The sequence below is a fragment of the Chironomus tepperi genome, unplaced genomic scaffold (assembly GCF_022539635.2).
Source record: "Chironomus tepperi strain 1889 unplaced genomic scaffold, CSIRO-AGI_Ctep_v1 contig_445, whole genome shotgun sequence".
In the NCBI taxonomy this organism is placed as follows: Eukaryota; Metazoa; Arthropoda; class Insecta; order Diptera; family Chironomidae; genus Chironomus; species Chironomus tepperi.
In genome coordinates, this window is record NW_027226567.1 from 290,573 (window position 1) to 342,843 (window position 52,271).

At 30.6% G+C, this 52,271-nt stretch overlaps 19 protein-coding genes across 21 annotated transcripts; 11 read left to right on the forward strand and 8 right to left on the reverse strand.

Moving 5' to 3' along the window:
- Positions 1 to 6,238: 6,238 nt before the first annotated feature.
- Positions 6,239 to 7,085, reverse strand: LOC139098389 (tropomyosin alpha-1 chain-like). Its single transcript, XM_070650579.1, has 2 exons — positions 6,722 to 7,085; positions 6,239 to 6,658 (listed from the first exon to the last, which is right to left on the reverse strand). Exons 1-2 carry the CDS (start codon positions 6,980 to 6,982, stop codon positions 6,356 to 6,358), a joined length of 564 nt encoding a protein of 187 aa, XP_070506680.1. The 5' UTR covers positions 6,983 to 7,085; the 3' UTR covers positions 6,239 to 6,355.
- A 393-nt stretch (positions 7,086 to 7,478) lies between these two features.
- LOC139098031 (dolichyl-diphosphooligosaccharide--protein glycosyltransferase subunit 1) lies at positions 7,479 to 9,358 on the forward strand. Its single transcript, XM_070650143.1, has 2 exons — positions 7,479 to 8,099; positions 8,159 to 9,358. Exons 1-2 carry the CDS (start codon positions 7,532 to 7,534, stop codon positions 8,959 to 8,961), a joined length of 1,371 nt encoding a protein of 456 aa, XP_070506244.1. The 5' UTR covers positions 7,479 to 7,531; the 3' UTR covers positions 8,962 to 9,358.
- A 346-nt stretch (positions 9,359 to 9,704) lies between these two features.
- On the forward strand, positions 9,705 to 13,280 carry LOC139098032 (uncharacterized). Its single transcript, XM_070650144.1, has 4 exons — positions 9,705 to 10,972; positions 11,129 to 11,268; positions 12,382 to 12,634; positions 12,696 to 13,280. Exons 1-4 carry the CDS (start codon positions 10,966 to 10,968, stop codon positions 13,271 to 13,273), a joined length of 978 nt encoding a protein of 325 aa, XP_070506245.1. The 5' UTR covers positions 9,705 to 10,965; the 3' UTR covers positions 13,274 to 13,280.
- A 1,183-nt stretch (positions 13,281 to 14,463) lies between these two features.
- LOC139098450 (poly(ADP-ribose) glycohydrolase-like) lies at positions 14,464 to 16,566 on the forward strand. The gene is made up of 2 exons (XM_070650658.1): positions 14,464 to 14,532; positions 14,596 to 16,566. The coding sequence occupies exons 1-2, from the start codon at positions 14,464 to 14,466 to the stop codon at positions 16,564 to 16,566; spliced, it is 2,040 nt and encodes a 679-aa protein (XP_070506759.1).
- A 211-nt stretch (positions 16,567 to 16,777) lies between these two features.
- Positions 16,778 to 17,923, forward strand: LOC139098451 (uncharacterized). The gene is made up of 4 exons (XM_070650659.1): positions 16,778 to 17,002; positions 17,056 to 17,272; positions 17,328 to 17,665; positions 17,798 to 17,923. The coding sequence occupies exons 1-4, from the start codon at positions 16,778 to 16,780 to the stop codon at positions 17,921 to 17,923; spliced, it is 906 nt and encodes a 301-aa protein (XP_070506760.1).
- On the reverse strand, positions 17,916 to 19,540 carry LOC139098452 (prostaglandin reductase 1-like). Its single transcript, XM_070650661.1, has 2 exons — positions 18,973 to 19,540; positions 17,916 to 18,915 (listed from the first exon to the last, which is right to left on the reverse strand). The coding sequence occupies exons 1-2, from the start codon at positions 19,185 to 19,187 to the stop codon at positions 18,129 to 18,131; spliced, it is 1,002 nt and encodes a 333-aa protein (XP_070506762.1). The 5' UTR covers positions 19,188 to 19,540; the 3' UTR covers positions 17,916 to 18,128.
- Positions 19,541 to 19,607: 67 nt separating this feature from the next.
- On the reverse strand, positions 19,608 to 20,516 carry LOC139098066 (uncharacterized). Its single transcript, XM_070650185.1, has 2 exons — positions 20,367 to 20,516; positions 19,608 to 20,311 (listed from the first exon to the last, which is right to left on the reverse strand). Exons 1-2 carry the CDS (start codon positions 20,449 to 20,451, stop codon positions 19,626 to 19,628), a joined length of 771 nt encoding a protein of 256 aa, XP_070506286.1. The 5' UTR covers positions 20,452 to 20,516; the 3' UTR covers positions 19,608 to 19,625.
- Positions 20,517 to 20,555: 39 nt separating this feature from the next.
- Positions 20,556 to 21,073, forward strand: LOC139098067 (small integral membrane protein 20). Its single transcript, XM_070650186.1, has 2 exons — positions 20,556 to 20,811; positions 20,871 to 21,073. The coding sequence occupies exons 1-2, from the start codon at positions 20,619 to 20,621 to the stop codon at positions 20,960 to 20,962; spliced, it is 285 nt and encodes a 94-aa protein (XP_070506287.1). The 5' UTR covers positions 20,556 to 20,618; the 3' UTR covers positions 20,963 to 21,073.
- Positions 21,018 to 21,965, reverse strand: mRpS2 (mitochondrial ribosomal protein S2). Its single transcript, XM_070650671.1, has 2 exons — positions 21,947 to 21,965; positions 21,018 to 21,885 (listed from the first exon to the last, which is right to left on the reverse strand). The coding sequence occupies exons 1-2, from the start codon at positions 21,963 to 21,965 to the stop codon at positions 21,116 to 21,118; spliced, it is 789 nt and encodes a 262-aa protein (XP_070506772.1). The 3' UTR covers positions 21,018 to 21,115.
- Positions 21,966 to 22,103: 138 nt separating this feature from the next.
- On the forward strand, positions 22,104 to 24,687 carry LOC139098051 (protein VAC14 homolog). The gene is made up of 7 exons (XM_070650169.1): positions 22,104 to 22,267; positions 22,322 to 22,446; positions 22,500 to 23,225; positions 23,281 to 23,743; positions 23,800 to 24,057; positions 24,119 to 24,358; positions 24,498 to 24,687. The coding sequence occupies exons 1-7, from the start codon at positions 22,185 to 22,187 to the stop codon at positions 24,628 to 24,630; spliced, it is 2,028 nt and encodes a 675-aa protein (XP_070506270.1). The 5' UTR covers positions 22,104 to 22,184; the 3' UTR covers positions 24,631 to 24,687.
- A 391-nt stretch (positions 24,688 to 25,078) lies between these two features.
- On the forward strand, positions 25,079 to 26,548 carry LOC139098049 (ATPase WRNIP1-like). Its single transcript, XM_070650167.1, has one exon. The coding sequence runs from the start codon at positions 25,118 to 25,120 to the stop codon at positions 26,378 to 26,380; it is 1,263 nt and encodes a 420-aa protein (XP_070506268.1). The 5' UTR covers positions 25,079 to 25,117; the 3' UTR covers positions 26,381 to 26,548.
- LOC139098457 (probable RNA helicase armi) lies at positions 26,393 to 29,831 on the reverse strand. The gene is made up of 5 exons (XM_070650672.1): positions 29,687 to 29,831; positions 28,057 to 29,631; positions 27,276 to 27,996; positions 26,883 to 27,183; positions 26,393 to 26,823 (listed from the first exon to the last, which is right to left on the reverse strand). Exons 1-5 carry the CDS (start codon positions 29,808 to 29,810, stop codon positions 26,542 to 26,544), a joined length of 3,003 nt encoding a protein of 1,000 aa, XP_070506773.1. The 5' UTR covers positions 29,811 to 29,831; the 3' UTR covers positions 26,393 to 26,541.
- Positions 29,832 to 29,990: 159 nt separating this feature from the next.
- LOC139098029 (myotubularin-related protein 10-B) lies at positions 29,991 to 33,900 on the forward strand. 2 transcript variants are annotated; one of them, XM_070650140.1, is made up of 6 exons: positions 29,991 to 30,094; positions 30,947 to 30,998; positions 31,058 to 31,230; positions 31,387 to 31,673; positions 31,882 to 33,187; positions 33,277 to 33,900. In XM_070650140.1, exons 1-6 carry the CDS (start codon positions 30,056 to 30,058, stop codon positions 33,676 to 33,678), a joined length of 2,259 nt encoding a protein of 752 aa, XP_070506241.1. In that variant the 5' UTR covers positions 29,991 to 30,055; the 3' UTR covers positions 33,679 to 33,900. The 2 variants fall into 2 exon arrangements, with proteins under 2 accessions (XP_070506241.1, XP_070506240.1); XM_070650139.1 differs by lacking the exon at positions 29,991 to 30,094 and adding an exon at positions 30,510 to 30,750.
- A 143-nt stretch (positions 33,901 to 34,043) lies between these two features.
- EDTP (Egg-derived tyrosine phosphatase) lies at positions 34,044 to 37,966 on the reverse strand. 2 transcript variants are annotated; one of them, XM_070650410.1, is made up of 9 exons: positions 37,757 to 37,966; positions 36,922 to 37,166; positions 36,364 to 36,794; positions 36,044 to 36,262; positions 35,866 to 35,973; positions 35,677 to 35,803; positions 35,321 to 35,527; positions 35,164 to 35,262; positions 34,044 to 35,105 (listed from the first exon to the last, which is right to left on the reverse strand). In XM_070650410.1, the coding sequence occupies exons 1-9, from the start codon at positions 37,844 to 37,846 to the stop codon at positions 34,592 to 34,594; spliced, it is 2,040 nt and encodes a 679-aa protein (XP_070506511.1). In that variant the 5' UTR covers positions 37,847 to 37,966; the 3' UTR covers positions 34,044 to 34,591. The 2 variants fall into 2 exon arrangements, with proteins under 2 accessions (XP_070506511.1, XP_070506510.1); XM_070650409.1 differs by having other exon boundaries at positions 35,321 to 35,542.
- Positions 37,967 to 38,358: 392 nt separating this feature from the next.
- On the forward strand, positions 38,359 to 39,946 carry LOC139098050 (glyoxal reductase-like). The gene is made up of 3 exons (XM_070650168.1): positions 38,359 to 38,496; positions 38,570 to 38,758; positions 38,815 to 39,946. The coding sequence occupies exons 1-3, from the start codon at positions 38,445 to 38,447 to the stop codon at positions 39,441 to 39,443; spliced, it is 870 nt and encodes a 289-aa protein (XP_070506269.1). The 5' UTR covers positions 38,359 to 38,444; the 3' UTR covers positions 39,444 to 39,946.
- Positions 39,807 to 40,800, forward strand: LOC139098458 (glyoxal reductase-like; the record flags this gene model as incomplete). The annotated part of the gene is made up of 2 exons (XM_070650674.1): positions 39,807 to 40,041; positions 40,097 to 40,800. Coding segments are annotated over 2 exons (867 nt in total), but the record flags the coding sequence as incomplete, so codon positions are not given.
- A 79-nt stretch (positions 40,801 to 40,879) lies between these two features.
- Positions 40,880 to 41,998, reverse strand: LOC139098459 (odorant receptor 94b-like). Its single transcript, XM_070650675.1, has one exon. It carries the CDS (start codon positions 41,996 to 41,998, stop codon positions 40,880 to 40,882), a length of 1,119 nt encoding a protein of 372 aa, XP_070506776.1.
- A 1,037-nt stretch (positions 41,999 to 43,035) lies between these two features.
- Positions 43,036 to 44,151, reverse strand: LOC139098460 (odorant receptor 94b-like). Its single transcript, XM_070650676.1, has one exon. The coding sequence runs from the start codon at positions 44,149 to 44,151 to the stop codon at positions 43,036 to 43,038; it is 1,116 nt and encodes a 371-aa protein (XP_070506777.1).
- A 790-nt stretch (positions 44,152 to 44,941) lies between these two features.
- On the forward strand, positions 44,942 to 47,580 carry LOC139098048 (WD and tetratricopeptide repeats protein 1-like). Its single transcript, XM_070650166.1, is given in 6 exon segments — positions 44,942 to 45,065; positions 45,207 to 46,185; positions 46,187 to 46,604; positions 46,680 to 46,806; positions 46,866 to 47,023; positions 47,082 to 47,580. Coding segments are annotated over 5 exon segments (1,797 nt in total). The 5' UTR covers positions 44,942 to 45,065; positions 45,207 to 45,220; the 3' UTR covers positions 47,211 to 47,580.
- Positions 47,581 to 52,271: the final 4,691 nt, after the last annotated feature.

Here is a 52,271-nt window from a genome sequence, read left to right on the forward strand (position 1 = left end):
TTTAAATGTTTCAGCAAACTCAACCAGAAGTATCAAAAACATTACATCATTTTCTCATTAACGGAAACACTTAAATATAAAATTCTCATCACATTGATGCCATATCAGCTGATGAATATTTCTCTGCTTTTTTTCACTCAGATTTCCATTAAACTTCGTCATTAAATAATAAATAACAAAACATCATTTCACATTCATGTAATGCTATAGGAAATTCTTTCTTATCAGCACATACACAATACGAATGATAAGATGAAGAATGGATGAGGAAAATAAGAACGTCAGTTCATTTTTTTTTTATTGATTGAAAATGAATATCAGGAATGAAACGATACGGCGGATGGAAAGGTGAAGAGGCACGTAATTTTTCTCACATTACAAATGTTCACTTTTGCACAATCATCAATTCCCAACCTCAACGTTGTGGAAGCTTCGTTACAAATTGAGACTGACATATTACAGTAAAAAGTGATGAAAGTGGTAATAGAGATCGAGAAATGGATGGAATAAGCTTGAAAAATATTCATTTAAATTTTCAACCCTTTTTTTTCTTAGGGATTGTTAGAAAATGACGTGATTGAATCGAATCTTAAACAGATTGACATTCAATTTAATAATTTTGTGACTAATTGGGACATAAAGGATACTAACAGCTTTGCAGCGAAGATTTCTAACAGTGGTAAACGTCAGTGATAACTCGGAAGGCACACAACGTAGAAATGGCCAAAAATCCAACTTCATGCTAGCGTGACTCTGACATAAGGTCAAATTCCATGCAATTCGACCTCAGACCAAAGTCAAACTGACCTGTTGCCGGATTTTTGGCTATTTCAGCACAATGTGCATTCCAGGTAGCATCACCATCCATACATCATTTAGAAACAACCCCTCCATGAATTGATCCAACTCTTTTTTAATTAGTCTAACTTAATTTCTATTAGAAATCATGCTGTATCACAGATCTAGTCCCGGACTTTAGTATTAAGCATACATGCACAGAAAAATAGAGCATTAGAAAAAGAGTTTTCATCATTGTATTCATCATAATGAAGGACATATACAAAAGGCCGCATTACCCTTATTATAAAATACTCCTTTTTGTTCCTTTTTCAAGTGTCCTACTCGTTCTGTCCGTCCTTCATTTTACTGTCATATAATTGTCACTAATGATGTAGAGTAAATTTGTTATGTGGACTTATTTGCTCGTCTCTTTTTTTTCTGTGTAGATTTGTACAAATCCTTTTTTTTATATTAAGACTAATTAAGATTTCTCCTTTTAGTCTTTTGTTCATTTTTCAAAGTAAAACATGGTGGCTGGGTATATTCGCAACAGATTTTAATTACAATAAGGATCATGACAATGCCTTTTTTTGTCGTCATTATGTTTGCTCTTCTCAGAATTTTTGATTTATCATGAATTAATTGAAAAGTTTAAATGCGTTAAATCCGTCATACGAACAATGGATTTGATTGAAAAGAACAGGAAATTGAGTAAAAATATCTAGCTTAATGAAATTTCATTTCAAAGCATTTTTCATCGCTTTTAATGACTTAATGGGTTTTGTGTGTAATTACGTCAATGTTAAAGTCAAAGCAGTCACGGGTTTTCAAGTGGGAAGTTAAATGTTCTCTAAATGAGCGAATGATTATCAAAAATGTAAGATCTAGCTTTAATCAAATTATTCCGTCTACAGAAACGAATTTGTAACTATTTACAATTCATGTAGCAAATACAAGCAAGGAAAACATCAAAGAATCAATTTAAAAGTCTATAAGCAAAGCTTGATTGTAATGCGAGCATCAAAGAGTTTCAATTTTCATATTATGCCACATTATAAATATATCCTATTGCTCATAAAACTCTTCCAATTCAATTGAGCGTTTGAGAAATTAAGTCTTTATGAATAAGTTTGGAAAGCGGCAGCAATGCGACGATGGGTCCTTTCCACAGGTAGCCATCTTCCAAAGATGATCCCTGCAGGGCTTTCGTCGATATCAATTCACTGGATCTTGTACAAATTCTAAAATATCTTTTTAAAAAATCTTAAAATTATTCACAAAATACCTAAATGCGAAAGAAATATAAGACATTAAAGTTTATAGAAAAAAAAAGATCATAAAAAGAACTACCGGAAATGAAAATAAGCGAGCAAAACATTTTCTTCCCATTGAATATTTCATTAGAAGAGGCTGCAAAAAGGGAAAGAGGAGCTTAAAGAAAAGGAGCACACAATAATGCATAATAAAAAGAAAGGCAATGAGCAACGAGCAAGTACCGTATAATTTGTTGATGGGAAATGGAGAGTCGTTCTCTTATGACGTTCAAAGTGAAAATGAAGAGAATGTGTCTTTTGTTGTGTAAATCAACAATGCTTGTACATTAAAAGTTTAATTAAAGACTTTTCATGGATTTAATTAAATAACAACGATGTTTATTCTTCAGAGATCAGAAACAGACTAAATGTTTACATGAAGGGGACTAACAACTATAAAAGGGGAAAATCAACTAACTGAAATTGCATACAGTTTAAATATAAAATAACTGTTAATATATTCTCGACAATGTTTGCAGCTTTGTGGTAATTTGAACAAAATATTGAAAGGAAGAAAGGTCAAAAATTCAATATTTCTATAGACATCATGAGTGTACGACCCGAAAGAGAAAAAGGAAGAAAAAAACAAAAGCGATTTACATTTCTTAAGGAATAAAAACGAGAAAAAGAGAATACGTAGACAGATAAAATGAATGAAGATATTTCCTTTCAACAAAGCATTAAGCACCTATTGCTTTTTGATGGAGAAAGAAATCGCAAGTAAATGGAATAATTTAAAAGTCCTTGAAGCTCAAATTGCTTTATTGAATATTAATAAACAAAATCCTCTCATCATTTTTTAATGGAACAGCTCTGTTCGCATTAGATTACAAAAAAACTCAAATGTATCGAATAGATTAAGGTTAATGCTGTGCATTTTTTACATTGTCCATAGCTATAGTAAGTAAAAATTTCTCAAATTCACAGCAAGATGCGATGAAAATGCTGTGCAAAATGGAAATCCATTATTTTTTTCCATCTAAAATCATAATCCGACATAAAATCTCATTTATTTTCAATCTTTCCAGATATAAGAAGAAGGAATACACCAAAATAATTATAAGCTATCGCTTCCAGGAAGGATTTTCTTAAGTCTCATGTCAAAAAGTCTTTTTTTCTTCGGTTGAAACTGGATGGAGAGGAAGGAAACAGGAAAGTGAATTTGCTACGGTAAAATTACCATGAATTGGATATCCATCGAGGCTTATTGATTTACACAAAAACTTTTTTTTTAGAAGCCTTAGTTTCAGATGTCAAATTATCGTTACACCAATTTTATATCTTATAATAGGATTCCATAGAAACTGATAAGCTTGTTAAGAAGATTAAGGCTTTCTCATAATTATACTAATTTTATTTCTCAAGTCGAGATTTGATCATTTTGTTATTACGATGAAAAGAGATAAGCATAGTATTTGTGTTATTATTAGTTCTTGTCTCAAATTACATCGTGTCTTCCTTTTTGTCTATGAAAATGTTCATTGAATCTCTTATAGTAATGACGTCCCCGAACAGCATAATGTGTTCGCTAGGGTACAGTTACGTCACTTTATTAACGATAAGACGCAAAGTTGCCAAGACGATTGCATGACGGTTGATTTCGATTTACCGCATTGTGCAGCTTGGGATCTTTAATTAGAGAAGTTTCCGAAAGAAACTGTCGGATGATGTACTATCTAGGACAATGTAGCACAAGATTTCTTTCCTAATAGACGTCATACTATAAAGCACCATAATTACCCGCGTATTTCATGTTTTGTGGGTGCTCCAAATGGTTATTGCTGTATCTTGAATGCAAACTTTGAAATATCCCATCCGTTTATTCTATTTCACAAAACATGACACCCTTCCTACGTCTTAAACTCTAGGCGTCATAAACAAATTAACTAAATATGACCTTTTTTTGCTTCTTATACTGTTTAAATCACTTTTATACCTTGCTTATCATTAATTTCTTCCTACGCGATACTTCTATAAACATTCCTTTTTTCTAAAGAAAGCAAAAAAAGTTAATTTTACATCCAACATAAATTATGCTGTAATAAATATAATGCGAATTCATGTATCATTTGAAGAATGACTATGAACAATCAGCTGTGCTTATAGCGGAAAATTTTTACTCATACTAGCGACATTTGGAGGCTTTTCGCCTCATTTGATTTCAATGTAAAATCATGTAAGGAAAATTTGTTTCATTTATGCTGCAATTCATTTAATATTACATGAGTATGACGTGATATGAAGCTAGTAATTATAAAATTTATGTACTTCCTGTTGTATAGCAAGATTTAACTGATATTTATAAACATTTAACAATAGGATATCCATAACAGAAGATTAAAGTGGCATATCAAAAGTGGCATGTTCTATTAATGCATGTCTCAATGACTCATTTGTTCCTTTATCCTTAATAATAGACGCAGCATTGCTGTTCAAGAATGTATGATAATCTGAATTCTGTTTAGTATTAAATAATTGTAATTAAATTAAGGGATTGTTGTGTGGGAGTAGAATGAGCTCTTGGGTATCGAGTAATGTGTAGACAAGTCTGCCATTGTCGAGCGTTTAGACAACAGACCGAATGTCTGTAACCTTCTCTGTTGTAAGAACGTGAGTACGATTCCCACAAGATGTCAACATGTCAATCATAAACATACAATGTTATCGATATTCGCATATTGGCACTAGTTTATGGAAATTTGATGTCTAGATTTGTTCCAGCTTATCAAAGAGACTTCAAAACACTTTGTAGGAAGCATTATAGCTTCTCTTGCTTCCAAGAAATTTCATACTATGAAACTCATACTTATAAAGTACATGGAATTCTGTTTGCAAATTTCTTGGAAACTATAAGCATGTTATATGTATTTTAATGAGCATTTCTGTCTGATTGAACAATTCAGTTAGTGATTAAATAGAAATAAATCTTAAAAGTGTTCCATTCGAGTAGACAAGCTGTGATCATCTACCTACATACCTGTACATTCCTATGCCTCGGTGGCATACAGTTCTAACTAAACTTAACAGACTTGAACCTTTACTGAGGCTATAAAAAACCCTTGAAATAAGTTTCAAGGCAAACAAACATTAGAGCTTTATAGGAACATGCCGTAAATAAATTCAAATATTTATTACTGCTCATTAAAAACAAAGAAGGCAGGAGGAATAAAAAGAAAGGATAAAAGATTGTTTTAATATCAAGCAAGGATAAATTTTATTTGATTATCTTTCGCTGTCTATTATACATATTTGTGTAATTTTTTTCATGTTTCACAATAGTACACAAATTGCATGCAATAAAAGGATTTATTAGGGCAAAGTAGTCCGTCTATTAATCACCAGCGAAAATGTTATATTGTTTTTTGAGCTATTCTTAGTACAATGTTTTGCAGGAATGTTGAATGGGTGGTAAAACATTGTGGGGTGATGTGAGAATGTTTTGAGAATCTTTGGATGAAAATGTGAGTAGTTCAGTACTATGGTCAACAGATGTCGTGAAAAGGAAGTTAGTTTTGAAGGAAAATTTCAATACTTTGGATATTTAGATGTGGATGTGTCCTCTAGGACTTAAAAGGAAAAGTTTTTCCAATCAAATGAATATTTGGTGCATTAAAATGATACTGTTCTTATTCAGATTAACAAATATGAAAGAGCTAGTACAGGTGGTTAATAGTGTGATATTATGAGCCTTTAAATTTATATTAAAACTTCAGTTTTCAAGAAAATTTTGAGAAAATTCAAGAAAATCAGAAGTACATTTTAAAATATAATTCAGGATAGATTTTAAATGCGTACCAAAATCGTCCTTCATCATAAGAGTCATTTAAAAACAATTCTGATTATGCTTCTTGAAAATTAAAAATCCTTATCAAGCAATTAATCCTTAGATTTAAACATCTGGTTTTAGCATTGATGTTCATTGTTCACTGAATGTTTCAAAACATTGAAATTGTTTACTCAATGTTTTCAACATTGATATTGTTTACTCAATGTTTTTAAGCAACTATTGCACAAAAACATTTGGGTAGGACATGATCATTGATTTTCAAAATTTATCTATATCGTGCAATTTTTATTGAATATATTTTCATTAATATTTGAAGCAAATTGACTATTAGGTTAAAAAAACTAAAAATATTGTAATGTTGTTTCATGCTCTCTCATGCTTATGATTTTAGGAGGGCATTTAAATATTTTTACCCTCATGAAGTAGTTTTAAGTATACAGAAGAAGACGTTACCAGAAAGCAGCGCATTTTAAACTTAAAAATTGTTGTTGTTATCCTCTCTTATTCCATACCTTTCAATAGCGGACACAATTTTGCGGAGCGTTGCGTTTTCGGTCTTCAAAAACATATTCTCTTCCACCAATATGTTTGTAACTTCATTGCCATCCAAAAGGAATTCATCCATCATTTCTATTAATTTATTAATTATTGAACTTTTCTGTTCAATTGTGCTACGACATGCATTGCAACTCTTGAACTGTTCTTTAATTTGATCTTTTAGTACTTGACATGATGAGGATAGTTGATTTTGTGCTAGTTTACGGTATTTATTCATGATCTGTAAGATTCAATACATAAATACAGTGGAAAGTCATTAAATGAATTAAAGATTGTTACTTACAACTTCCAATGTATTCTCTAATTGTTTAATATACGTTTCTGCTGCATAATCTCTTTGAATGCTTGTAAATGTACGCAAATCATTTCTATCATAATTAAAATCCTCTTGTAGAATTTGCAGCAATGATTTCTTTGAGCTGCACTCATTTTCCAGCTCAGTTGCCTGTTGTTCCAAATCGCTCGCAAGATTTTCAATATCTCTTAAGCTTGATATCCATCGTCTTAACTTCCTTTCTATCTGTGGTACTAATTGACTTTCCATTATTATTTTTCAAAATATTTTTAATTAACACGAGATCAAATGAAGTCAAGATAGACTAACGGTTAGTAAAAATTCAAAAAAGCTCGTTGCAGGGGGACAAACTATTGAAATTCAGTTGATTTTCCCCTATTATAGCATAAATTTTTGATAAACAAATAGTTCTTTTACTTTTGTCTGCATGTCTAGTACATGAATTTAATTATTTCATAAAACTCCCAATAAAATTCAGAATAGTTTATCAAGAATAAGCAATAAAATTGCACAAACAATTGATAATAATTCATTAATTAGACACATTTCAATTAAAATGTTTGAGAACCTTATAAATTCAATGATTTATAAACATTTTTCTGGTTTTCAACTTTTGTACAGTTTTATAAATTAAATTTCATTTTAAGAATTTTGAATTATTAAAATAAATTTTAATCCATTTTAATGAGTCATTAATGAAGAAAAGACGCTTCTGTCAATGAACATAATTGATAAGGAAGAGCTTGTTACTTGTCATTTTCACACGTCAATACAATAAGCCGGATAATTCAGAGAAAAATGAGAAAATTAAGTATTATTCTGTTTTTAGTGTATCTAATTAATTCTATCGTATGTAATTCGATTGATAATGAAGTAGAGAACAAGAATGTGGATAGAACAATTGATATAACATCACAATTGGTGAAAATTTCATACAAAATTACATTGGACCACAAGTCAAAAAAGCCGATTAATAATTATGTATTTGTGGCTCCAATTGATGACTGTAACAAGCTTTCATTTATCTCAGCACGTGATGCAAACAAAAAGGAATTGAAATTGACACCATCAAAGACTTCAACAGAATGTTCTTATTCGATGACGTTGTCCGCTGGAAGTTTACCAACTATTTATATTGAGACAGTCTACGCAAAAGCACTTTTGCCATACCCAACAGAAATTGTGCAGGGCGACAGACAGTTGATTAGATACTTTGGAAATGCCTACTTCTATTCACCATACAAGACTTTATCGCAAAAAACAGTCGTTCATCTTGCATCAAAGAGTGTCGAAAGTTTTACACAACTTAAGCCATCATCACAGTCAGACACACAAATTTCATATGGACCCTATGAGAATATCGCACGTAAGTTATTTTATTAAACTCAAAAATCTTGTAAACTAATTTATGAAATTTAATTGCAGCTAATTCAAAGTTCGAAATCGTAATTCACTACGAAAACAACACCCCATTCATGACAATTACCAAATTGGAACGTACAATTGAGGTATCTCATTGGGGAAATGTTGCTGTTGAGGAAACTATTGATATTATTCACTCTGGAGCTTTGTTGAAGGGATCATTCTCAAGATACGATTATCAGAAGGATTCAAGAAGTGGCCCAGCTAGTATCAAGTCATATAAAACAATCTTACCAGCATCAGCCAGTGGAGTTTACTATCGTGATACAAATGGAAATATTTCAACTTCGGCTATGAGAGTTTTAAAGGATTCAGTTGAATTGGATCTTCGTCCTCGTTTCCCATTATTTGGTGGATGGAGAACTCACTATACAATTGGCTACAATGTTCCAAGTTTTGAATATTTATTCCATAAAGGAGATAACTACATGTTAAAGATGCGCGTTATCGATCACGTTTTTGATGACATGGTTGTTGATGAGCTTATCACAAAAGTCATCTTGCCAGAAGGATGTAAGAATATTAAACTTATTGCACCATATGCAGTCGATAGAATGCCTGATACATTGCATTTTACCTATTTGGACATCACTGGACGTCCAGTCATTACATTCCGTAAGACAAATTTAGTTGAGAATCATATTAACGACTTTAATGTCAAGTACCAGTTTTCACGCATCATGATGTTACAAGAACCATTATTAGTTGTGGTATTCTTGTATCTCTTCTTCTTATTTGTGATCATCTGGATGAGACTTGACTTTTCAATCATCAAAGATCGCGAGCAACACGTACACAAAGATTAAGGAAGTCACAACAAATTTTGTTTGTGTTCATTAAACAACTTAGATTCCTCGTTTAAATTAAATTAATCTTTTTTTTTTCATACCGTAGTTCCGTGTGAATTTGCACTGACATTTTTTTACACATTTATGTTTCCTTTTTTATAATGAATGAAGAAGCTAGTTATTATGATAGTAAACGATTTAATAATTAACGTGAAGTCACTCCAAATCTCATGTTCAACCAAATAAATAATAAAAGAAAAGAATTGTTTTATCTCCATAAGAATTGTGCAGTGGGCTTCATCACATTCATCATTGAAATTTAAATATTTTCGTTTAACAATTTTCTTTCAAAAAAAAAAAAATAATGATGAGAATAAGTGGAAATAAAGTGAAAATAAAGAAAAAGGAGAAAAAACATTTTTTTTTAACTATTTATACACAGCTGATCGTTTTGAGGCAATATGGTTTGTTTATCACTTTTTTAAATATCTTTTTCTCGGTGCTTTCTTTTGAAGAAAATATGTTTTGAAGTTTGTACATTTTGGGTTCATTGAAATTTAAGGTAAATGTCCGAGGACATTAGCATTAGTTGACATTCAGTTAAACTGTTTGAAAACATTAAAATATAAAACATTCGGAAACCTTACAACAGCATTTAAAAATTGTAATGTTTTCAATTTGTAAAAAAAGATGAGAAACAATAATTTAATAAAAACCAAGTTTTTAAGTAGAAAAACCAGCCACAAATCAATGGAAAGTCATCAACAAAGTCAGTCAAACAGTAGCAATATGAAGAAAACTCAAAAAAATGTGCAGAATTTATTTAAATTTCAAAAAGTAAATATTTATACGATAAGAAGCTTCTACAAATACTCAATTGCACATAATCAAAATGTCACACGATAATCCATTGCCACAAGTCATGCGTTTCATTTTCCTTCTATTTCCCAACACAATTTCCTACTTCTTTTTTTTTTTTAAATTTACGTACTTAGCCGATATGCGTTTGAGGAGAAAAAAAAATTAAGAGGATTTAGTTGCGCTAAAACACTCAAACTCTACAGTCGATAGAAGCATTCATAGACAAAAAAAAGAACCAAATAAATAAATTTATATATCGGTAGTGGGAAAGTCTTTATCATTATCAATATTACAATACACACTGTTTACCTTCAATATCTGTAGTTGCTACTGATAAAATATACACAATATGTATTACTGATAAATTGAGAAAATTATCAGTTTGTGAATAAAATGACATAAATTGTTCAGTCGAGTTGGGATATTTATATATATTATACATACTTGGCAAATTATTATTTCTATGGCCAAAAAAATAAAAAGAATTTTTTAAAAAAAATCGACACGCGCTAGCCTGTGAAGAAAGAGAAATATACATTTTTAAAACAAATCAATTAACATGTGAAGCATAAATTACTTAATTTATGATCAACGGCTTCAAATTTCGCTGACGGCTGTTAAATAATTAATAAAAAGTTGTTTCTAATGAATTTAACACAAAAAAACGAGTCAGAGTGGAACCCAAAAGTTAAGTGAAAATTTGTGGAAAATTCCCAAAACAATGTGCTGATTGAAGTGAACATAAATCGAGAGAACGTACAAGGAAATCCAAGGGAACCCATAGCTTAATTTCACCCAAAAGAAGAAAAGAAAAATATTTGTTTCAAGTTCAAACAAACGCACTCGATAACTCGATAATTAATGTAATCAACACTTAATTAAAATAATCAGTTTACACATACAGCACGCCAAGCTCCCGAGCGTCTTACACTGTAGGAGAAATGAGAGAATTCTTTTAATAGAAAAAACAAATAAATTAGGAATTAATTATATTTTAAAAACCATTAATTTTTATTGAAACATACTTTGCGCTCCTTTTCGTTCTGTGAGGGATTTGTTTACATCATTCTCTCTAATTAATTAATACTGAATTGAAAAGAGAGAGAGAGCGAGCGCGGTTTCAAACTGAGATAGCACATATGGAAAAATTTAGTTTAAGTAATGTCTGGTGAGTCTTTTCGGCATTTTAATTTTTTTTTTTTTTTTTTGTTTTTCAAAACATTTCAATTTGAGTGGAACAAAAAATGCTGACTAATTTATGATACAATTTCTCTTTCCATTCCCATATCCTCTAAAACATTTTATTTGTAAATGTTGATTATAGAAACTGTCACATTAATCATCATGTTGAGTTTATTTTATACAATTGTTGCGCTTGAGAATCACGATTTTGAGCTTGTGAAGCTAGTTAAACGTCAGAATGAAGATATCACTTTACATTGCAGCCTTTCGGAAAATCACGAGGTAAGCAGACGTTTTGACTGATTTATGGGATCCGAATATGTCTTAATAGTCCATGCATTATGATTAGTGATTAATGGAGCATTTAAATGTTCTTGACAGTTTTAGAATTTATGAATGACTTGGTGTTTGATTGATTGCAGTTAACCGTCGGATTCTTTGACAATTTAGTTCTAAATTCAAGATGTTTTAGTCAAGGTGTATGTCTGTTGATTCTTGATCATATTCCAAACACCACATAGTGTTAACGGATGTTTGTTATAATCTAGGAGATATAAATAAATAGATCTTAATGATTAAGATTTAGGGATTTCATAGATTAAGAATCATTATTAGTTCTGTTACTGATTAAGTTGTAAACACTGAGATTAATTTATCAGAAATCAATATCCTTCACTAGATAAGTTTTAATCAAACGACTTAAAATAGCTAATCCAAACGTAATCTAGAAGGTGTGTTTGCCTGGTTAACTCTTTTCCACTTTCTTAATCGATGAACAGCAACAAAAAATGTTTAAAGTTTCACTGTGAAAACTTCAGATTCTTGTCAAGATCTTTAGGTATCTTTTACATAAGAACAAATGGTCATTTATTATGTTCAAATTGAAATAGTGACATTATTCAAGTATATTGCCTATATTGCTATTCTCAGTTAAATGCAGAAGGTTTAAAAGTATTCCCACAAGTTTTTGTAATTGAATTAGTCACGACAAGTCTATAAACCAATATTGCAAATCTGTTTTGAGTCATGACATACTGTTTGGCATATGGCACATTGATCATCCCTTACGACATACTAGTGTTTCACGACACAAATGGTCGAACGGGGTCACAACTCTGCTATAGATTCATAATTTCAAACAGCTGTAAACTATAACATTCTATTTGTTATAAAGTAAGCATACATTCGATCAAAAACTTACATTAGAGCTCAAAATGATCTATAAACAATGTTAAAACATAAAGTTCTTGATTTATGTCTACCAAATAAATTTTCCCAAACAATAATTTCTCTCCAAAACCCCATGTCGTCTTCACAGCAAGTCATATACACAAACTTGATGTTTTATGAGATTTACGTGAAAAATAAATCACTGATTTTTCACCTACATTTCAGGAATATAACAAAAATACAACAGTTAGTTGGTACTTTTTAAGGACATGCACATATTGCGCATTTAATTCACCAAATCCTCGAAATGAAGAATGGCAGCATGTAGATTGTAATGGATCATGTAAAATTAGATTAACATTAGACAACTCAAATGCATCTGAAGGATTCTACAAGTGCAAAATATTTCCATATCATACAGATTATCGGACGGTGTTACAGATTGAAATTACCAAAACTTTTCAACTAGAACTAGCTGGTAAGGCATTCATTTGTGTACAGCATGTCCTTAATAATTGAAAAAACATTATTTTCCACAGAGAACTCAAACAATGGACTTCCAGAGATTCTCGATACACAAAATAAATTCAAAGTAGCACACAACTCACAAACAGTCCTACAGTGTAAATGCAGGAGTAATAAACAGAAGCCAACAATAAAATGGTTCAAACAGAAATCGACTCAGAATGATGATAACGATGAAGATAATTCAATTACATATATCGAGAGTCGACGAGCTATTAAGTATTTTGAAAATTTCTATCAGCCCGTTACGTCATCGGGTCTGAAGGAGTTGGATGATCATATGTTTTTAAGTAAATTAATTATTAATAATATTACAGAAGATTCAATTTATGTTTGTGTAGCTATAAATTATTTTGGATTTGTATATAAAGACTTTTTAATTAATATCGAACGTATTGATATTGATGAGGAAGATAGTGACTATGATAGTAATAATAATTTTGATATGAGTCACAATCATGACGATAAATCCTTTGAACTATTTCTCATTCCTTTGTTGCTATTTGTTATTATTATCATACAAATATCAACAATTATTTACTTAATGATTTATCGCAGTATTATGAAGGAGACAAATAAACATTTTGTGTGAAATTCTATTGACAACATTTTATTACTTAATTTAAATACTAACGTGGGTGATTTCTAAATATTATCAATTTTCCGTTAAAAATTTGAATTTTTGCATCATTTTTAAAAATTTTGAAGCAATCGTCTATTTTTGCTTCACATGAAAATTCAAATTCAAAATTTTCGTTAAAAATTATTTTAGTACATTCCTAAAATTGTCAAATTTTCAGCTGGAACTGACATCCAGTGAATCACTCTTATATTAACCAAAATTAAAACTATAACTTATTCTCTAGGAGTTGACGTATCTTGCATTTCAATAATTCTATCCCGTATCATCCGCAGCGTAATTATTTCTTTTAATGGAAAGTCATTCGTTGTCACGAAATCTAGCAGGCGATCAGCAGCTTCGAGTGGCGATATTTGAGGAGATTCAATAGCATAATTGTAAATTTCTTCTGATTCAGGTTTTAATTCTACATTCATTTCGTCTTCGGATTCTTCTTTGTAACTCTCTTCAAATATGATATTATTAGCACTGACGAACTCTTCCTTGACAGCTGTCAGATTATACCTTTGCTTAAATTTGCACAACCAGCCATTTGATGGTTTCCATTCTTCTTGCTTTAATTCACGAGTTATTTCAGTGGCTTTATCGATCAGCATGTTATTGGTGATGATTTCATTTTGATCTAATTTTACACAAACCCATTCATAAAGGAGGCTTTCGACATCTGGTCTATTTCCTTCTCTCAGTGTCTTCCTGGAAAATCCAAAACCTTTATTCTTCTGTACAGCTTCATTTATCTGGTTTCTTTTCTTTAGAAGATCTTTGATTGTACTTATTCCTATGTTAAATCTGGCTGATATATCATAAAATGACTTTCCTACAAGATAATGATGTGTAATTAAGTATAATTAATAAAAGTTTGTAAAAATTCAAGAATTTACCTTCATCCTTTAGTTTAATCACTTCCAATTTTTGTTCTAGTGTTAAAACAACACGTTTTCTTTTTGCTGGTACAAAAATTTCCTCCATAACTGTTTGTGTTGTCTTGTAATTAATTAATTTATTGCTAGTCTTCCTATTCGTTTGTTTGTAAACTTTGTGAAAAAAATTGAGGGGTGCAAAACTATGAATTTTTTTAAAAAATTGTGCAAAAAAGTTGTTTATTTTAATTTTAATGATTTCTACGTTAATTAACTATTAATATGAATAATGATACCAGCACAGCACACAGAAATGACTTAAAGTATTCATCATCACAGTTGTCATGTGAGGTAACTATAGAAAATCATGTAATTTCACAATTAGATGTTATTAACTTTCTCTTTGTGATCCAGGATGAAATATTTTATCATAATAAGGATCACTTAGTGCTGTTCGAACTTCCTATGGTCCATGAATCACTAAGGCCTCATGTTTCAACAGAAAAATGGGACGGAGAACATGTCCGGATGCCTTTCTCTAAGGAATCAAAATTTGTAGAATTGTATGACGGAAATAAGAAGAACATGCGACTTCGATGGGAACTGATAATAAAGAGTTTGAAGACTGACTTTGCTACGAGCCATGATTTAAAAAATGCTATTATAAGCTACAACACTAGATATGAAGAGTTCTGGAGCTTTAAAGCGCTGCACATATTAATTGAATCACAAATGGATATTCCTCAAAAGAACAAGTTTCTAAAGATTACACTCCCAAAAATCATAGATTTAGCATTAAAAATGCCAGACCTCATAAAATGTCCAATTCAATTACTCAAAAAAGGAATGAATAAGTCAATTTCAATGACACAGGAACAAGCAGCATCAATCTTAGCAAATGCCTTTCTTTGTACATTTCCAAGACGAAATACAACAAAAAGAGACTCAGAATATGGTAATTATCCTGATATAAACTTCCACAAGCTATTTAATGGCGAGGATCAAAAAGTGATAGAGAAACTCAAATGTATTATTAATTATTTTGAAAGAGTGACAAAGGAAATGCCAAAAGGTGTTTTAACATTCACAAGACGATCAATACAACGAAGTCAATTTCCAAAGTGGAAGGAAGAAACTAAAACGTTTAAAAATCTAAGATATTCAATATCGTCCGAAAATAGAATTGAAGATGCATCAGGAATGTTACAAGTTGACTTTTCAAATAAATCTATTGGCGGTGGAGTTTTAGGAAATGGAGCTGTGCAAGAAGAAATTAGATTTTGTATGAATCCCGAGCTGATCGTTGCACGATTATTCACAGAATGTCTTGAAGACGAAGAATCATTCCTGATGATTGGAACTGAACAATTTAATAGCTATTTTGGATATGCCACCAATTTTAAATTTGCTGGTAATTTCGTCGACAAAACTAAGTCTGATGATTTCCGTCGAAAGAAGTGCCAAATTGTAGCTATTGATGCATTTAGATATGACAATTATAGGGAACAATTTACAGAAGGAAATCTCATTCGTGAACTCAATAAAGCATATTCAGGCTTTTACAATCAATACAACAGTAATCAAGCTATTGCTAGTGGCTTTTGGGGCTGTGGAGCATTCAATGGACATCCAATTAAGTCTGCATTAATTCAACTTATGGCATGTCGAATGACTAGACGATATTTAGTATTTTTCACCTTTAATGACAATGACATGAAATTATATATTGAGAATCTATTCGAGTTCCTTGTTAAAAATTCAATTTCTGTCTCACAGCTGCTTCGTCTGATGCTAAATTTCTATCCAACTGCTCAAAGTAAAGATCCACTTGATTTACTCCAATTTATTCAGTATAATGCATTGGATGTGGAAATGACGAGCAGAGCGCCAGAAACAAGCAGCAGTACTCAATTGCAGCCACTAAAAAAGCTCAAATTTCCATCAGCATCAAATAATTCAAAATTAGAACAATTTGGCTTTAAGTCTCAATCATTTGATGCTAAAAAGTTTCAATCGCCGATGGCTAAACCACAATTACCGACTATAAAACCACAATCATCGACTTTTAAGACTCAATCTATTGACTCTAGAGTAACTCAACAGAAGACAAAGCTAGTTGAACATTTCTATGACTTGACTCAAGACGAATCGGAATCAAAAGCAAAAGGACAAATTAATTATCCACGTTATTCAGAAACACAGCATAAAAGTGATAAGGATAGATTTGATAGTGTAAAGAAATCATTTATGCTCGCTGGCGGAAGTAGTGTAGCCCAGTGTGAGATTGTTAATGAACGTAGCATTCAAGAAAATAAGAAGGTTGAGAAAAAGTCAAACACTTCAAGTTTGTTATTTGCACTTGATGATTTTTATAATAATGAGTAATAAAAGTTATGTTGGAAACGTATCTTGTTGAAAAAGATTTAAAATCCTCCAAATTCACTAGAGCTAACGGTCAATTTAAAATTTTTAATAATCTTCAAAACCTTACAAATTTTCCTTCTAACTGTTGTACAGTTTTGAATATCAAAATTGGAAAAACCGTTAAATAATCTAAGCAATCATTTATTAGTTTTAACAGTTAATCAATTTAATCATGATACTTAAAATAATAATTCTATTTCTGTCAATCTTTGGTCCATCTCATCAATCAAGGATCGTCATTGAAAGCATTAAAATTCGTCATTTAAGGAAGAACGACATTGGATTAATATTTGATGCTTTACTTTCAAATACAGGATCGGAACCGAAGCAAACTTTGAATTTTGATATTGTATCAGACAAATGCTGCTTACTGATTAATGGAACATATGATTGTGATGTATTTGGTTTGTGTTTTAGTCAAGTTTTTATACTAATTTATCAGAATTTCAGACACAAAATGCTTACGGTATGAAAATATCAAATTTGGAACCCGACTCGCAGACGTCTGTATCATTAATATGGCCAACGTTGATTCTTTACAATCGTGTTGGTAACTGTACAATTAAGGCAATTTCTCATCGTGCTGATGGACATCACGTCGACGACACGCGAATGATTCATTTTAACACAACTATCACCACCGAAAAGATTCGTGACTTTATGCTCTGTAAGATTTAATGCAGTCAATGTTCACTTGTTGCTAACATTGGAATTATTTACAGACTACTTTAATGACATGAAAGAAAAGTTCGGGTACCAAATGTGTGAGTTTGAAGATTTGAATCCATTCAATAAATGCAAGCCAATCGAATGTGAATTAAAGTATTTTGGGAAGCGAAATTACTTCCAGCATCCTCATTGTGTGCCGGTTAAAATCTGTGATAAAGATCCAAACGTAATCTATGACTATGAAACAAACACATGCCGGAACTTAAAAGAAATTTTCTCAAAAGATGAGCTTAAAATGCTTAAAGCTGGAATATTTAAAAATTATGTCGAAGGAACTAACGAAAGTGTGGAAAACACAAAAACTGATGGTCGAATGAAAGTGTTGAAAAGAGTAAGAAGAAACTTAAATGAAAGTCAGACATTTGTTGATATGATTTTAGCGTCTTTGCTGTTCATCATAAAAATTGTAAGTACTCAGCCACTTCCTATGAAGTTAATATAATTCCAAAAATTATCCCTTTAGGTTGTTCTGTTCGTTTTCATTTATCTTATGATGGCATTCCTGATCTCTATTTTATTTTATTTATGCATCGGATGTGGAATAATATCAAATTCTGTGACTATGAATGCATTTGAGCGACTTCAATAGCTTTATTTTTGTAACGGATTTTTAAAATTTGAATGGAATTTGTTAAAGTTTAGAAACTAAAACTATAGAAATGTTTAAAATATAAAACTGTATAAATGTTCAACTTGTGAACTTAAAACTGTATAAATGTCATTTTAATGTTTCAAAACCTTCCAAATTCTTATAAATGCAATTGTAAGGTTTAAGATTTTTTCTGCAGAATTCATCAAACTTTTACGATAGCTTTTCCAAAGTTTTTGCCACTAAATATACCAATAAATGCTTGCGGCATATTTTCAAATCCCTCAGTTACCGTCTCTTGACACTTAATCTTTCCTTCCTGTATCCATTTAAGCATTTGAAACATTCCTTCTTCCATCCATTCATTAATCCAACGATAATTCATAAAACCTTCCATTCTCAAATTATTACGATGAAAAGATTTAAATGCTGGCACCATAATTGTCTGATCATTATAGCCAGTTATTGCTCCACAAATTGAAATCCTTCCGAAATTTCTCATTTGATCGATAACAATTGTGCTGAGCATTCCACCAACATTGTCAAAGTAGCAATCAATGCCATTGGGAGCTGCTTCTTTTAGTAACTTTTCCACATTCTCATTCTTATAATTTATTGCTTTATCAAATCCGAAATCTTGTTCGAGCATTTTGCATTTTTCATCGGATCCAGCAAATCCAATGACTTGACATCCTTTAATTTTTGCTATTTGACCAACAATAGTTCCAACAGCGCCAGCAGCTGCACTAACAACAACCACTTCGCCTTCCTTCGGTTTACATAAGTCTAAAAATCCGTAATAAGCTGAATTTCCTGGATTGCCTAAGGCACCAAGTGAAATTGATGGAGATAAATCTCCAAGATCAGGCAGAATGAAAAGGTCATGCTTTTTAGGATAATTCTCAGGATTAACAGCTGTTAATGTTCTCCATCCGAGATTTCCAAAAATTAATGAATTGACAGGAAATTTGGAGTTTCTGCTCTCAATGACTCTGTGGATTAAAGCAACTTGATTACACTAACTTCCAGTTAAGAGTTTATTAATTTACCTAGCAATTTGTCTTCCAGTCATAACACTTCCAGTTGGGTATTGTAGCTGAAAAGTTCTCACATAAGGATCGACACTTAAAAACAAAGCTTCTGCTAAGAATTCTCCATCCTTAATGTCACCAATTTCTTCGTCCTTTAACTCAAAATTGGACAACTCAACATCACCCTTGAATTCTTTAGCGTAAATCCAAACTTTTGCTTGTTTTGTACTCATTTTGATGATGTTTTGTTGGAACTAAATAAGTGATGTCAATACAAGTCTGATTATGTTATCTAATCTAATTAATGAGCAGTTTTTCTTGAACACACTATTATTGTTTATTTTATAAAATGAATGAATGAAGCTTTCTTATTATTCACTACAACTTTCTACAGCTGTATCTTATAAGCAAGTACGAAAGGCTGATGCCACGTGACATATCTGTATGTGACGCATTTACATTTTAAAGCTTGAAAGATTATTAAAAATTAAATTAACTCATTATAAAGCTGCTGTATTTTAATTATTTAGAACAAAAATCTAGAATATGCAGCATGCACGATTTGTGTCTAATATTATATCAAGCGTACTTTAGATTCAGTTATATACAATGTATTTAAGTCATCTTAAATCTATCTCATTAGTTTACATTAAGCTATTATGTTACATAACTCACGCCTTGTCAATTTTATCAAGCCATTCACTAATGAATTCAGTATTACATTTGTCTTTAGCTAATTTGGTCAGTTCTACATTCCCATTAATATAAACCTTACAATTAAGAGAGCTATCAATAAAGAGAAATTTCTTAAATCCCATACTCTTAAAATTAAATTGATTGAACACAATAAATTGACGATCAGGACATCGATTGATTCCGTACAAGGTATTAGGTAAAGTGACATCGTGAACTTCATCGTAGAGATTCTCAAAAAGCTCTAAATTTTCTTCATCTACCTTTTCAGCTTTAATGGTTTTTGGAACCGCCTGTTGAGTATTTGGGACAATCTCGTTACTATCAGTCTTTAGTCTCTTTACTGGAGGTTTTTGTGGAACTCTTTTCATTTCTTCAGGTGGGATTCTTTTGATAATTTGTTCGTGTAAGACTTTCACTTTTTCAATTTGTCTTTTCTGTATGGTTGGTAAACTAAATTCATCCCAATCTGGTATGTTAAGCGTTGGAAGTGCTGTTTGTGCCAATTTCGGCTTTTCTCGTTGTGTCTTGTGTATAACTCCATTGATTTTGTTCTCCCAGTATTCGATGATCTGATTAGGTTCAAAGTGACGTTCACAGACTCTATCATTCTTCTTAAATTCACGCTTATTAGCTAGTTTCTCCTTCCATTTTTCAAACATTTCTGCAATCAGATTTGATAAAGTTATGAAATTCCCAAACTTTCAATGAAATATTACCTTTTGGTGCAAAAAACATCTTCCTTTGAGAGCAATTATTTGCTTTACAATAGCTGTCACATCCTGGCACAAAGCAGTTCCTCATTTTGTCCTTAAAATTAGTAAAATTAAATAATTTGCCGAATTATCTCAATTATTTTGTCAGTTTGATGTTGATGTAAATAAAACATTCAACATTGCATATATTTTGCTTCAATGACGCAAAAACATTGTTAGTGAGGCAATAAATTTACAGCATAAAAATATCTAAAAATGAGCAAAATGAATGCTGACGAATTCCAGAAATTAAGGAAAAAGGCAGCAAAACCGACATGGACAGGATGGAGATACGCAGCATTAATTGGAGGTCTAATAGGTGCAATAACACTGACATTATATCCTATTGCCATTGAGCCAATTTTGAATCCACAAAAATACAAGGATATTCAAAAGAAAACTAGAGCCGGTGAGTTTAATTAAATTTTCTAACTTAACCACTTGATGATTGTGATTTTAAATATGCAGGTGTTAAACAAGACGAAGTGCAGCCTGGAAATATGAGAGTTTGGTCAGATCCCTTTAAGCCATTACCTAATAAATATGATAAAGTAGAGTGAATTAGTAGCTTTAAGGCATTTACGTAAAAAAATCATCAAAGAAATAAGGCATAACTAGTTGATAGATAATAAAAGTTGTCAGCAAATTAATTTTATTTAAATTCCTATAAATCTGGTTTTTATTAGATACTATTTCTCGGTATTGGATATAATCTAAGATGTTTCCTCCTTTTCGAGTGCTTCCAGTTCCTCTAAAAATTCTTTTCGCTTTGCTTTTCCTCTTAAAATTGCTTCTTTAAATAATTTACAATATAATTCAATGGCTGCTGGAGAATCATCATTTCCAGGAACAACATATGTCAGCAAATCAGGCGAGCAGTTGCTGTCAACAACACCAATTGTTGGGATGTTCATTTTTGCAGAATCTCGAATTGCTGTATGCTGCAACATGACATTATTTAATGTATTTAAGAAAATGCATAAATCAGGCAATCGAGTCACAGCTTTAAACTGAACTTTTGAGTTTGTGAATGTACCACCACGCCAGTATCTTGTATGTGCAAATTCACCACATTCTATGGCTGTTTTCTCAACAATATGTGTATTAATGGAACTTCTGCAGAAGAATAAAATGATTCCTCCTTGCATTGCAGTATGTGCAGCTACATTAAGTGCTCTTTTCAAATGCTCTGCTGTCTGCTCTAAGTCGAATATTGTGAAATCTAATCGAGCACCAAAGAGATAGGGCTTCATTCTGTCATTTAAGGATCCAACTTTATGTCCAAAATGAACTCGAGCTTCCAATAAATCACGAACGGTAAATAAATTGCTGACATTGAAGTAATCAGGATGAGTTAATGGATTTACACGACCATTTAAGTTTTTTGGAGTTTCTAGTTCAAGTTCCTTGATTTCTGATACAGCGGCCGACGAAAAATACCTTTTTGATAAATTATTTGAGATAATCCTGAATAATCCATGAGCTGAAATAATTAAAACTAATTAACAACGTTCTATGAATAAGGTTTTGTATGTAAATATTACCATTGGCCTTCGGAAGCATCGTGAATTAAATAATTTTAAGATTTTTGTGAAACGTGAAAAGTTTGTTTTGATCAAAAATCTTCGCATCACTTCCAATGTTTTTGGATCAATGAAGCAAAGAATTTGGAATGCTCAATGTTTTTATTTACAACAGCATTAAAACATTATTAAACATTTTTTTGATAAAAATTTCATATTTAACTTTTTACAAGAATTTAATTAATTTGACTGACTAAAAATGTCGCTGAGTGAAAGTTGTGCAAAAGCTTTGTCCGATAAGACTTATGAGAAGAGGAAAATGGGAGCAGTTGAAGTGGAAAAGTAATTTTTAATGAAATTTAGTTTTATCAGTAAATTAAATTATTTTTTCTACAGGATGGTCTTTGAATATAACAAAGCAAAGAATCATCAGCAGATAAAAAAGATTATTGACACACTAGCTACACAGTTTTGTATTAGTAAAGATGTTAACAAGCGAAAAGGAGGATTAATCTCAATCGGTAAGTTATTAACTGTATCTTGTGAATGACTACTAATTTTTAATTTATTACAGCTGCTTGCTGTATTGCGTTAGGTCCACAAGACTGCAAGATATTTATGAATGAACTGCTAGTTCCAGTTCTTAATTGCTTGGTTGATTCTGACGTCCGAGTCAGATATTTTGCTGCTGAAAGTCTCTACAATATTGCTAAGATTGGGAGGCAGAATATAATTCAGTTTATGCCTGAAATATTTGGTGCATTATCGCGGCTTGTGAGTGATCCAGATGTTTCAGTTAAGAATGCTTCTGAACTATTAGATCGCTTACTAAAGGACATAATCAGCGAAAATTCAAGTGTGTTTGACTTGCCATCTTTCATTTCCTTACTTCGTGAACGTGTACTTACAAAGAACTCATTCGCAAGACAATTTATCATTTCCTGGATCTCAATTTTAAATGCAGTACCTGAAATCAACATGCTGCATTATTTACCCGATATTCTTGATGGATTGTTTCAAATGTTAGAGGATGTCCAGGAAATTCAGAGAATGTGTGAGACACTTTTACAGCAGTTCTTAAAGAATATCAAGCATGATCCATCTGCTGCTGATTTATCAAGAATGACTAACATTTTAATTTTCCATGCTCAGAATGCAAATAATGAGTTAATTCAGTTCACAGCTATAACATGGCTGAGAGAGTTTTTAAATATTTCTGGCACTCAAATGCTGCCATTTTCAAGTGGCATTCTGTCAGCAATCCTTCCATGCTTAGCTTATGAAAGTGAATCAAAGAAAAGTGAGTTGCTTATAATTTATTTCCATGCCTTTACTACATTGTTTAGTATTTATAGATATTAGAGACAATGCCGGATTAGTTAACAACCTAATGTTAGACTTAATATCAGAAAAAGAGAGCAAAGATGAGCTGAAGAATATTGATATAGAGTCAGTTATGGAAGTACTCAAAATGTATCTCTTACACAGCTCGGTTAACACAAAAGTTCATTCACTCAGCTGGATTCATCAATTCTTCATTGAGGCTGAAGACGAAATGTCAATTCATGCATCAAATTTACTTCCAGTTCTTCGAAATATCATTAATGATTCGTCGGACGAAGTTGTTTTGGAAGGATTGACTGTTATTGCTGATATTGTTAAATCAACCAAAGAACAAGATGCTGAAATTAATAAATATCGAGAATTTCTTGATAGCTTATTGCAACTGTTTCGCGAGGACAAAAGTTTTCTTGACAATAGAGGTTCACTTATAGTTAAACAGCTTTGTGCTTTGCTTAATGCTGAATATATTTATCGGTAAATATTATTCACAAATTTAAAAGAACTTTAATTATCATTTTATTGCTTTATAGAACACTAGCTGAAATATTGACTAATGACAAAGAAAATCCAAGATTTGCATCGATTATGGTGAGGAAGCTTAACAGCATTTTATTCACATCATCTGAACTATTTGATCTGAGGACGACATTAAGGAACATTCAGAATCCAAAATCTGCAGATCTATTTGTGACTTTATATAAATGTTGGTCATTCTGTCCAATTTCAACAATTTCGCTTTGTTTGCTTGCTAATTGCTTCTCGCACGTGTCTGATTTAGTCTTGATTTTGTGAGTTAATTAAATTATATTATTGATAATTCAAAATATACTTATTTTGTTTCTTTAACAGCGGAAACCTAGAAATGACTGTTGACTATTTAGAAGAAATTGACAAATTGATTCAGCTTATTGAGTCGCCTATTTTTGCTTCACTAAGACTCACTCTTGTGTCTAAAAATGCAGATTCTCAAAATTTACAAAACGCACTTTATGGACTATTGATGCTTATTCCTCAAACAAAGCAATTTGATTTGCTTAAAAATCGTCTTCAATGCATTCCTATAAATTATATTATAAACGCATCATCAGCGTAAGTTTTGATTTATTATCTTCAAAACCTTATAAATTCTTTTATAAAAACCATACAATTCCAATTTTGAATTTATAAGGTTTTCAAACATTCATGATTTTGAAATATTTAATTAAAGAAATATACTCCTTTTTTTCAGACCATCAATTGAAAGCCAGTCAGGTATTGATTTTATAAACTTAAAGAAGCACTTTGAGTTGGTGCAGAAAAATCATCATAAACGCAAAATCAGTAACATTATCGTCAAACAAGAATCTAAACAAGATAAATAAGTTATATTGTGATTTTTTACATATTTTACTAGTTATATTAATAAAATTAAGCTTATTATGAACCATTTAAAGTTTCGCGCCTTTTTTCATTGCGTTTTGTTTTTGTAAACAATACATTTGTTCAAATAATTAAATTAAGTTTTCTATAAGAATGCAATCGAATTCAAAGCAGTACGATGTTTGTGCCATTTGTTCCAAGAAAATACCATCCGATAAAATTGAAGAGCATGTAAATCAATGCTTTGAAAACCAGGCAAAGAAGTTTCAAACTTCACCGGCTTCAAACAAACGCTCAAGTACAGACAAGACTTATGGAATCTTTAATTGCTCTAAAAAGCCTAAACTTGAAGTTCAAGAATCCACTGGAAGAGGTGAAACTGCTAGAAAGTCACTGAATCTATTCGAAAAACCAACAACCTCGATAAAGGAAACATCTTCATCCAAACAAACAGCTGCAAAGGCTCCGGAAGCACCATTAGCTGATTTGATGCGTCCAACAAACTTTTCAGATTATTTTGGACAGGAAAAAGCAGTCGGAGAGAATTCAATCCTTAGAAATTTGCTCAAGAACAATACTGTCCATTCTTGTATATTCTATGGCTCTGCAGGAACTGGAAAAACAACATTAGCACACATAATTTACAATCATTGTAATCAGCACAAAGAAATGTTCAGATTTGTAAAAATGTCAGCATGTACGGCAAATGTCAGTGAAGTTAAGGAAGCAATTAAGCAGGCAAAAAGCTACAGAGACACATTCAAGAAACAAACAATTTTATTTATGGACGAGATTCACAGATTCAACAAGTTACAGCAAGATACATTTTTACCGCATATTGAGAATGGCACAATCATATTGCTAGGAGCAACCACTGAGAATCCATCATTTTCACTCAATAATGCTTTACTATCACGATGTCGAGTGATTATTCTTGATAAATTAAAACCAGATGATATTGTAAAAATACTCAAACGAGCATTGACACATTTTGATGCCGTAGAAGTTCCTGAAAATGTTGATAAAAATGCAGACGACTTTGTCCAAAACCTTGACATCATTCCAAAAATTACAATCACAGACACATGCCTTAAGTGGATTGCTGACACATCCGATGGTGATGCTAGAATTGCTCTAAATAGTCTTGAAATGTGTTTGAAGCAGTCTGTGGCTGAAGAATCTGATGATATCAAAATGATTACTTTAAAGGACATCCGAGACAATATCAAGAGAACTCATTTACTTTATGATAGAGCAGGCGATCAGCATTACGATATTATTAGTGCTTTACATAAATCAATAAGAGCGTCAGATGATAATGCAAGTCTTTATTGGGTAACAAGAATGATTGAAGCTGGCGAAGATCCAAGATTTATTTGCAGACGGTTAATTAGAGCTGCTTCTGAAGACATCGGTTTAGCTGATCCACAAGCTTTAATTTTAGCGACTTCAACGATGAATGCCGTTGAGAAAATTGGAATGCCAGAAAGTGATTGTATTTTAGCACAACTTGCTGTTTACTTAGCACGGGCACCAAAAAGTACAGAATCTTATCATGCAATGCTGAAATGTAAGGATCAGATCAAAAATCATGAAGGTTCAATGCCAGCAGTTCCAATTCATCTCAGAAACGCTCCAACAAAGTTTATGAAGTCACTTGGATATGGAAATGGCTACAATACACTACATAAAGACGAAAGTGGATTAAATTATTTACCAGAGGAACTAGACGGCATCAACTTTTTTGAATAAAATTAAGCAGTATTTTATAAAACTTTTCAGGAATAAATGTATAACTTAAAAATGTCAAGTCATAAAAATTATTAAAAATAAAGGTCCATATAAATTATGACAAGCTTCTCAAAATACAGAGTAACTCATCGGAATGGCTTATAAAATCAAAAATAAATTCGTCAATAATTTTCAGTCACAAAAGTCTTGTTTTCTTTTGTATAATCAATTAGTTTCTTCCAATTCGGATCCTTTTCAAGAATTGATTTCTTCCCGAAAATGACCAATAAGGCACGAGCTCGGGATATAGCAACATTGATACGTTTTTCACATTGTAAAAATCCCAAACCGAAGCGACTGTCTTTCTTTAAATGTTTTTGTTCTGTACGAACTGTTGACACAATCATAATGAGTCGTTCCTGTCCTTGAAATTCTTCAACAGTTCCAACTTTTAAGTCAGAATCCTGGAAATAAGTAAAATTTATTAGTGATTGTCATCAAATATACATTTAACAAGCCTTACATTCAACAGAGATATCTGTTGCTTGAGTTTCTTAACTTGTAAGGCATATGGTGCCAAAATTCCAATATTCTTGAACGGAATATTTTTTGCATGACATTTCTTAACGAAAGTCATAACGCCTGAGACTTCCTGATCATTAAACCACGAACAACTTTCTTGAACTCTTTTATTCTGTCCATTAATAACGTTCACAAAAATTACACCACATTTTGTATTGATATCCTTCCATAACAAGTCTCCAATACTCGCAAGAAACAATGTTTCTATACTATCTGTGTCATTTACAGCACCTTCCAGTTCACTGAAAAAAAAAATAATTCAACGGTTTATATAAATTTGAAAATTAACGGTTTTCAAAAATTCAAAATTTAGTGCTTTTTAAATTTTACTTACCCGTTATAAAACAAGTCATTGTAGACCTTTAAAACTGATGGATGTGAACGATAATTGATTATTAATTTCGTAACAAATTTTGGGTCGTAGTCGCTCTTATTAGGTCCATAAATTTGTGCATAATATTGATCTGTTAATAGAAGTCTTTCAATCATTGAAATACTAAAATTAAACGTTTTAGCAAAAATGGATATAGCAATAGGACCAAGCTGTTTAGGGTCACCAGACAAAACACACTGTCCATTTTTGCTATTCAGTAACGTTAATGGAATGATCGATTCAGCTTCAATACTTTGACCAGCTTCATCAATAATCACATGTGAAAAATATTCGTCAAAGGACATTTGCATCAAGTTACCGATTCCATTTAAAGTAGCTATAATTATCTGATACTCAATAATCTTAGATCTTGTTAAATTTTGTAAAATTCCGTTTTTGTTCTTCAATGTTGAGCTACTTTGATTGCCGTTGTCTGAAGCAATGCTTACTGTTCCACAGTATTTTTTCAAATTATCAGGAATGAGTTCTTTATCTACTTGATTGTTACTGACTATTCTCAGGAACTTTGAATTATCAACATCAAGAACATCAGAAATGAGCAGCATTTCAAGAATTAAATTTGCCGCTGAGTTTGACGGAGTGGCTACAATTATTTTCGATGATTTGAGATTCTTTTGGATTTGAAGTATCGTTTCAATAACTGTCTGTGTCTTTCCACTACCTAAAATATTACGAAAAGGATAGAATTTGAAAATTTAACGGTTTAGTTAATGATACATACCTGGACATCCAAAATAAATGTATGGAAATGGACGATTTTCACCTCGTAAAACATTCACAACAGCACTCTTCTGGTATTTGTTCAGATCATTATAAAACCAATCCTGTTGCCTTTTTCCAATGATTAAATTTCCTTCTGTATCTATTTCCGCATCCAATTGTATTTCATTTATTGCAATCTTCTTATTGGGAAATAGAAAATCATAGCCAAGAGAGTTGTTTGATGTAAATTTCTCTAAAGCATGATGTTGTCGTCGAAAGACTGACCGACTAAATACAAAATCTACTGAATAATCTTTTCCGCCATGCTGTTCATGAAAGTTTGTATGGAACTTACAGAAGAGTGAATCATTGCCAACTTTATGAATGTAGCCTTCATAAATTGGATTATTATCATTATTAGATTCTGTGGGATCTGTGGCAATAACTTTATCTCCAATAATTATACTAGGACGTTTTTCAGCAACATCCTTAACAGTTAACTTCAAATATTCTCCTTTTTCTTCAAAAGCAGTACGATCAATATGATAACTTGCAAATGACTTTTCCATTGCCATTTCATCCAAAAATAACCCAAGCTTCATTCTTTCGAGATAATTCATTGGCGTCAATTTTTCTTTAAGCGATGGAAATAAATTTTCCAGTTCCAGCTTAGCTTCCTTAAAATTACTACAATCGATTTCTTTTATATCATTCGGTATTGCATGCTCTGATATAGTCACATCAACAAATCTCGGCGATCTTATAAGTTTCTCGCCAGGAACAATGTATGCTTTATGTATTTCAACAGAAAACTCGTATTTTTCCTCAAAATTATTAAATCCAACACTTAAGTAGAAGAAAAATTTTCCAATTTTCCTGGGCTGAATACTGAAAAAGACCTTAAACTGTCCAATTTTAGGGTTTAGTTTAAAATTTATATTTTTCTCATAACTTATTATATCAGAATTTTCAGACAGAAATGGCACAATTTTGATGTATTTAATGCATGCTGGCTTGTCAGATCTATTGAAAATTTTTATATGCTTCACTCCAAGCTCCTTCTTTTCGTCTTGATTTATATAAATCTTAAATGGAGAATTTTCAAAGACAATTCCAGTTCCAATAATGTTGCTATCCATTTTTTCGAATATTGAAGTTACTCGATAGCTGTATGACTTTTCCAATTGACGATCACTTTCAATCATTTCTATCTTGTATTCAGCATATAATTCGATTCTTGAGTCTTTCACTGTGTTCTTGTAAAGTATTATTCGATCATCAAAGATTGCATGATCATCATTAACTTTTGTAACTCTTGCATATTCAGTTGATTTCTTTCTTGGTACCATTCTGAAAACTTCCAGCTTATTTCCATCTTCATCATTGATTTTAACAAATGCTAAGCATTTTACAAAATCGCCAACGACAGCATTCCAATTAATATCCGGAAGAAATACGTCGTACTCTATGTCGTTTGAAGATACAGTAAAAATTTGGTTTTTGTCTGAATCGCAATCATCAGCAAAGACAATTTTTCCAAGAAATTCTGTCGTTTCATGTGTCTTATGCTGTTTATGACTTTCTGTAATTTGATCTTTATGAAATTGCTTTTTAGCAAATGAAATATTGTCGAAAATAATTAAATTTACCTTTTCTTTCATTTACTTTCTTTTTAGGAACTGATTCTTGGATATATGTTGGTCGATTCTGATAGCTGTCATTGTCTAATTTACTTGAATTTGCCTGAAATCTTGAAAGTAATGTGCGCAGCATATTATCGATGTTTACACAATGCTTACTGATCGACGACTAAACTTTTTTGAAGTTTTTCAAAAAATTAAAACTTTGAAAGCTTTTTTAAAATATCTTTGGCAGTTATCTCTTATTGTCCTTGAGTATTTTTTATCAAAACACACAAAACATTGACCTTCTTTTACTGTTTTTATTTACTTTTAATTCTTGAGTATTGCACCTAAAATAATTAATTAAATTAGCGTATTTATGTAGATTTAAGATAGATGAATTTCTTCCCATTCACTAGAATTGTAACAGGAGAGGTACGTAAAGTTAATTTTAATAATTTTTTTGACATAAATCCAATTTGGGTATTTCTTGTTCCAATGAGAATCTTATCAGAAAGCTTCATATCAATCGCTTGTGTAAAGTCGGCTTAATTAATTAAAATAGATATTTGTGGGACTAATCAATGGAGATTAAAACAAAAATTTAATTTAATTATTTTTGTCTAGAGATAAAAGTTTCGCGCGCAATTTTTGAGAATTTAACGGAAAATTTGAATTTTTGGAATTGTTAGGTTTTGAATTACACAAATAAACATTTGTATTGTTTTGAAATAACAATTGTACAGTTTTGAAAAGCTAGAAATTTTCAAGTGAATTTAATTAAACAAAAAAAAGAAACGAAATTGATGATTCTTATTACAGTGAAGTGATTAACATTTTCTGAATAAATTTCCACATTCAGTCCCATAAATCAGGGGGACGAACAATTTGATTATTTTTGTTTTTGAAAAGAAGAAAAGAACATTGAGAAAAGTTTTTGTTGAAATAATTAAAAAATGTACTATAATATTGAGTAAATAGTACAGTTAAGTGCAATTACATTAGATTAACTTTTAATACTTTGACAAATGCTTTAAATTATGACTGAAAGTGGAGCAAAAAAGCAAAATTTCAAAAGTTACATAGTTGAGGTAATTTTTTATTTTATATTTTGTCTTTAAATGTTTATTAATTCCATAGATAGTGCATTCTTTATATAGTTGACTAGCAAAAGCATCAATTAACCTACTGCTTTATAGAATTATTCATATCAGTGTAATTAAAAGGAGGTCATTTTGTACATAAATATTGATTTTTCTGTATTTTTCTTTTTATTTCAACTTCCAGAGTATAGAAACGGCTGAAGATGCAACCTTTTATGATCCAGAATTTCTTCATGGTAAACTACATAAATCACATTATTTCATTCATAATTAAACTATATTTGATATATTGCAGGCGAGTTGGAAGTTGCAAGAGCTAAAAATGTCACTATGTATATTGCCCAGAAGATTAAGGCACAAACGAAAAAAGCCCAGAAACCTCCCAATAAAAAGCGAATGGGACTACTGATAATCACTAATTTTCGGCTATGCTTTGTTGCTTTGGAAGAAAGCCATAAGGGATATAAGGTAAATAAATAAATACAGTATTAAAAGTTTTATAGCACCAATTATTTTCATTCTGTTAAGGTATGTGGGCACTAAAATATGTCCTAATACATTACACAGAGCGATAAAAAAAATGATTATTTGCGTTACACATAAATTTTTTTGTACATATTACAGAGATCGCCACCATATCAAGAAAATGCTTTCTTGTCAAAATATGACATCACATTATCAAATATGGATGAGATATATGCGTATACTGATAAAAAACATAAACTAGTTATTCCTCAAAATAAGAATGCTTCAAAAATAGATGCGATTCGAATATTATGCAAGAATTTTCGCATGATTACATTCGATTTTAGCGAGAATTGTGAAGTAGGAAGAGGAAAATACATTGCCGATGCCCTTTTGCAATTTGCTTTTCCGACGCGACACAATTTGCTTTTTATGTATCATTTTAGGTGAGCTATTTTTCACTTAAGCATAGACTTTTAATTCTAATTGGATTGATCGTCGTTTTACTTTAAATTGATCTGTTTAACTGTCATTTTAAATTCAAATTTTTGCTTGTTTGCTTTTGAAGGGGAAGAAGCTTGAAATTTGAATTTCTAATTACGGTTAAAATTTAAATTTCCGAATAAGCTCTAATGCAAATATTTTAATTCACAGAGAACAGTATTACAATGCATCACGAAGTATTCGGTCGTTTAATGAAGAGAATGATTGGACACAAGAATTACAACGTTGTGGTATATCTAGTCAGAATGGTGCTTGGCGAGTTCTTACACGACAATCTCCGGAAAGTGATGCACTGCCTAGATGCTTTGTTGTTCCACGACATTTGTCAGATGAAAAGTATTTTGACTTATGTAGATCTTTTCGTTGTAAGAGAGCTGCTGTTTGGGTATGGAGTTTAGAAAATGCGTCACTCCTTCGCATGGCTGATTTATTACCAGAACTATTAAATAATCCAAAGGAAGTAATGCATTCAAATGATAATTTGATGCTTGAGCACATAAGAATGTGTGCAAATTTAAAGTGTCCACCACATTGTGTTGAATTGTCGAAAGGACTTCCATCAATTCAAGATGTTCAACAAAGTTATTTACGTTTAAGAGCATTATGTTCACCAGCAAGTGATCGAGATCTAACAACACAAGACGAAAAGTTCTTATCACATGTTGAGAAAACTTGTTGGCTACTGTACGTTTCATTATGTATTAAAACGGCTAATGAATGTGCGAAAAATTTACAAAATGGTGAATCTGTTGTACTTCAGGAATTTGAAGGTCGCGATATGAGTTGCGTAATCTCGAGTCTAATTCAAGTAATACTCGATCCAACAAGCCGTACAATTCATGGCTTTCAAGTACTAATACAAAAAGAATGGGTTGCTTTAGGACATCCGTTCTGTGATCGAATGGGACATGTCTATAATAAGCATGCAGAACGTTCACCACTGTTTTTACTATTTTTGGATTGTGTATGGCAAGTTCTTCAACAATTTCCAGATGCTTTTGAATATTCAGAAATTTTTTTGACAACTCTTTGGGATACAGTTTTTATACCGATTTTTGATACATTCCAATTTAATTCTGAGGCTGATCGATTGCAAGCTGTTAAAGAAGAGAAGCTCGTCTTGCGACCTGTTTGGGATTGGGGTGAAATGTTTTACGAAAAAGATGTTGCAATGTTCGTAAATCCACTTTATAAAAAGCCACAAATGAGTGAACAGGAAATTGAAAATAATCGCAAATCTAGATTGCCGCCTAGTGCTTTGAAATTGCCTGGCATGGATATATTGCCAAAAAATCCAAAACAACGATTCTCATTGCAACCGGGAAAAGTAGTTGACACAGAAACACATCTCTTACGGCCTTCGCAAGTCTTATCTCATACTGCTGAATCGCCACCAAAGAAATTAGAGACTATGAAGCCTTCCACTTCATCTGCATCAGCTCCTTCCACTGATAAGGTAATAATTTGAATTTTTAACGGTTTTTTAATTTTTGAATAATTATTTGAATCTAAAATAATCGTTAAATTTAAATTGTTTATTTGCAGAGCAAGTATTTGAAACCGAGCCATCACTTAATGGATTTGGAAATATTTTCGCAATGCTACTTTAGATTTATGCCACTTTTAGAAATCGCTCAAGGAGGCTCTGTCCAAAGTGATTTGTGTAATCGAGTAATCCTCAATAAGATATACAAATATCAAAAAGCAATTGAAACTGATAATTTCACTGATCTTCCACCCGAAGAGCCAGAACAGCCAGTAGAGATTGATGAATATGATTTGAATAGTAGTGGTGTTGCACCTAGTTATAAGCAAAGAGTTCCTGTTGTCAACTCATTCTTTCCATTTTCATATTATGACGATGGTGGCTTAGATAACACCAATTTAAATGAAATACTTTTATACAATTCAATGTCTGAAGGATCGGTGCTTGACATTGACATGTGAGATGCCTAAAAAAATCAATTTTTTTTGTAAATTTTTTCACTACGTTTTCCTGCATCATACATTTTTTCTCTTTTTTTGTTGCAACATTGAGTAAATTTTATAGTTTAAGCAAACGATATGCCACATGTTGTAAGAATAGTATTTTTCGTCAAATAGATTAATCGTTACACAAATAGTGCTTCAAAAAAATTGATAATTAACACAGCATTATTACTATTATTATTATTACTATTGAAAAAAAAATAAATGCTTATATTAAACAAAGAAAAATCTTTTATCAATTTAAATACACAATTTTTTTTTTCGATAACAAAAAGAAAAGATTTATTTTCTCTTTAAATCATTGAAAACAGAATTTATATAAATCCTCTTTATGTCACAATATATTATATAATTTATTTCGAAATATCATTATGGAACACTTTGTTGGTTTCTTTTTGTTGGCCACAGTTTTGATTTTGATAGGACATTTACGTTGAACGTTTATCGTCAATTAAATAATTTTCAATTTTGATTCTTTTGTGATGGACTTTTAACGGAATTTTGAAATTCAAATTTTAACGGTTTTCAAAAATTCAAATTTTCAAAACTGAATTTTTGTCAAAAAATTTCAAATTTAGAAGAACTGTTGAACATTCAATTGAAAAATATATTAATCCATCACAGTATAATTTTTATGCCTTTAAACAAATTCAAATTCATTGAATGGAAATGGAAATAATGCTCCAAAAAACAGAAACAACATAAAATATAATACCTTAACGAAAATTTAAAATTTAATTAAAATGTAAAAGTTATAAAAAAAAGAAAAAAGGATTTAACGATAACAGGTTAGTCTTATCAAAATTGCAATAACTTTTGGACGTCTTTAATATGGTATTTTTTTGATTTCATTATTTTCCCACAACTACTCTCAAATTGGAGTCCTCTGCGTCGTTAATCCAACTTTCTCAGCAAAATTTCCTAATAATGATCCCAAAGCCGAATCGGGACCGTTTTTAAATTTATATCCAATCGTTGAGCTATAACAATTGTAAAATAACGTTCGGACTGAATTTAATCGTTCTCGTCTCTCAAAATAATCGTTGGCAGTAAAACAATCATCATCAACAATTGTACTAGGTTCATTCGATAAACCGTTAATTGTCGGTGTGCTGCCACTGCTATTCTGTTGAGTTGTTGAACACATATTCGTCTGACTTGATGCATTATTGATTGATGTATTGTTATTATTTGGATTCATTAATGGATGATGATTATACTCATTTATGACAACGATGTTTGAGTCTTGACTTCTTAAACTTCCCGTTCCACTTATCATTTGCCAACTTCCAACTGATACACTCGATGTTGATTCTTGTCTCTGTCGATGATTCTTATTCTCTGTATTTGCCCCTGATATCTTTGGAACTGACATTGGACTTGTCCTGCAAGCATACAATTTTATTAAGAATTATGAATTTTTAACGGATTTTGAATTTTTACCTCCTTTGCAGTTGAGGTGAAACATTTAGCATATTTGTTACACTTTCGACTGATGAAAAAAGGGTGAAACTGTTATTTCCATCTGACCCTTGAACCCAGCTGTAATTGGAACATAATATGTAATCATCATAAGGCTTAATCTTTCATTTTGTCTTACCCATTCGCATTGTTGTCATCATGTGCTCCATTCGAAGACGTTGCCAAATTCTGATCTTGTTGACTTCGAGCACTGCATGTTGAGTTTAATGATATACTAGACCCTCGACTATCACCATCAAAAAGCATTCCATCAAATACATCACTATCTGTTCGTATCACTCCTATTGAACTACTTCCACTACTACTTTGCTTGCTACTTCGGAATCTAAAATAATGATGACTGATTGATAGGTTTTGTATTTAAATAACAAACTCTGAGTGCAATCAATATTTGAGATATGTCTATGCATTTTCAAATCTTGTAACTTGGATGTTGTCATGAAAAATGCACCAAAAAATAACTAATTAAATTACCTCTGTGCAGCAATCGAGTATTCGTCTTCCATTAAATATTTGAGAGCATAGAAACAAAAGAAAAATATCTCCTCGCCCTTCTGTATTCTATCAGGTAAATTGTGACCAAAAAGGAACCAATCGTAAGCTAAATCGACATAAAGAAATGTTACAATTAATTTGGATGAGATAAGACAAAGAGATAATTACCTATAGTAAAATATAATATTTGCATAGGATTTAAAGACTGATGAATGACACCGTCTGCCCATAATGAAAGCCTTAACAAAGAAACAAACAAAGGTGTCCGATCCCATCCTAAAAATATCAACAATCAAAAAAATATCAGTAAGTCATTCATTAAAATAAATAAATGATAAGAGCATACCCGAAATACAATGTATAAGCAATCCAGAACTGTTGTCTTGTATATATTTCAGCAACAGTTTCATGTAATTTTGTGTTATTTGAACAAGATCCCAAGTTCTGTACTTCTCCCAATCAATGTTAATCTGAGATGATACACTGTCTTCAGGCACACAAAGTTCAGCATCATTAGCCTTTTGTGACCAATCAAAAAGCAGACCGCCACCAGAATAATTATTGCCTAAAAAGTAAATTAAATTGAGTTCAATTCGTTTCGGTTCACTTAAAATTTAAATTTCAATTTATCGTTATTTTTTAAATTTGAAATGACGGTTGACTTACTTCGAAATTTTTCGAAGAACTCACAGCCTGGATAAGGCAATGAAACCAGGTTAAAATCTTGATATCGTTTCTCCTTATCGACCTTCTCTGATGACGTTACGTTCACCATATATTTCACTTTTTTCTTCTCGACCATGAGGTCAACTATAGTTTCTACATTAAGCGCTCTCAACAATTTAATGTCTTGACTTCGTACACGATCATAAAGCCAATTTCTTTCCTCGGAATACGTTGTATCATCTTGATTGAGTGATGATTCTTGTGCCTCGTAGGCGTCATCATCGAGTGGTGGCTTTACGGTCGAATTTTCACCTAAAAAATAATCAATCCCACTACGAGTAAACATTTCAGCACCGCCAGAAAGTGTCGCTGAACGACAAATATATTTTCCGCGATATAATATTACAGGCATCGGAAATCGTCCACGACATCTGAAAAAGTAATTTGTAATAAATTTTTTTTTTTAATTTCTTTTTTCATTGACATATACGTAGTATTATCTGTATGGCGCTTAAAATGTTGTAATCTGTAAGTACAATTGTGTATATTATAACTTACCGCGCGATGCGAGCTTTATTGATAAGATCCCTTAGTTTATTCGCATCGTATATACTTTCGTAAATCGTTTCTTGTCGATTTGTATTTGAATTATTTATTGGATTATTAATATGTTGATGCTCATATTCTGGTATAAGAATTGATGATGGATATCTTGATGATAGTTCTCCTAGATTATTTGATATTTCCACAACATTATAGTCTATTTTCATCAAAACCAAACATTTTTGCATAATATCATTTGTCTAAAAGTAGATAAAATAAAATTGCTATTTTTATTGGTCATGCACAGATGGACATACTGTTGGCAAGTTAGTAAGTCATGCAATTAAATGTTGGATAATGAGTAATAATTGTTTGATAATATTTCGGGTCAATCAGCATGAATATTGATAAAAGAAGAAGATTGTCAACAAACAGCCTATCTTATGCAGCATATCATGTGGAAATGTTATGTTTACAGGCAAGCGATAGTGCCACATTATCATAGTAGAAATGAAAAGTTTACTTTTGACCCAATTTCTTTTTTTTCTCACATTGAAATTCACTGTAAATGCTCATTTCCGGCATTCCTCAACATCCAATTTGGACATAATACAGTAGAAATTTTGTGTCTAAATTGTTTCATTCTGTTTGTCTTTGTTATAAATTAATTTTATTGCGTAGAATCCTTAAAATTTAAATTATTGCTATTTTCACGGGATTAACTATTATTATCAAACATGTTTGAATTAATTGCATTACTTCACTAAAATAAACTTAATCATATACACTAATCCACTGCCAAACAAAGGATTTTCATGAGAAATATTGAAAAATTTGTGAAAATTCTTACATTTGTTGAATTGTCGTTGGCTTTATAATAATTTTTTGCAAATAACTCGAGCAAATTTTGTATATCCTGATGCAATATTTCCGCGTTCATTTTTACAACACATTTATGATATTTTCACTATAATTAATGAGCTGGGTAAAAATGAATTTTAAAGTTTTTTTCAAAACAATGCGAATGACAGTAAAATTCGTGTGTATACCTTCTTTTCTAAACTTTTTGTAGAGTTTTATTTAATATATTTCACTTTGGGCTGTTGGCTGTCCTGTATGCTGTTTAATAATCTGATTATAATAGAACTTGTAGCAATTAGGCACTGCAGAGGTTGTATGAAAACCGTTTTTTCTTTATTCTTTTTAAAATAATACTGAGATGATACAACTTTTTAATTTAAAAGCGGCGACTTCTCTGAAGAGATAAAATTCATTTTAAATTCTATAAAATCGTTTAAAATCTTTTATTTTAAAATAAATTGTACAATTTTAGAACATTAAAATAAGCAATAATCAGGAAAGGAATGTGAAATGCGCTCTAAAATCTAACAACTTTACTTTAAAAGCTAAGCTTTCTTGTTAAATTTTTTCAAATACTTTTTCACCGTTAATAAAATTTGCGCACCCGAAATAAAACCAAGTCGTAAAAAGTTTGTTTACAAATACATTTTAATTAAATTATATAGTTAAACAGTATTATGGCTGAAGAATTTACATTAAATACTGGCTATAAGATTCCAATGATTGGATGTAAGGAGAAAATATCATCTATCAACATGAAATTGATGCTTTAATTAATATTTTTACACGTTTTTATTTCAAGTGGGAACTTATTTGATAAAAGGAACTGATTTTACGGATAAAGTCGTAGATGAAGCACTCGGTGCTGGTTATCGTCTGTTTGATACCGCTCATATGTACAATAATGAAAAGTATTTAGGCGCTGCATTCAAGAAAATGTTAGAAAAGCATAACTTGAAACGTGAAGATATTTTTATTACTACAAAATTTGGTATGCATATTGCATGACATCCAGTTTTTAAAATAATCAAATTTATTCATTGACAGTTCCATCAACTGATTATAAAACTGAAGAAGACTATCATAAATTAGTTCAAGAGTCGTTAAAGAATTTACAAGTAGACTATTTGGACATGATGCTACTTCACTGGCCCGGAGTTTATGGATTATCTAATAGGTCCAAGGATGTGATTACATACAGGCACAATGCATGGAAAGCATTATCTAAGTTCAAGGAACAAGGCTTAATCAGATCAATTGGGGTTTCAAACTTTTTAATTCGTCATTTAGAGGAACTGAAGAAAGAATGTGAAGTGATTCCGGCATTAAATCAAGTTGAGTACCATCCACTATGCTTCGATTTGGAGCTACTTGATTATTGTAAGAAGAACGGAATTTTATTGCAAGCTTATTCATCTTTGGGAACCAGTGGTGATCGATCATTGAGAAATCATAGTGTCGTGAAAGATGTTGCAAAGGAACTTGATAAATCTACATCACAGGTTTTGTTACGATGGGCAATCTTAAGAGATGTTGCTATCATTCCAAAAGCAAGTTCAAGAGATCACTTGGTTGACAATATGAACTTAGACTTTGACATTCCAAAGAATTTAATGGATACTTTAGATAATATGGGGGAAGAAAGATTAGATTGGAATCCACATGATGTGATTTAAATTAATATTATTAAATTATGCAGGATACACAAAATTTTTAAATTTATCTTGACATTTCAAAATTGAAAACCTTACAACAGATAAAATTACAAACATTTGACAGGTTTTAAAACATTTTTTTAATTATTGGTCATTTGATGCTGTAAAATAGATTTATGAACAATCCATGTTTTGCAAAAGAACGCTAAAAATATGTTAATAATATTAAAAGTCTACTAATTAAAAGATAATTAATTCTACAAATAAACATGCTGTTGAAGTTAATTTTATTAATTTTTATTGGCTTAAAATGCTCGATAGCTAGTCCCTTTACATTGAATACGGGTTTTAAGATACCACAGATTGGATGTGAGTAGGAAATAACTTAAATCAACTATAATTAACTTTGAAAAACGTTTTATAAATACAGTAGGAACATATTTGATCAAAGGAACTGAATTTACAAACCAAGTCATTGATGATGCACTATCAGTTGGATATCGATTATTTGACACAGCTGAAAACTATAGAAATGAAGAATTTTTAGGCTTAGCATTTAAAAAATCATTTGCGAAATACAATCTGACAAGAAAGGATATCTTCATAACTTCTAAATTCGGTAAGTAGATCTAAAATCTACAATTCACACATTCTTACCTCTGCTTCATCTACAGAACCATCAATTGAATATAAAACTGAAGATGATTATCTAAGAATAGTAAATGAATCCCTTAGAAAACTTCAAACTGACTATTTAGACTTGATGCTTATTCATTGGCCTGGAATCGAAGGACTACCAGATAATTCAACGGATGTCTTAAAGTACAGACATGAAGCATGGAAAGCTTTATCAAAATTCAAGGAGCAAGGCTTAATAAAGTCCATTGGAGTGTCAAACTTTATAATTCGTCATTTAGAGGATTTAAAAACAGTTAGTGATGTAGTTCCCGCAGTAAATCAAGTCGAATTTCATCCACTTTGTTATGATTTGGAGCTCCTTGATTATTGCAGAAGAAATGGAATTTTGTTACAAGCTTACTCATCATTAGGAACAAGTGGCATCAGTTCACTAAGAAATCATGAAACTGTTATGAAGATTGCACAGGATTTAAATAGATCATCGTCTCAAGTTCTCTTACGATGGGCAAATGTGAGAGACATCGCAATTATTCCAAAATCTAGTTCAAGAAAACATTTATTGGAAAATATTAATTTAGACTTTGATATTCCAAATGAGGTAATGCAGGAATTAGACAGCTTGTGGACTAACGAAAGATTCGATTTGGATCCAAATGATGTCATTTAAGCTTACTTTATTCGCATTGAAAACAATACAACAGCAAAACATCCTTAAAGCTCAAAATATGTTCCAAAACAATACAACAGCATAATTTAGTAACATTTGTAAGGTTTTTAACTTTTTAAACTTAACAAAATTAAAGATCTAAAACAGCAAATTAATTTGTTCTCTTAAAAACACTAAACAGTGAATATGCTGAGTTACAGATTGTTCCAAAATTAGCCAAATCAATTTTCACAATTCCAAATGCGACAATTTTTATCGGTTCCTTTGAATGTTCCATGATAAAGGAAATAATTTTTCTTGTTTCTTTATCCTCATACATCCATTCAGAATGAAATAAAGCGTCGGAAATTTTATCATATGCAAGCTTTAATTCAGTTCCATAATAGCATGGTATAAAGATTTGTGAGACCATTGCCATCATATAGGATGTAAATTTCGTTATTAAATCAACGTCTTTAGGAAAAACTAGCATTGTTAAGGCAAAGCTTGATGTGCATAAAATTACAGATGAAAATAATCCTTGAATGAAAATTACGACGGAAAAAATATTCTCAGTTTTGCGGACGAGCTCAATTACTTTTAATTGATAGTGAATACAAGTAATCAGTTCCTTTTTGTTGTCAAATATCTTCTTTCCATTAACAACTTTCTGCTTCTTTATAGCTTGTAATCTATCAGCGATATTCTCAAACAAGGCAATATAATATGCAATAAATAAAACAGGCATCATGTCCATCATTACATTTGCTGTTGAATATAATACAGTTCCAATCCATTGATAGAATGCTGATATGTAGTATAAAGTAGGAACTTCTAAGCTGTATGGAAACCACATTGGATATGCCAGGCGGTCAGAAAAGAATGGAATAAAGCCTGCATAAAATACAGTGAAGAATGTTGCTGCCCAATACATTTTCAGAAGCTTGTATGCCTTGTTAACATGATTCTTATAAGATTCGGGAGTTCCGTAATGCTCAATGCATTGCCTTAGTTCTCGAAAGTTTGCTTCCAATTTGTCAATTTGGAAAAATACATTGATTGATTTCACACTACACACTAAATAGGTACAGAAGGATGACGACTGATCTGCAAAATCGATGATGTCCGAGACATTTACGATATACATTCCCATCATAAATGTAAATGCATAGATGAATATAAACTGCATAAACATAGCATAGGCTAGATAATACACAGAATCATCCTTCTTTACCCAAATTCCAAGAAATTTTGTTAATTTTAGTGGAATTTTGAAAAATCCTATATCCATTGTGAACAATTGCTTTTTAATTTCACTTATTAACTGCTTGACACCTCCTATTAAACTGCTTAATGACTTTATTAGTCATGTCCTTTTATATCTAATTAGTTTTGGAACTAATTGAATATCTAAACGATTGAATTTGAACCTTATTGCTTCAAGCATGTTAGACAGTTACTGTCAAAGAATTTATTTTTGATTGATTCATAAAAAGTTTGCCTTCCTCAGTTTTCGAATTGTTATGAAAGCTATTAATAATTTACAATTTGACCAGAGTATGACATTTAGCTACTTCTGAATCGAAAAAGCTAATTGGAATTTAAAATTTTTAACGGTTTTCAAATGTTTGAATTTAGTATAATCAACTAGAACCATGCAAATGTTTTGATAAGAGGAATTAATTTGTAAGGTTCTGAAAAATTCAAAATTCTGTTTAAATTGTTATCTCAGACACACAGAATAGGTCCATGCTGTATCTGTATGTCTGTCAAAAATTTATATCCGTCATTTCCGAATGAACCCCTTATTTTTCCAGAGAACGAACCCGAAAATTTGCTTAAATCACATACAAATGAATATTTTCTAGCTTAAAAAGTTTAAAATTTCCTAGTTTATTATTGATGAGCTGAATGTCTAAAACTTTGTCATTTTAAAATGTTTCTGGTGATGTTCCACACATTTCATAATAAAGTGATTTTTTGATTGACGATGAAAATTTTATGCAATTTTCGCTTTGTTTTAGAACTTTAAATTCTATGGTAGTCTATGATTTATTTATAAATTTAGTATTTACAACCATCAAAGGATTAATACAGAGGATACCATGTATTAAAGCATCAAAACGGAGCAAGGCTATTTGATTTACCTATATCTAAAACTGTACAACAGTATTTCCAAGAAACAATTGTAACGTTTTGAACAGGATGCTTAAAAATATAAATAAAATAAATAAAACCTAATTATTTCAACTTTATTTCATCATTAAAATACCCAATACATCACATAATTATCTGTTTTTCCATAACAAATCATTTAATTCTATATCCCTAACGAGTTCTCCTTAAAACACTGAAAAGTGAATAAGCTGAATTACAAATGGAACCAAAATTGGTCAAATCAATCTTCACAAATCCAATAGCCACAATTCTCATTGGTGTCTTTGAATTTTCCATAACAAACTCAACAATTTTCCTGAATTCTCTATCTTCATACATCCAATCACAGTGAAATAAGGTAACAGCAATTCTGTCATAAGTCAATCTCAGCTTAGTTCCATAAAAGCATGGAATAAATATTTGACTAGTCATGGACGCCATATAGGTTGTCAATTTCATGAATATGCTTGCATCTTCAGGAAGATGAACCATTGTCAGTGCGAAAGAGATCATGCACAGGATGATTGATGAGAACAAGCCTTGCACAAATATTATAAATGAAAACATTTTTTCAATCTTCCTGACAAGCTTGATGACCGTCTGCTGATATTTGATGCAAATAAGCAGTTCCTTTTTGTTATCAATTCTCTCCTCACTTCCTTCATCCTGCTTTGTGATTAGTTCCAATCGATCACCAATGTGCTCAAACATGGCAATGAAATACGACATAAATAAAACAGGAATCATGTCCATCATGACATTTGCTGCTGAGTAACAGATTGTTCCAATCCATTGATAGAATACAGACATGTAGAAAAGGAATCGATTGTCTAAGTTGTATGGGAACCACATTGGGTATGCAAGTCTACCCGAAAAGAATGGAATAAAGCCACCGAAAAAAACTGTTGTAAAAGAAGCGACCCAAAAGAACTTAACAAACATATTTGCTTGTTGGATGTGCTTTTTGTAGGATTTATCAAGTCCAAATTCATCAATGCAATCCTTTAATTCATCAAAAAGGTCAACTAAGTCATCAATTTGGATGTAAATGTTTATGCACTTGAATGTACACACAAGATACGTGAAGAAGTAAGATGACTGATCCGCAAAGTCTAAAACTCCTGTAACATCAATTATGTACATTCCCATGAGGAATGTGAATGCATATGTGAATAGAAATTGCATGATGACTGAGTATATAATGTAGTAAATCGAGGAATCCTTTGTTATCCAAACTCCATTGAACTTGAGGACCATCAGTGGAATTTTAAATACGTCTATATCCATTATGAGCTTCCTAATTTTCACCTGTTAATTGCTTCAATTTAATTTCTAAACTGATAATTACTATTCCTCTGTCTGCTCTTTTATATCCATTTCTCAGTAACAAGAAGGATTAAAATTGAAAAAAACTTTTCAGTCAATAGCTTTGAATAATTTTCATTTTGGATGAAAGGTTACGGATTGAAATTTTAAATTGAGATTTTAAACAGAAATGTTTATTGATTGGTTATTAAAAGCTCAAGACAAAGTTTTGAGCTTTTTGAAAACAATACAACAGCAAATTAGTCTCATTTAATAAACATTTGTATTGTTTTATGTCAGATTTGAAAAAACATTTGTAATGTTCTGTTGTGTTTGAGAGTCATTTGAATGGTTTTCAAATTAAATGAAGGAACTGTTGGCCAATTTGTGGCTATTTACATATTACGTAACAGAAAACAATGATTTCTTAGACCTCCTCCTCCTCCTCCTCTCTTCCTTACAAATTTCCCAGCTTAAGTTGTAAAACAATCCCATTCTATTTTGAAGTCATTCATTATTCATGTATGAGTAATATGTCAAAACAACTAAATTTTCCAAGGAAATTCATGAAAATTTTATGACATATTTTTCTTTCAATCATTTAAGTCTTTGGATAAAAATAGAAAAATTAAAGATCATAGTAAACGGTGAAAATATTTTTGAAATTTTAATTTGACTGATTGTTGCATAACACAATTAATTCACAAGAATTGGACACTCGAATATAGATTTCTGATAGAAAGTAAACACAATTTTGTAGTGCTACATCCTTGCTGTTTATTTCAAAACAAAGTTCTTCTTCTCTCCAAATTTTTGATATTTTAAAAGATTTTAAGGATGATAATCAACATCTAATCGAAGAACATAGTTATTTTTTAGAACATTGAAAAGTGAAGGTACGAAATCACGAAGGAATTGACCAGCAAAGCATGATAAAATTGATTTAAAAATATTTTCTATTTTTATAAAATTTTTATTAGATTTTTCTGATGAGTTTGCTTAATATTAACTACAATGTACGTGTATTTTAATTACAGATCATAAAAAAAATATGAATTTAATTGAAATCTTGAGAAATCGTGAGATTAATAACAAGAACATCCAGTTGAAAAATCTTCAAACTTTTGATACATTTATTGACCGATTGGATTTACAAAAGAAATTACATGGACATGATGGATGCGTAAATTGTTTAGAATTTAATACAAAAGGAAATATATTGGCATCAGCAAGTGATGATCTACAGGTTTTCTTATGGGATCCTTATCGAAATAAAGCTATAACTAGCTTTCAAACGCCACATAGAGGAAATATATTTTCAGTCAAGTTCCTTCCAAAAAGTAATGATAATCAAATTGTCACTGGTGCTGCTGATCATTGTTTGTTCGCCTACGATCTTCATCATCCAGAAGATCCAATCTTTAAATGTCGTTGTCATCAGTCGAGAGTTAAAAGAATCGCTGTTGCACCGGAATTGCCTTCAGTTTTCTTCTCGTCATCTGAAGATGGAAGTATCTTTCAAATTGATTTACGTGAGCCACACACATGTCATTCCGATGCCAAAATTGTTTTGATTGATTTGAAAAATCATCAAGAATATGTGGAAACAAAATGTGTTGCTGTAAATCCACGAAGACCAGAACAGATTGCTATTGGCTGTAATGATTGTTATGCTCGTATTTATGATCGCCGAATGATATCATTGATGCAAAATGGAAGTGATGGAGTTGATAATTTAACAAAGGATTGTGTGCAATATTATGCACCAGGACATCTTCAAAATCTCACAGACAACGCTAATAAAACCATTACATATGTGACTTTTAGTCCAAATGGAAATGAATTGCTTGTTAATTATGGTGCAGAACAAATTTATTTGTTTGACATTGATAAAGCAGAACAGCCAGTTTACCTAAATTTGCCACGATTACCTCCTGAACCTGTTCCAAAATCACCGTAATGAAGAATGATCAAAAAAGCTGATTCCATTAATTGCTTGTTAGCAGAACAAATTTATTTGTTTGACTTCAGGCAATGAGCTTTTAGAATATGAAAATTATATTCAAGCTATTCGAAAGTATACAGAAGCTATACAAATTGCACCAAATAATCCAGTCCTTTATCTCAATCGTGCAACAGCATTAATGCGTAGAAAATATCTTGGTGATGTTTATGAGGCATTACGTGATTGTCATCGTGCTTTACATTTAGATCCACATTATATCAAAGCTCACTTCCGATTAGCTCGATCACTTTATGAGATTAATCAATTGACACTCAGTAACGACTGCTTGAGAGAACTTAAAATGAGATTTGCATCACATGAAACTGATCAGAGTGTAAGAATGTTAGAACAAGATATTAATCAAGCATTGAGTAATCGTGCAACGCCTAGTCGTGACTCAAACCCTGAAAAATTATCAGAAAAAGAACTTGTAAGTGTATTTTATGATAACAAAATGTTTTTGCCGGTCATTCTAATTGATTGATGTCTATCTTGTCAATTTTAGTACTGGAGAAATGCAGCAAAAGACTATAGTCAACGATACATTGGTCATTGTAATACGAAAACTGATATTAAGGAAGCAAATTTCTTTGGACAAAATGGGGAATTTATTGTGGCTGGATCTGATGATGGTAACTGCCTGTGATTCCTTGTTGGTTCTATAGATTATACAACTACTTTTTACTTCCAGGAAACTTTTACATGTGGGAAAGAAAGACTAACATTTTGAGAGGGGTTTATAAGTCAGATAAAGCAATTGTTAATTGTGTACAGCCCCATCCGACACTTCCTTTAATTGCAACGTCTGGCATTGATCATGAGATATCACTTTGGAGTCCAAGGACTTCAGTAAGCATTGAATTTTCAATTTTTCCTATTTATACTCAAACATTATCAATTTTTTCAGAACGAATCAGAAAAGTGCAAAGTGGAATCAAATCTTGTGGATAATTTAGTTGCCGAGAATCAAGGTCACATGCAGAATGATTCATTTGAATTTGGTATCGGTCCTGACAGCATCTGTCGTGCAAGTTAAATAATCCATAATGGAAAAAATGTGATAAAAGATTGATGGAAATGGAAGCTGAGATTTATACTAAGGTTTAATCTATAAACGATGTTTATTAATTTTTTTGTTTTTATTTTAAAGTGTTTAGGACATTTATTTTGAGTATATCGTTTATTCCTTTTAATGGATTATGTAACATTTATGTAGAGAAATCAATTAGTAATAATGAATTCTTATAAATGCTGTTTTTCATTAATTTTCAACATATTCAATATATTATGAAACGATTTGTGATCGTTGGAAGTTTAATAACTGTATAAACTGATAAAAAAATATGTAATAACAAATCCCTTTTGTTGCACTTCTATTAATTAATAAACTGTAACTAAGAAATATATATCTAATTTATATATTAATAGTTAAGCTGAGCTCTATCTATTGTGGATGAAGGTAGATAGGTGAGATATCAAACTTCAATTAACTAAGACGGTTTTGTAACGGTAAATAAGATTTTCAATTCAAATTAGAGCGAATTCGTATTTTATTTCCCTTCAAATTTGTAGTTTTACATCCCTTAATTGCTGCAAAGTTCATTATTATTTTCATTTACAATTTAACCTTCGACCTAACAAGATGTATCAGTGAGTAATTGCATATTTAGTTATATATTGGAACTTATCAGACTATGATTCAGACGTTTATTAGGTAAATATAGTAAAATTTTCGATTATATTTGCTTTGGAGATTACTTACTGCACTATTGACATATCAAAGGTTATATTTGACTCTTGATTTACAAATTGGAATTTAAGTTATCATCATCAGTAAATAATTACAACTAAAACATAAATATCAAGAAGAAAACAAGCAATTTATATATTTATAATTTTTTATTCATCTGTTTATGTTTTGAATTGTATTTTAATTTTCACTTTCATTAACTTAACAAGCAATTACATCAGTTATCATAAACTAATTTTTACGCTTTGTCTACTACTTATGGCAAATTTCAATTTTATATTATTGCATTCCATCCACTTATCCCTGTCATATTATTGAAAATTGCCATCGACATAATTTAACTTCCTTTCTTTCCTTAAAGCGTCACACAACACATTTTAGTCATCTATTTTACATCAATAAATTTTTGTTTATTTTACTTCATCTCATTGAACTATTTAAAATTAATTAGTATATATCAATAATTATCGACTAAGTATTTATCATGTTTTTTAAGTTATTCTCTTCATTTTTACTTAATTATTTTCTTAAATTTTTTGTTTCAAAAAAGGCACACCTCAATTTCTTGCTCATTTATGCAAAAGAAGGAAAACAAAATTTTTTGCCTATTTAAATAATTTAGTTTCTTGTGGAAGAATATCTTTTTTTTGGAAGTTATCTTTAAATTTTACATGAGTGGGCTTTTCTTCTGCTCTCAATAACTTATAGATTGATGATAATTTTAAGTAAAAAGCTAGTTTGAAACACTTTTGTTTTGTTAAGTCATTCACCTATGATGACCAAATATTGGAAGGATTTTAGGTTCTACAATGTGAAGACATAGAGGGCAATAGGTAAAGCCTCTCACTAACCAAGGAAAGAGGTTTTAAGCGTGTTGTTGACGACGATCAATCTTTATGATTTATTCTAGTCAATTTAAGTACAACCGTTTATGGAATAAGCATTAGAAAGTCCACTTCATGTAAAATTGAGTCAGGTTTTGTAGATTTTAAATTATTTTGGTATATATGGAAGTAGTTTGCCCAATTTATTGGAGATAGCTTTGTGCTTTTAGGGAAGGACTTTGGCTTTGTGCTCAGTTTTCGACAAATTTACACTGAAAATGAAAATTAAAATCTTTGGATTTGATCTAAAAAATGAATTGAATTTAAAAATCAATTAAAAATTTGAAAATTGCAAGTTAAAAATAATAAAAAATCATAAATTTTCTTCAAATTAACTTTATTAATTTTTTTTTGTTCATTCTTTCTTATTTTGATAATTTTGATTACAAAATAATAAAATTAAGTGTGAGACTTAAGCTCATTAATCTAAGTTCTTTTTTTTTTCAAAAATAAAAATAATAAATCTAAAAAATTCAAAATAAAATTAAAATTTTTTATCAAAAAATCTCTAAGTTAAACTAATCGAGAGGGAAAAAAGTAAATTTAATGAATAATGTAAAATTTAATTAAGGCAAATATTTAAATTTTTACTTAGAAATAATCTAATTGCTAAAAATTAACATTTTTTGTGGTAAATTGTTTATTCCTTATGCAGTGAATGGCTGATAATGGCATTTTATTTACATAAAAGTATATTGTAAAAAAGGTTAACCTAAAATAAATTGTTGAAAATTGAACCAAAATTCAACAAAATAATTAAAAATTTTGTGCATTAAAACACTTTCAAGAGAATTCACTGGGCACAAGTTTGTCTTGAACTTTTACAGAGTTAGTTAATTAATTAAATTTAGCATTGGGCATTTTAAGGTAATCATATTTCATTTTTTTTTTTTTTATAAATTTCAAATATTTTTTTCTTAATATTTTTGAAAAATTCTATCACACAAAGGAAGCTGAAATTTAAGAGAAAAAAATTCTTTTTTTAAAAAATATTTTTCAGCTCACAATCATTTTTTTTTTGTTTTTCATTTTCTAAGTTACGACAAATGAGATTCAAATTGCTTTTATGTTGATTTTTTTTTTTTCAAACTCTACTAATTTTTGTTTATATCCTTATATAATTTTCTAATTTTTCAATAGGTATATTTTGTATCAAATCAAAAAATATAAAAAATGCTTTTTTTAGTTTGCTAAAATTATTCCATTAAATGGTAGATTAAATTTCTTTTTAAGTACAAATTCAAAATTAAAGTTTTTGAAATATTGATTTATCTAGAATTTTTGAGAATTTTAGGGATTGTTATGGATCAATTCAATCCATAACAATCTCCAAAATCTCTTTAAACTCAAAATAAGACAAACTTTTCAAATCCGAGCTTTTATCTTTAAAAAGCTCTTCAAATTAATTAAAATTCAATGATTCCTTGAATACTAAAAAAATCTTTACATTAAATAATTGCAACAGTAATGAAATTTATCTTTTCTCATTTTTTTAAAACTTCTGCTCCATTCACAAAATTCTATTCTTCCATTTATAAAATATATCATTTTGAAAATATATATAAAAAAAATCTTTTTTTAAAAAAAATAATATTAAAAAACATATAAACGGAATATTGGTAACAATGCATTATCAATGGTGCTTTTCTTCCGACTATTGAAAGTAACTTTAAATCTGACAAATAATTGACACAGAAGTATTTATATGTATACAGTAAAAAAAGTGACACGACCTCTGCACGATTTTCTATAAATTCTTGGATGACGTATAGTTTGGGTTGATTACTAAAAAATTTGGATGTTTGGTTTGTTTTTGAAACTTTTTTAGAAAAATCTCTAATAAAACTAATGAATTTGAACTGCAGATGATTTGCAACAGCTTAAGGATTTTACTTTGCTTTAATTAAGCATTAAATCACCTTAATTAAAGTAGAATTCAAAGCTTAATTTGATAAAACCTCTTTTGCAATTGTTTGAAAATTGTAAACAAATTGAAGGTCAAGCAACTACGATCAAAAAATGAATTTCAAAAATAGTTTGACCGTTATGGATTTCAATAACAAACAAAGTCCAAATTCTTAAGTAATCACCCAATTGTATAACAAAGTATCAAAAAACATTTTTTTTTTTATTTTGGAAGTTTCAATGGAAAACTTTTCTGTTCACATTCGTGTAATTTCAGTTCATTCTTGTTGTAAATGATTGAAAAAAAAGGCATGAAAAAAAAACTTTTGCATGTAAGTTTTTTTAAAGGATGAGTAGGAAAAAAAGTACAAACAAACAAGAAAGGAAATTGGAAGATTCATGTGCAAAAGTGCCTATGAATGAAATGAAATAAGTCAAAAAAGAAAGAAAATTTCTTTCCGATTTGTTTGATCAATGTCTGATGGTAAACAAATATTTGAAAAATAATGAAAAAAATAAAATAGAATTGTATAGTATTGAACATGTAAATCGTGGTATATAGGCGTGTTACTGCAAATTGAGGAAGACAGAAAACAAATTGATTTCGAAACTATAAACTTTTTTTTTTTGTTGCCTTTCATTCTCGACAAGTTTATTTTCAGCAGTTAAAACTTGAAAACCGTGAATTTTTCTAAAAAATAAAGTTCTTTTTTTTTGTTGCTCGTATACGCGCGAGAAATCTCAAAAAATTCAATTTTCTATGAAAAATCGTGATTGTTTTAAAATATTCTGTATACTAGTGTGTTTTTTTTTTCAAGTTAGTTTTCCAATATCAATCTACAAAATGGGATAAAACAGTTTTTCTCTTTTTTTTTGTTTATATATCTCATCTAAGAGCTTTTTTAAAAGCTTTGCAAAGCTCATCACTAAAATATTTTCATTTATTTTTATAAATATCTTTTGTTTAATTTGTTTTCAATTGCGATGCTTTAAAAGGGTGGGTTGTAGGTGTAACATTTTGATGCTTATTGCCTTATTTGCTTCAAAATTTCCTTTTGTTTATAAGCATCAAAATCCTTACACATGTAAAATATCAATCAAATTTTCTGGGAATATCAATTCCTTTAAAAACCAAATTATCTGGTTAATTTCTGATTATTTTGAGGTAGTTGTGATTATAATTGTTTCGGTTTGACACAAAATTCATGTAGATTGAAGGTTATGGATGTCAAATTAAGGTCAAAAATTTGTGTTTTACAAAATGTAATTTGATATATCTTATTATTCAAAGCTTGTACTTGTTGAAGGTGTTATTTCAAGGACTAGTGATAAAATTTCAATTGACTTTCTGCTGTATAAGTTTGAAAAACTTTTTTTGAGTGATTTGAAAATTCAAAATATTGAAAATTCAAAGAATTGAAAATTTAACCTTCAAATTCCAAAAATTCATCCTTAACCTTCATCCAACAACATTATGTGCATTCTTATTATCAATTTGTCGTGACTATTATTGTTAATTCGTGATTTTACACGGGATTCATTAAAAAAAAAAAACTTT

What these genes read in the sequence shown, in the direction of transcription:
- LOC139098389 (XM_070650579.1), bottom strand. Translation starts at nt 6,982, where the DNA reads ATGGAAAGTCAATTAGTACCACAGATAGAAAGGAAGTTAAGACGATGG. An exon ending in TAGAGAATACATTGGAAGTT is followed by an intron (nt 6,659 to 6,721) that starts GTAAGTAACAAT and finishes TGAATCTTACAG; the next exon opens with ATCATGAATAAATACCGTAA.
- LOC139098031 (XM_070650143.1), top strand. Translation starts at nt 7,532, where the DNA reads ATGAGAAAATTAAGTATTATTCTGTTTTTAGTGTATCTAATTAATTCT. An exon ending in ACCCTATGAGAATATCGCAC is followed by an intron (nt 8,100 to 8,158) that starts GTAAGTTATTTT and finishes ATTTAATTGCAG; the next exon opens with CTAATTCAAAGTTCGAAATC.
- LOC139098032 (XM_070650144.1), top strand. An exon ending in GCCTTTCGGAAAATCACGAG is followed by an intron (nt 11,269 to 12,381) that starts GTAAGCAGACGT and finishes CCTACATTTCAG; the next exon opens with GAATATAACAAAAATACAAC. An exon ending in TTTTCAACTAGAACTAGCTG is followed by an intron (nt 12,635 to 12,695) that starts GTAAGGCATTCA and finishes TATTTTCCACAG; the next exon opens with AGAACTCAAACAATGGACTT.
- LOC139098450 (XM_070650658.1), top strand. Translation starts at nt 14,464, where the DNA reads ATGAATAATGATACCAGCACAGCACACAGAAATGACTTAAAGTATTCA. An exon ending in CATCACAGTTGTCATGTGAG is followed by an intron (nt 14,533 to 14,595) that starts GTAACTATAGAA and finishes TTTGTGATCCAG; the next exon opens with GATGAAATATTTTATCATAA.
- LOC139098451 (XM_070650659.1), top strand. Translation starts at nt 16,778, where the DNA reads ATGATACTTAAAATAATAATTCTATTTCTGTCAATCTTTGGTCCATCT. An exon ending in ATGGAACATATGATTGTGAT is followed by an intron (nt 17,003 to 17,055) that starts GTATTTGGTTTG and finishes TCAGAATTTCAG; the next exon opens with ACACAAAATGCTTACGGTAT. An exon ending in GAATGAAAGTGTTGAAAAGA is followed by an intron (nt 17,666 to 17,797) that starts GTAAGAAGAAAC and finishes TTATCCCTTTAG; the next exon opens with GTTGTTCTGTTCGTTTTCAT.
- LOC139098452 (XM_070650661.1), bottom strand. Translation starts at nt 19,187, where the DNA reads ATGAGTACAAAACAAGCAAAAGTTTGGATTTACGCTAAAGAATTCAAG. An exon ending in ACTGGAAGACAAATTGCTAG is followed by an intron (nt 18,916 to 18,972) that starts GTAAATTAATAA and finishes TTTAATCCACAG; the next exon opens with AGTCATTGAGAGCAGAAACT.
- LOC139098066 (XM_070650185.1), bottom strand. Translation starts at nt 20,451, where the DNA reads ATGAGGAACTGCTTTGTGCCAGGATGTGACAGCTATTGTAAAGCAAAT. An exon ending in GATGTTTTTTGCACCAAAAG is followed by an intron (nt 20,312 to 20,366) that starts GTAATATTTCAT and finishes ATCTGATTGCAG; the next exon opens with AAATGTTTGAAAAATGGAAG.
- LOC139098067 (XM_070650186.1), top strand. Translation starts at nt 20,619, where the DNA reads ATGAGCAAAATGAATGCTGACGAATTCCAGAAATTAAGGAAAAAGGCA. An exon ending in TCAAAAGAAAACTAGAGCCG is followed by an intron (nt 20,812 to 20,870) that starts GTGAGTTTAATT and finishes TTAAATATGCAG; the next exon opens with GTGTTAAACAAGACGAAGTG.
- LOC139098051 (XM_070650169.1), top strand. Translation starts at nt 22,185, where the DNA reads ATGTCGCTGAGTGAAAGTTGTGCAAAAGCTTTGTCCGATAAGACTTAT. An exon ending in GGAGCAGTTGAAGTGGAAAA is followed by an intron (nt 22,268 to 22,321) that starts GTAATTTTTAAT and finishes TTTTTTCTACAG; the next exon opens with GATGGTCTTTGAATATAACA. An exon ending in ATTATAAACGCATCATCAGC is followed by an intron (nt 24,359 to 24,497) that starts GTAAGTTTTGAT and finishes CCTTTTTTTCAG; the next exon opens with ACCATCAATTGAAAGCCAGT.
- LOC139098049 (XM_070650167.1), top strand. Translation starts at nt 25,118, where the DNA reads ATGCGTCCAACAAACTTTTCAGATTATTTTGGACAGGAAAAAGCAGTC.
- LOC139098457 (XM_070650672.1), bottom strand. Translation starts at nt 29,810, where the DNA reads ATGCTGCGCACATTACTTTCAAGATTTCAGGCAAATTCAAGTAAATTA. An exon ending in GAAAGTAAATGAAAGAAAAG is followed by an intron (nt 29,632 to 29,686) that starts GTAAATTTAATT and finishes AATTTCATAAAG; the next exon opens with ATCAAATTACAGAAAGTCAT. An exon ending in AACAGATATCTCTGTTGAAT is followed by an intron (nt 26,824 to 26,882) that starts GTAAGGCTTGTT and finishes ACTTATTTCCAG; the next exon opens with GATTCTGACTTAAAAGTTGG.
- LOC139098029 (XM_070650139.1), top strand. Translation starts at nt 30,700, where the DNA reads ATGACTGAAAGTGGAGCAAAAAAGCAAAATTTCAAAAGTTACATAGTT. An exon ending in TCAAAAGTTACATAGTTGAG is followed by an intron (nt 30,751 to 30,946) that starts GTAATTTTTTAT and finishes TTCAACTTCCAG; the next exon opens with AGTATAGAAACGGCTGAAGA. An exon ending in CAGCTCCTTCCACTGATAAG is followed by an intron (nt 33,188 to 33,276) that starts GTAATAATTTGA and finishes GTTTATTTGCAG; the next exon opens with AGCAAGTATTTGAAACCGAG.
- EDTP (XM_070650409.1), bottom strand. Translation starts at nt 37,846, where the DNA reads ATGAACGCGGAAATATTGCATCAGGATATACAAAATTTGCTCGAGTTA. An exon ending in AATAAAGCTCGCATCGCGCG is followed by an intron (nt 36,795 to 36,921) that starts GTAAGTTATAAT and finishes TTACTTTTTCAG; the next exon opens with ATGTCGTGGACGATTTCCGA. An exon ending in GTTCTTCGAAAAATTTCGAA is followed by an intron (nt 36,263 to 36,363) that starts GTAAGTCAACCG and finishes TTTACTTTTTAG; the next exon opens with GCAATAATTATTCTGGTGGC.
- LOC139098050 (XM_070650168.1), top strand. Translation starts at nt 38,445, where the DNA reads ATGGCTGAAGAATTTACATTAAATACTGGCTATAAGATTCCAATGATT. An exon ending in TAAGATTCCAATGATTGGAT is followed by an intron (nt 38,497 to 38,569) that starts GTAAGGAGAAAA and finishes TTTTATTTCAAG; the next exon opens with TGGGAACTTATTTGATAAAA. An exon ending in TTTTATTACTACAAAATTTG is followed by an intron (nt 38,759 to 38,814) that starts GTATGCATATTG and finishes ATTCATTGACAG; the next exon opens with TTCCATCAACTGATTATAAA.
- LOC139098459 (XM_070650675.1), bottom strand. Translation starts at nt 41,998, where the DNA reads ATGGATATAGGATTTTTCAAAATTCCACTAAAATTAACAAAATTTCTT.
- LOC139098460 (XM_070650676.1), bottom strand. Translation starts at nt 44,151, where the DNA reads ATGGATATAGACGTATTTAAAATTCCACTGATGGTCCTCAAGTTCAAT.